This window comes from Narcine bancroftii, unplaced genomic scaffold (genome assembly GCF_036971445.1).
Source record: "Narcine bancroftii isolate sNarBan1 unplaced genomic scaffold, sNarBan1.hap1 Scaffold_152, whole genome shotgun sequence".
NCBI classification, from domain to species: domain Eukaryota; kingdom Metazoa; phylum Chordata; class Chondrichthyes; order Torpediniformes; family Narcinidae; genus Narcine; species Narcine bancroftii.
The window spans coordinates 1443977-1515740 of record NW_027211887.1 but is presented as its reverse complement, the minus strand read 5'-3'; positions in this window follow the sequence as shown (position 1 = coordinate 1515740).

The window sequence follows — 71764 nt, the reverse complement described above, 5'->3', positions numbered from 1 at the left end:
GTGCAAAAATGCAGAACAGTGGGGAACCAAAGGGACCAGGAGGAACAGATTGGAAAAAGTTGAAAACAGTAGGCAACACTGCAGAACAGAGGTGAATCAAAGGGTGCAGGGGGAACAGTTCGGAAAAGTGGGGAACCGTGGGGAACAATGCAGAACAGAGGGGAACCAAAGGGAGCAGGGGGATCGGATTGGAAAAAGTGGGGAACAGTGTGGAGAAATGCAGAACAGAGGGGAACCAGAGGTAGCAGGGGATACAGATTGGAAAAAGTGGGGAACCGTGGGGAACACTGCAGAACAGAGGGGCACCAAAGGGAGCAGAGGGAATGTAATGGAAAAAGTGGGGAACCATGGGGAACACTGCACGACAGAGGGGAACAAAAGGAAGCAGCGGGAACTGATTGTAAAAAGTTGGGCAGATGGGGAACACTGTAGGACAGAGGGGAATCAAAGGGAGGAGGGGGAACTGATTGGAAAAAGTGGGGAACAGTGGGGAACACTGCAGAACAGAGGGCAAACAAACGGAATAGGGGGAATGGATTGCAAAAAGTTTGGAACCGTGGAGGACAATGCAGAACAGGGGAAACCAAAGGGAGCAGGGCAAACAATTTGTAAAAAAGTGGGGAACCGTGGGGAACGCTGCAGAACAGTATGAAACCAAAGCGAGCCGGGGGAATGGTTTGGAAAATGTGAGGAACCGTGGGGAAAACTGCAGAACAGAGTGGAGACAAAGGAGCAGGGGGAACAGATTGGAAAAAGTGAGGAACCGTGGGGAACACTGCAGAACAGAGGGGAACCAAATGGAGCAGGGGAAACAGATTGCAAAAAGTTAGAAACCGTGGAGAACACGGAAGGACAGAGGGGAATCGAAGGGAACAAGGGGAACAGATTGGAAAAAATGGTGTCCCATGGTTAACACTGCAAGGCAGAGGGGAACCATAGGGAGCAGGGGGTACAGTGTGTAAAAAAATGTGGAGAATCGTGGGGAACAATGCAGAACAGAGGAGAACCAAAGGGAGCAGGGGGAACAGATTGGAAAAAGTGGGGAACCGATTGGAAAAAGTAGGGAACCGTGTGGAAAAATGCAGAAAGATGGGGAACCAAAGGGAGCAGGGGGAACGAATTGGAAAAGGTGGAGAACTGTGGGGAACACTGCAGAACAGAGGGGAACCAAAGGGAGCAGAGGGAACGGATTGGAAAAAGTGGGGAACCGTGGGGCACACTGCAGAACAGAGGGAAACCAAAGGTAGCAGGGGGAACGGATTGGAAAAAGTGGGGAACCATGGGGGCCACTGCAGGGCAGACGGGAACCAAAGGGAGCATGGGAACAGATTAGAAAAAATTTGGAGAACCGTGGGGAAAACTGCAGAACAAAGCAGAACCAAAGGGAGCAGGGGGAACAGCTCGGAAAAGTGCGGACCCGTGGGGAACAATGCAGAACAGAGAGGAACCAAAGGGAGGAGGGGGAACAGATTGGAAAAAGTGGGGAATCGTGGGGAGTTCTGCAGAACAGTGGGGACCCAAAGGGAGCAGGGGGAAAGGATTCGAAAAAGTGGACCGTGGGGAACTCTGCAGAAAACAGGTGGACCAAAGGAATCAGGGGGAACGCACTGGAAAAAATGGGGAACAGTGTGGAACAATGCAGAACAGAGGGGAACCAAAGGGAGCAGGGGGAACAGATTGGAAAAAGTGGGGAATCGTGGGGAGTTCTGCAGAACAGAGGTGAACGAAAGGAAGCAGGGGGATCGGATTGGAAAAAGTGGGGAACAGTGTAGAAAAATGCAGAACAGAGGGGAACCAGAGGTAGCAGGGGAAACAGATTGGAAAAAGTGGGGAACAGTGGGGAACACTGCAGAACAGAGGGGCACCAAAGGGAGCACAGGGAATGCATTGGAAAAAGTGGGGAACCGTGGGGAACACTGCATGACAGAGGGGAACCAAAGGAAGCAGGGGGAACGGATTGTAAAAAGTTGCGCCGATGGGGAACACTGTAGGACAGAGGGGAATCAAAAGGAGCAGGGGGAACTGATTGGAAAAAGTGGGGAACTGTGTGGAAAAATGCAGAACATAAGGGAAACAGAGGTAGCATGGGAAACAGATTGGAAAAAGTGGGGAACCGTGGGGAACACTGCAGAACAGAGGGGCACCAAAGGGAGCAGAGGGAACACATTGGAAAATGTGGGGAACCGTGGGGAATACTGCACGACAGAGGGGAACCAAAGGAAGCAGGGGGAAAGGATTGTAAAAAGTTGGGCCCATGGGGAACACTGTAGGACAGAGGGGAATCAAAGGGAGCAGGGGGAACTGATTGGAAAAAGTGGGGAACTGTGGGGAACACTTCAGAACAGAGGGCAAACAAACGGAGCAGGAGGAATGGATTGCAAAATGTTGGGAACCGTGGAAGACAATGCAGGACAGAGGGGAAACAAACAGAGCAGGGGGAATGGATTGCAAAAAGTTGATAACCGTTGAGAACAATGCAGGACAGACGGGAAACAAACAGAGCAGGGGGAATGGATTGCAAAATGTTGGTAAGCGTGGAGGACACTGCAGATAGAGGTGATCCAAAGGGAGCAGGACGAACAGATTGTAAAAAAGTGGGGAACCGTGGGGAACGCGCCAGAACAGTATGAAAACAATGCGAGCCGGGGGAATGGTTTGGAAAATGTGGGGAAACGTGTGGAAAATTGCAGAACAGAGTGGAGCCAAAGGAGCAGGGGGAACAGATTGGAAAAAGTGGGGAACCGTGGGGAACACTGCAGAACAGAGGGGAACCAAACGGAGCAGGGGGAACGGATTGCAAAAAGTTGATAACTGTGGAGAACACGGCAGGACAGAGGGGCACCAATGGGAGCAGAGGGAATGCATTGGAAAAAGTGGGGAACCGTGGGGAACACTGCATGACAGAGGGGAACCAAAGGGAGCAGGGGGAACGGATTGTAAAAAGTGGGGAACTGTGGGGAACACTTCAGAACAGAGGGCAAACAAACGGAGCAGGAGGAATGGATTGCAAAATGTTGGGAACCGTGGAAGACAATGCAGGACAGAGGGGAAACAAACAGAGCAGGCGGAATGGATTGCAAAAAGTTGATAACCGTTGAGGACAATGCAGGACAGACGGGAAACAAACAGAGCAGGGGGAATGGATTGCAAAAAGTTGGTAAGCGTGGAGGACACTGCAGATAGAGGGGCACCAAAGGGAGCAGAGGGAACGCATTGGAAAACTGGGGAACCGTGGGGAACACTGCACGACAAAGGGTAATCAAAGGAAGCAGGGGAAACAGATTGTAAAAGGTTTGGCCGATGGGGAACACTGTAGGACAAAGGGGAATCAAAGGGAGCAGGGGGAACTGATTGGAAAAAGTGGGGAACAGTGGGGAACACTGCAGAACAGAGGGCAAACAAACGGAGCAGGGGGAATGGATTGCAAAAAGTTGGTAAGCGTGGAGGACACTGCAGAACAGAGGGGAACCAAAGTGAGCAGGGCGAACAGATTGTAAAAAAGTGGGGAACCGTGGGGAACGCTGCAGAACAGTATGAAAACAAAGCAAGCCGGGGGAATGGTTTCGAAAATGTGGGGAACCGTGGGGAAAACTGCAGAACAGAGGGGAACCAAAGGGATCAGAGGGAACAGATTGGAAAAAATGGGGAACCGTGGGGAACACTGCAGAACAGAGGGGCACCAAAGGGAGCAGAGGGAAAGCATTGGAAAAAGTGGGGAACCGTGGGGAACACTGCACGACAGAGGGGAACCAAAGGAAGCAGGGGAACGGATTGTAAAAAGTTGCGCCGATGGGGAACACTGTAGGACAGAGGGGAATCAATGGGAGCAGGGGGAACTGATTGGAAAAAGTGGGGAACCGTGTGGAAAAATGCAGAACAGAGGGGAACCAGAGGTATCAGGGGAAACAGATTGGAAAAAGTGGGGAACCGTGGGGAACACTGCAGAACAGAGGGGCACCAAAGGGAGCAGAGGGAAGACATTGCAAACTGGGGAACCGTGGGGAACACTGCACGACAGAGGGGAACCAAAGGAAGCAGGGGGAACGGATTGTAAAACATTGGGCCGATGGGGAACACTGTAGGACAGAGGGGAATCAAAGGGAGCAGGGGGAAATGATTGAAAAAAGTGGGGAACTGTGGGGAACACTACAGAACAGAGGGCAAACAAACGGAGCAGGGGGAATGGATTGCAAAAAGGTGGGAACCGTGGAGGACAATGCAGGACAGAGGGGAAACAAACAGAGCAGGGGGAATGGATTGCAAAAAGTTGGTAAGCGTGGAGGACACTGCAGAACAGAGGGGAACCAAAGGGAGCAGAGGGAACGGATTGGAAAAAGTGGGGAAACGTGGGGAACACTGCATGACAGAGCGGAACCAAAGGAATCAGGGGGAACAGATAGGAAAAAAATTGGGAACTGTGAAAACACTGCATGACAGAGGGGAACCAAAGGGAGCAGGAGGTACAGGTTCGAAAAAGTGGGGAACCGTGGAGGACACTGCAGGACAGAGGGGAACCAAAGGGAGCAGGGCGAACAGATTGTAAAAAAGTGGGGAACCGTGGGGAACACTGCATGACAGAGGGGAACCAAAGGAAGCAGGGGGAACGGATTGTAAAACGTTGGGCCGATGGGGAACACTGTAGGACAGAGGGGAATCAAAGGGAACAAGGGGAACAGGTTGGAAAAAGTGTGGTGCCATGGGTAACACTTCAATGCAGAGGGGAACCATAGGGATCCAGGGATACAGGATGGAAAAAAATGTGGAGAATCGTGAGGAACACTGTAGAATAGAGGGGAACCAAAGGGAGCAGGGGGAACGGATTGGAAAAAGTGGGGAAGCGTCGGGAACACTGCAGAATAGAGCAGAACCTAAGGGAGCAGGGGGAACAGATTGGAAAAAGTGGGGAACCGATTGGAAACAGTAGGGAACCGTGTGGAAAAATACAGAAAGGTGGGGAACCAAAGGGAGCAGAGGGAACGAATTGGAAATGGTGGAGAACTGTGGGGAACACTGCAGAACAGAGGGGAACCAAAGGGAGCAGAGGGAACGGATTGGAAAATGTGGGGAACCGTGGGGCACACAGCAGAACAGAGGTGAACCAAAGGAAGCAAAGGGAACGGATTGGAAAAAGTGGGGAACTGTGGGGAACACTGCAGAACAGAGGGCAAACAAACGGAGCAGGTGGAATGGATTGCAAAAAGTTAGTAAGCGTGGAGGACACTGCAGAACAGAGGGGAACCAAATGGAGCAGAGGGAACACATTGCAAAACTGGGGAACCGTGGGGAACACTGCACGACAGAGGGGAACCAAAGGAAGCAGGGGGAACGGATTGTAAAACGTTGGGCCGATGGGGAACACTGTAGGACAGAGGGGAATCAAAGGGTGCAGGGGGAACTGATTGAAAAAAGTGGGGAACTGTGGGGAACACTGCAGAACAGATGGCAAACAAACGGAGCAGGGGGAATGGATTGCAAAAAGTTGGGAACCGTGGAGGACAATGCAGGACAGAGGGGAAACAAACAGAGCAGGGGGAATGGATTGCAAAAAGTTGGTAAGCGTGGAGGACACTGCAGAACAGAGGGGAACCAAAGGGAGCAGAGGGAACGGATTGGAAAAAGTGGGGAAACGTGGGGAACACTGCATGACAAAGCGGAACCAAAGGGATCAGGGGCAACAGATAGGAAAACATTTGGGAACTGTGAAAACACTGCATGACAGAGGGGAACCAAAGGGAGCAGGAGGTGCAGGTTCGTAAAAGTGGGGAACCGTGGAGGACACTGCAGGACAGAGGGGAACCAAAGGGAGCAGGGCGAACAGATTGTAAAAAAGTGGGGAACCGTGGGGAACACTGCAGATCAGTATGAAACCAAAGCGAGCAGGGGGAACAGTTTGGAAAATGTGGGGAACCGTGGGGATCACTGCAGAACAGAGGGGAACCAAAGGGAGCAGGGGAACGCATTGGAAAAAGTGGGGAACACTTCAGAACAGTGAGGAACCAAAGGGAGCAGGGGGAACAGATTGGAAAAAGTGGGGAACCGTGTGGAAAAATGCAGAACAGTGGGGAAACAAAGGGTGCAGGAGGAACAGATTAGAAGAAGTGGGGTACCGTGTGCAAAAATGCACAACAGTGGGGAACCAAAGGGAGCAGGGGGTAAAGGAAGGAAAAAAATGTGGAGAATCGTGGGGAACACTGCAGAATAGAGGGGAATCAAAGGGAGCAGAGGGAACGGATTGGAAAAAGTGGGGAAGCGTCGTGAACACTGCAGAAGAAAGGAGAACCAAAGGGAACAGGGGGAACGGATTGGAAAAAGTGGGGAACCATGGGGGAAACTGCAGGGCAGAGGGGAACCATAGGGAGCAGGGGTAGAGGTTGCAAAAATGTGGAGAACCGTGAGGAAAACTGCAGAACAGTGAGGAACCAAAGGGAGCAGGGGGAACAGATTTGAAAAAGTGGGGAACCGTGTGCAAGAATGCAGAACAGTGGGGAACCAAAGGGAGCAGGAGGAACAGATTGGAAAAAGTTGAAAACAGTGGGCAACACTGCAGAACAGAGGTGAATCAAAGGGTGCAGGGGGAACAGATTGAAAAAAGTGGGGAACCATGAGGAACACTGCAGAACAGAGGAGAACCAAAGGGAGCAGGGGGTACAGTTCGGAAAAGTGGGGAACCGTGGGGAACAATGCAGAACAGAGGGGAACCAAAGGGAGCAGGGGGATCGGATTGGAAAAAGTGGGGAACAGTGTGGAAAAATGCAGAATAGAGGGGAACCAGAGGTAGCAGGGGATACAGATTGGAAAAAGTGGGGAACCGTGGGGAACACTGCAGAACAGAGGGGCACCAAAGGGAGCAGAGGGAATGTATTGGAAAAAGTGGGGAACCGTGGTGAACACTGCACGACAGAGGGGAACAAAAGGAAGCAGGGGGAACGGATTGTAAAAAGTTGGGCCGATGGGGAACACTGTAGGACAGAGGGGAATCAAAGGGAGCAGGGGGAACTGATTGGAAAAAGTGGGGAACAGTGGGGAACACTGCAGAACAGAGGGCAAACAAACGGAATAGGGGGAATGGATTGCAAAAATTTTGGAACCGTGGAGGACAATGCAGAACAGGGGAAACCAAAGGGAGCAGGGCAAACAGTTTGTAAAAAAGTGGGGAAGCGTGGGGAACGCTGCAGAACAGTATGAAACCAAAGCGAGCCGGGGGAATGGTTTGGAAAATGTGAGGAACCGTGGGGAAAACTGCAGAACAGAGTGGAGACAAAGGTGCAGGGGGAACAGATTGGAAAAAGTGGGGAACCGTGGGGAACACTGCAGAACAGAGGGGAACCAAACGGAGCAGGGGCAACGGATTGCAAAAAGTTGGGAACCGTGGAGAACACGGAAGGACAGAGGGGAATCGAAGGGAACAAGGGGAACAGGTTGGAAAAAATGCTGTCCCATGGGTAACACTGCAAGGCAGAGGGGAACCATAGGGAGCAGGGGGTACAGTATGTAAAAAAATGTGGAGAATCGTGGGGAACACTGTAGAATAGAGGGGAACCAAAGGGAGCAGGGGGAACGGATTGGAAAAAGTGGGGAAGCGTCGGGAACAATGCAGAACAGAGGAGAACCAAAGGGAGCAGGGGGAACAGATTGGAAAAAGTGGGGAACCGATTGGAAAAAGTAGGGAACCGTGTGGAAAAATGCAGAAAGGTGGGGAACCAAAGGGAGCAGGGGGAACGAATTGGAAAAGGTGGAGAACTGTGGGGAACACTGCAGAACAGAGGGGAACCAAAGGGAGCAGAGGGAACGGATTGGAAAAAGTGGGGAACCGTGGGGCACACTGCAGAACAGAGGGAAACCAAAGGTAGCAGGGGGAATGGATTGGAAAAAGTGGGGAACCATGGGGGCCACTGCAGGGCAGACAGGAACCAAAGGGAGCATGGGAACAGATTAGAAAAAATTTGGAGAACCGTGGGGAAAACTGCAGAACAAAGCAGAACCAAAGGGAGCAGGGGGAACAGCTCGGAAAAGTGCGGACCCGTGGGGAACAATGCAGAACAGAGAGGAACCAAAGGGAGGAGGGGGAACAGATTGGAAAAAGTGGGGAATCGTGGGGACTTCTGCAGAACAGTGGGGACTCAAAGGGAGCAGGGGGAAAGGATTCGAATAAGTGGACGGTGGGGAACTCTGCAGAAAAGAGGTGGACCAAAGGAAGCAGGGGGAACGGATTGGAAAAAATGGGGAACCGTGTGTAACAATGCAGAACAGAGGGGAACCAAAGGGAGCAGGGGGAACAGATTGGAAAAAGTGAGGAATCGTGAGGAGTTCTGCAGAACAGAGGTGAACGAAAGGAAGCAGGGGGATCGGATTGGAAAAAGTGGGGAACAGTGTAGAAAAATGCAGAACAGAGGGGAACCAGAGGTAGCAGGGGAAACAGATTGGAAAAAGTGGGGAACCGTGGGGAACACTGCAGAACAGAGGGGCACCAAAGGGAGCAGAGGGAATGCATTGGAAAAAGTGGGGAACCGTGGGGAACACTGCACGACAGAGGGGAACCAAAGGAAGCAGGGGGAACGGATTGTAAAAAGTTGCACCGATGGGGAACACTGTAGGACAGAGGGGAATCAAAGGCAGCAGGGGGAAGTGATTGGAAAAAGTGGGGGACAGTGGGGGACACTGCAGAACAGAGGGCAAACAAACGGAACAGGGGAATGGATTGCAAAAAGTTTGGAACCGTGGAGGACAATCCAGAACAGGGGAAACCAAAGGGAGCAGGGCAAACAGTTTGTAAAAAAGTGGGGAACCGTGGGGAACGCTGCAGAACAGTATGAAACCAAAGCGAGCCGGGGGAATTGTTTGGAAAATGTGGGGAACCGTGGGGAAAACTGCAGAACAGAGTGGAGCCAAAGGAGCAGGGGGAACAGATTGGAAAAAGTGGGGAACCGTGGGGAACACTGCAGAACAGAGGGGAACCAAACGGAGCAGGGGCAACGGATTGCAAAAAGTTGGGAACCGTGGAGAACACGGAAGGACAGAGGGGAACCAAAGGTGAACAAGGGGAACAGGTTGGAAAAAGTGGTGTCCCATGGGTAACACTGCAAGGCAGAGTGGAACCATAGGGAGCAGGGGGTACAGTATGTAAAAAAATGTGGAGAATCGTGGGGAACACTGTAGAATAGAGGGGAACAAAAGGGAGCAGGGGGAACGGATTGGAAAAAGTGGGGAAGCGTCGGGAACACTGCAGAACAGAGGAGAACCAAAGGGAGCAGGGGGAACAGATTGGAAAAAGTGGGGAACCGATTGGAAAAAGTAGGGAACCGTGTGGAAAAATACAGAAAGGTGGGGAACCAAAGGGAGCAGGGGGAAACAGATTTGAAAAAGTGGGGAACCGTGTGCAAGAATGCAGAACAGTGGGGAACCAAAGGGAGCAGGAGGAACAGATTGGAAAAAGTTGAAAACAGTGGGCAACACTGCAGAACAGAGGTGAATCAAAGGGTGCAGGGGGAACAGATTGGAAAAAGTGGGGAACCATGAGGAACACTGCAGAACAGAGGAGAACCAAAGGGAGCAGGGGGTACAGTTCGGAAAAGTGGGGAACCGTGGGGAACAATGCAGAACAGAGGGGAACCAAAGGGAGCAGGGGGATCGGATTGGAAAAAGTGGGGAACAGTGTGGAAAAATGCAGAATAGAGGGGAACCAGAGGTAGCAGGGGATACAGATTGGAAAAAGTGGGGAACCGTGGGGAACACTGCAGAACAGAGGGGCACCAAAGGTAGCAGAGGGAATGTATTGGAAAAAGTGGGGAACCGTGGGGAACACTGCACGACAGAGGGGAACAAAAGGAAGCAGGGGGAACGGATTGTAAAAAGTTGGGCCGATGGGGAACACTGTAGGACAGAGGGGAATCAAAGGGAGCAGGGGGAACTGATTGGAAAAAGTGGGGAACAGTGGGGAACACTGCAGAACAGAGGGCAAACAAACGGAATAGGGGGAATGGATTGCAAAAATTTTGGAACCATGGAGGACAATGCAGAACAGGGGAAACTAAAGGGAGCAGGGCAAACAGTTTGTAAAAAAGTGGGGAAGCGTGGGGAACGCTGCAGAACAGTATGAAACCAAAGCGAGCCGGGGGAATGGTTTGGAAAATGTGAGGAACCGTGGGGAAAACTGCAGAACAGAGTGGAGACAAAGGTGCAGGGGGAACAGATTGGAAAAAGTGGGGAACCGTGGGGAACACTGCAGAACAGAGGGGAACCAAACGGAGCAGGGGCAACGGATTGCAAAAAGTTGGGAACCGTGGAGAACACGGAAGGACAGAGGGGAATCGAAGGGAACAAGGGGAACAGGTTGGAAAAAATGCTGTCCCATGGGTAACACTGCAAGGCAGAGGGGAACCATAGGGAGCAGGGGGTACAGTATGTAAAAAAATGTGGAGAATCGTGGGGAACACTGTAGAATAGAGGGGAACCAAAGGGAGCAGGGGGAACGGATTGGAAAAAGTGGGGAAGCGTCGGGAACAATGCAGAACAGAGGAGAACCAAAGGGAGCAGGGGGAACAGATTGGAAAAAGTGGGGAACCGATTGGAAAAAGTAGGGAACCGTGTGGAAAAATGCAGAAAGGTGGGGAACCAAAGGGAGCAGGGGGAACGAATTGGAAAAGGTGGAGAACTGTGGGGAACACTGCAGAACAGAGGGGAACCAAAGGGAGCAGAGGGAACGGATTGGAAAAAGTGGGGAACCGTGGGGCACACTGCAGAACAGAGGGAAACCAAAGGTAGCAGGGGGAATGGATTGGAAAAAGTGGGGAACCATGGGGGCCACTGCAGGGCAGACAGGAACCAAAGGGAGCATGGGAACAGATTAGAAAAAATTTGGAGAACCGTGGGGAAAACTGCAGAACAAAGAAGAACCAAAGGGAGCAGGGGGAACAGCTCGGAAAAGTGCGGACCCGTGGGGAACAATGCAGAACAGAGAGGAACCAAAGGGAGGAGGGGGAACAGATTGGAAAAAGTGGGGAATCGTGGGGACTTCTGCAGAACAGTGGGGACTCAAAGGGAGCAGGGGGAAAGGATTCGAATAAGTGGACGGTGGGGAACTCTGCAGAAAAGAGGTGGACCAAAGGAAGCAGGGGGAACGGATTGGAAAAAATGGGGAACCGTGTGTAACAATGCAGAACAGAGGGGAACCAAAGGGAGCAGGGGGAACAGATTGGAAAAAGTGAGGAATCGTGAGGAGTTCTGCAGAACAGAGGTGAACGAAAGGAAGCAGGGGGATCGGATTGGAAAAAGTGGGGAACAGTGTAGAAAAATGCAGAACAGAGGGGAACCAGAGGTAGCAGGGGAAACAGATTGGAAAAAGTGGGGAACCGTGGGGAACACTGCAGAACAGAGGGGCACCAAAGGGAGCAGAGGGAATGCATTGGAAAAAGTGGGGAACCGTGGGGAACACTGCACGACAGAGGGGAACCAAAGGAAGCAGGGGGAACGGATTGTAAAAAGTTGCACCGATGGGGAACACTGTAGGACAGAGGGGAATCAAAGGCAGCAGGGGGAAGTGATTGGAAAAAGTGGGGGACAGTGGGGGACACTGCAGAACAGAGGGCAAACAAACGGAACAGGGGAATGGATTGCAAAAAGTTTGGAACCGTGGAGGACAATGCAGAACAGGGGAAACCAAAGGGAGCAGGGCAAACAGTTTGTAAAAAAGTGGGGAACCGTGGGGAACGCTGCAGAACAGTATGAAACCAAAGCGAGCCGGGGGAATTGTTTGGAAAATGTGGGGAACCGTGGGGAAAACTGCAGAACAGAGTTGAGACAAAGGAGCAGGGGGAACAGATTGGAAAAAGTGGGGAACCGTGGGGAACACTGCAGAACAGAGGGGAACCAAACGGAGCAGGGGAAACGGATTGAAAAAAGTTGGGAACCGTGGGGAACGCTGCAGAACAGTATGAAACCAAAGCGAGCCGGGGGAATTGTTTGGAAAATGTGGGGAACCGTGGGGAAAACTGCAGAACAGAGTGGAGCCAAAGGAGCAGGGGGAACAGAATGGAAAAAGTGGGGAACCGTGGGGAACACTGCAGAACAGAGGGGAACCAAACGGAGCAGGGGCAACGGATTGCAAAAAGTTGGGAACCGTGGAGAACACGGAAGGACAGAGGAGAACCAAAGGGAACAAGGGGAACAGGTTGGAAAAAGTGGTGTCCCATGGGTAACACTGCAAGGCAGAGTGGAACCATAGGGAGCAGGGGGTACAGTATGTAAAAAAATGTGGAGAATCGTGGGGAACACTGTAGAATAGAGGGGAACAAAAGGGAGCAGGGGGAACGGATTGGAAAAAGTGGGGAAGCGTCGGGAACACTGCAGAACAGAGGAGAACCAAAGGGAGCAGGGGGAACAGATTGGAAAAAGTGGGGAACCGATTGGAAAAAGTAGGGAACTGTGTGGAAAAATACAGAAAGGTGGGGAACCAAAGGGAACAAGGGGAACAGGTTGGAAAAAGTGGTGTCCCATGGGTAACACTGCAAGGCAGAGGGGAACCATAGGGAGCAGGGGTTACAGTATGTAAAAAAATGTGGAGAATCGTGGGGAACACTGTAGAATAGAGGGGAACCAAAGGGAGCAGGGGGAATGGATTGGAAAAAGTTGAGAACAGTGGGCAACACTGCAGAACAGAGGTGAATCAAAGGGTGCAGGGGGAACAGATTGGAAAAAGTGGGGAACCGTGAGGAACACTTCAGAACAGAGGTGAACCACAGGGAGCAGGGGGTACAGTTCGAAAAAGTGGGGAACCGTGGGGAAAAATGCAGAACAGAGGGGAACCAAAGGGAGCAGGGGGAACAGATTGGAAAAAGTGGGGAATCGAGGGGAGTTCTGCAGAACAGAGGTGAACCAAAGGAAGCAGGGGGAATGCATTGGAAAAAGTGGGGAAACGTGTGGAACACTGCACGACAGAGGGGAACCAAAGGAAGCAGGGGGAACGGATTGTAAAATGTTGCGCCGATGGGGAACACTGTAGGACAGAGGGGAATCAAAGGGAGCAGGGGGAACTGATTGGAAAAAGTGGGGAACAGTGGGGAACACTGCAGAACAGAGGGCAAACAAACGGAACAGGGGGAATGGATTGCAAAAAGTTTGGAACCGTGGAGGACAATGCAGAACAGGGGAAACCAAAGGGAGCAGGGCAAACAGTTTGTAAAAAAATGGGGAACTGTGGGGAACGCTGCAGAACATTATGAAACCAAAGCGAGCCGGGGGAATGGTTTGGAAAATGTGGGGAACCGTGGGGAAAACTGCAGAACAGAGTTGAGACAAAGGAGCAGGGGGAACAGATTGGAAAAAGTGGGGAACCGTGGGGAACACTGCAGAACAGAGGGGAACCAAACGGAGCAGGGGCAACGGATTGCAAAAAGTTGGGAACCGTGGAGAACACGGAAGGACAGAGGGGAACCAAAGGGAACAAGGGGAACAGGTTGGAAAAAGTGGTGTCCCATGGGTAACACTGCAAGGCAGAGGGGAACCATAGGGAGCAGGGGGTACAGTATGTAAAAAAATGTGGAGAATCGTGGGGAACACTGTAGAATAGAGGGGAACAAAAGGGAGCAGGGGGAACGGATTGGAAAAAGTGGGGAAGCATCGGGAACACTGCAGAACAGAGGAGAACCAAAGGGAGCAGGGGGAACAGATTGGAAAAAGTGGGGAACCGATTGGAAAAAGTAGGGAACCGTGAGGAACACTGCAGAACAGAGGTGAACCAAAGGGAGCAGGGGGTACAGTTCGGAAAAGTGGGGAACCGTGGGGAACAATGCAGAACAGAGGGGAACCAAAGGGAGCAGGGCGAACAGATTGTAAAAAAGTGGGGAACCGTGGGGAACACTGCAGAAGAGTATGAAACCAAAGCGAGCCGGGGGAACAGTTTGGAAAATGTGGGGAACCGTGGGGATCACTGCAGAACAGAGGGGAACCAAAGGGAGCAGGGGAACGGATTGGAAAAAGTGGGGAACCGTGGGGAACACTGAACAATAGAGGGGAACCAAAGGGAGCAGGGGAAATGGATTGGAAAAAGTGGGGAACCGTGGGAAACACTGCAGAACCAAAGGGAGCAGGTGGAACAGTTTGGAAAAAATGTGGAGAACCATGGGGAAAACTGCAGAACAGAGTGGAGCGAAAGGAGCAGGGGGAACAGATTGGAAAAAGTGGGGTCCCATGGGGAACACTGCAAAGCAGAGGGGAACCATAGGGAGCAGGGTGTACAGGATGGAAAAAAATGTGGAGAAACGTGGGTAACAATGCAAAACAGAGGCAAACAAAAGGGAACAGGGGGAACGGATTGGAAAAAGTGGGGAACCATGGGGGACACTGCAGGGCAGAGGGGAACCATAGAGAGCAGGGGTTGCAGATTGGAAAAAATGTGGAGAACAGTGAGGAATCAAAGGGAGCAGGGGGAACATATTGGAAAAAGTGGGGAACCGTGTGGAAAAATGCAAAAAAGTGGGGAACCAAAGGGAGCAGGGGGAAAGAATTGGAAAAGGTGGAGAACTGTGGGGAACACTGCAGAACAGAGGGGAACCAAAGGGAGCAGAGGGAACGGATTGGAAAAAGTGGGGAACCGTGGGGCTCACTGCATGACAGAGGGGAACCAAATGGATCAGGGTGAACAGATAGGAAAAAATTGGGGAACTGTGAAAACACTGCATGACAGTGGGGAACCAAAGGGAACAGGAGGTACAGGTTGAAAAAAGTGGGGAACCGTGGAGGACACTGCAGGACAGAGGGGAACCAAAGGAAGCAGGGGGAACGGATTGGAAAAAATGGGGAACCGTGTGGAACAATGCAGAACAGAGGGGAACCAAAGGGAGCATGGGGAAAAGATTGGAAAAAGTGGGGAATCGTGGGGAGTTCTGCAGAACAGAGGTGAACGAAAGGAAGCAGGGGGATCGGATTGGAAAAACTGGGGAACAGTGTAGAAAAATGCAGAACAGAGGGGAAGCAGAGGTAGCAGGGGAAACAGAATGGAAAAAGTGGGGAACCGTGGGGAACACTGCACGACAGAGGGGAACCAAAGGAAGCAGGTGGAACGGATTGTAAAAAGTTGCACCGATGGGGAACACTGTAGGACAGAGGGGAATCAAAGGGAGCAGGGGGAAGTGATTGGAAAAAGTGGGGAACAGTGGGGGAAACTGCAGAACAGAGGGCAAACAAACGGAACAGGGGGAATGGATTGCAAAAAGTTTGGAACCGTGGAGGACAATGCAGAACAGGGAAAACCAAAGGGAGCAGGGCAAACAGTTTGTAAAAAAGTGGGGAACCGTGGGGAATGCTGCAGAACAGTATGAAACCAAAGCGAGCCAGGGGAATGGTTTGGAAAATGTGGGGAACCGTGGGGAAAACTGCAGAACAGGGTGGAGACAAAGTAGCAGGGGGAACAGATTGGAAATAGTGGGGAACCGTGGGCAACACTGCAGAACAGAGGGGCACCAAAGGGAGCAGGAGGTACATGTTGGAAAAAGTGGGGAACCGTGGGGAACACTGCATGACAGAGGGGAACCAAAGGTAGCAGGAGGTACAGGTTGGAAAAAGTGGGGAACCGTGGAGAACACTGCAGCACAGATGGGAACAAAAGTGAGCAGGGGAAACGGATTGCAAAAAGTGGGGCCCATGGCGAACACTGCATGACAGAGGGTAATCAAAGGGAGCAGGGGGAACCGATTGGAAAAAAGTTGGGAACTGTGGGGAACACTGCAGAACAGAGGGAAACAAAAGGTAGCAGGGGGAACGGATTGGAAAAAGTGGGGAACCATGGGGGCCACTGCAGGGCAGACGGGAACCAAAGGGAGCATGGGAACAGATTGGAAAAAGTGGGGAACCGTGGGAAACGCTGCAGAACAGTATGAAACGAAAGCGAGCCGAGGGAATAATTTGGAAAATGTGGCGAACCGTGGGGAAAACTGCAGAACAGAGTGGAGCCAAAGGAGCAGGGGGAACAGATTGGAAAAAGTGGGGAACCGATTGGAAAAAGTAGGGAACCGTGTGGAAAAATGCAGAAAGGTGGGGAACAAAATGGAGCAGGGGGAACGAATTGGAAAAGGTGGAGAACTGTGGGGAACACTGCAGAACAGAGGGGAACCAAAGGGAGCAGAGGGAACGGATTGGAAAAAGTGGGGAACCGTGGGGACACTGCACGACAGAGGGTAACCAAAGGGATCAGGGGGAACAGATAGGAAAAAATTGGGGAACTGTGAAAACACTGCATGACAGAGGGGAACCAAAGGGAGCAGGAGGTACAGGTTGGAAAAAGTGGGGAACCGTGGAGGACACTGCAGGACAGAGGGGAACCAAAGGGAGCAGGGCGAACAGATTGTAAAAAAGTGGGGAACCGTGCGGAACACTGCAGAACAGTATGAAACCAAATCGAGCAGGGGGAACAGTTTGGAAAATGTGGGGAAACGTGGGGATCACTACAGAACAGAGGGGAACCAAAGGGAGCAGGGGAACACATTGGAAAAAGTGGGCAACCGTGGGGAACACTGCAGAACAGTGAGGAACCAAATGGAGCAGGGGGAACAGATTGGAAAAAGTGGGGAACCGTGTGGAAAAATGCAGAACAGTGGGGAAACAAAGGGTGCAGGGTAACGGATTGGAAAAAGTGGGGAACCGTGGGGAACACTGAACAATAGAGGAGAACCAAAGGGAGCAGGGGGTACAGGAAGGAAAAGAATGTGGAGAATCGTGGGGAACACTGCAGAATAGAGGGGAACCAAAGGGAGCAGGGGGAACGGATTGGAAAAAGTGGGGAAGCGTCGGGAACACTGCAGAACAGAGGCGAACCAAAGGGAGCAGAGGGAACGGATTGGAAAAAGTTGCGCCGATGGGGAACACTGTAGGACAGAGGGGAATCAATGGGAGCAGGGGGAACTGATTGGAAAAAGTGGGGAACCATGTGGAAAAATGCAGAACAGAGGGGAACCAGAGGTATCAGGGGAAACAGATTGGAAAAAGTGGGGAACCGTGGGGAACACTGCAGAACAGAGGGGCACCAAAGGTAGCAGAAGGAACACATTGCAAACTGGGGAACCGTGGGGAACACTGCACGACAGAGGGGAACCAAAGGAAGCAGGGGGAACGGATTGTAAAACGTTGGGCCAATGGGGAACACTGTAGGACAGAGGGGAATCAAAGGGAGCAGGGGGAACTGATTGAAAAAAGTGGGGAACTGTGGGGAACACTACAGAACAGAGGGCAAACAAACGGAGCAGGGGGAATGGATTGCAAAAAGGTGGGAACCGTGGAGGACAATGCAGGACAGAGGGGAAACAAACAGAGCAGGGGGAATGGATTGCAAAAAGTTGGTAAGCGTGGAGGACACTGCAGAACAGAGGGGAACCAAAAGGAGCAGAGGGAACGGATTGGAAAAAGTGGGGAAACGTGGGGAACACTGCATGACAGAGCGGAACCAAAGGGATCAGGGGGAACAGATAGGAAAAAATTTGGGAACTGTGAAAACACTGCATGACAGAGGGGAACCAAAGGGAGCAGGAGATACAGGTTCGAAAAAGTGGGGAACCGTGGAGGACACTGCAGGACAGAGGGGAACCAAAGGGAGCAGGGCGAACAGATTGTAAAAAAGTGGGGAACCGTGGGGAACACTGCACGACAGAGGGGAACCAAAGGAAGCAGGGGGAACGGATTGTAAAACGTTGGGCCGATGGGGAACACTGTAGGACAGAGGGGAATCAAAGGGAACAAGGGGAACAGGTTGGAAAAAGTGTGGTGCCATGGGTAACACTTCAAAGCAGAGGGGAACCATAGGGATCCAGGGGTACAGGATGGAAAAAAATGTGGAGAATCGTGAGGAACACTGTAGAATAGAGGGGAACCAAAGGGAGCAGGGGGAACGGATTGGAAAAAGTGGGGAAGCGTCGGGAACACTGCAGAACAGAGGAGAACCAAAGGGAGCAGGGGGAACAGATTGGAAAAAGTGGGGAACCGATTGGAAAAAGTAGGGAACCGTGTGGAAAAATACAGAAAGGTGGGGAACCAAAGGGAGCAGGGGGAACGAATTGGAAATGGTGGAGAACTGTGGGGAACACTGCAGAACAGAGGGGAACCAAAGGGAGCAGAGGGAACGGATTGGAAAATGTGGGGAACCGTGGGGCACACAGCAGAACAGAGGTGAACCAAAGGAAGCAGGGGGAACGGATTGGAAAAAGTGGGGAACTGTGGGGAACACTGCAGAACAGAGGGCAAACAAACGGAGCAGGGGGAATGGATTGCAAAAAGTTGGTAAACGTGGAGGACACTGCAGAACAGAGGGGAACCAAATGGAGCAGGGCGAACAGATTGTAAAAAAGTGGGGAACCGTGGGGAACGCTGCAGAACAGTATGAAAACAAAGCAAGCCGGGGGAATGGTTTCGAAAATGTGGGGAACCGTGGGGAAAACTGCAGAACAGAGGGGAACCAAAGGGAGCAAAGGGAACAGATTGGAAAAAGTGGGGAACCGTGGGGAACACTGCAGAACTGAGGGGCACCAAAGGGAGCAGAGGGAAAGCATTGGAAAAAGTGGGGAACCGTGGGGAACACTGCACGACAGAGGGGAACCAAAGGAAGCAGGGGGAACGGATTGTAAAAAGTTGCGCCGATGGGGAACACTGTAGGACAGAGGGGAATCAATGGGAGCAGGGGGAACTGATTGGAAAAAGTGGGGAACCGTGTGGAAAAATGCAGAACAGAGGGGAACCAGAGGTATCAGGGGAAACAGATTGGAAAATGTGGGGAACCGTGGGGAACACTGCAGAACAGAGGGGCACCAAAGGGAGCAGAGGGAACACATTGCAAAACTGGGGAACCGTGGGGAACACTGCACGACAGAGGGGAACCAAAGGAAGCAGGGGGAACGGATTGTAAAACGTTGGGCCGATGGGGAACACTGCAGAACAGAGGGCAAACAAACGGAGCAGGGGGAATGGATTGCAAAAAGGTGGGAACCGTGGAGGACAATGCAGGACAGAGGGGAAACAAACAGAGCAGGGGGAATGGATTGCAAAAAGTTGGTAAGCGTGGAGGACACCGCAGAACAGAGGGGAACCAAAGGGAGCAGAGGGAACGGATTGGAAAAAGTGGGGAAACGTGGGGAACACTGCATGACAGAGCGGAACCAAAGGGATCAGGGGCAACAGATAGGAAAACATTTGGGAACTGTGAAAACAATGCATGACAGAGGGGAACCAAAGGGAGCAGGAGGTACAGGTTCGAAAAAGTGGGGAACCGTGGAGGACACTGCAGGACAGAGGGTAACCAAAGGGAGCAGGGCGAACAGATTGTAAAAAAGTGGGGAACCGTGGGGAACACTGCAGAACAGTATGAAACCAAAGCGAGCAGGGGGAACAGTTTGGAAAATGTGGGGAACCGTGGGGATCACTGCAGAACAGATGGGAACCAAAGGGAGCAGGGGAACGGATTGGAAAAAGTGGGGAACACTGCAGGGCAGAGGGGAACCATAGGGAGCAGGGGTAGAGGTTGGAAAAATGTGGAGAACCGTGAGGAAAACTGCAGAACAGTGAGGAACCAAAGGGAGCAGGGGGAACAGATTTGAAAAAGTGGGGAACCGTGTGCAAAAATGCAGAACAGTGGGGAACCAAAGGGAGCAGGAGGAACAGATTGGAAAAAGTTGAAAACAGTGGGCAACACTGCAGAACAGAGGTGAATCAAAGGGAGCAGGGGGTACAGTTCGGAAAAGTGGTGAACCGTGGGGAACAATGCAGAACAGAGGGGAACCAAAGGGAGCAGGGGGAACAGATTGGAAAAAGTGGGGCCCATGGGGAACACTGCAGGACAGAGGGGAATCAAAGGGAGCAGGGGGTAATGATTGGAACAAGTGGGGAACTGTGGGTAACACTGCAGAACAGAGGGGAAACAAACGGAGCAGGGGGAATGGTTTGCAAAATGTGGGGAACCATGGGGAAAACTGCAGAACAGAGTGGAGCCAAAGGAGCAGGGGGACAGATTGGAAAAAGTGGGGAACCGTGGGGAACACTGCAGAACAGAGGGGAACCAAACGGAGCAGGGGCAACGGATTGCAAAAAGTTGGGAACCGTGGAGAACACGGAAGGACAGAGGGGAACCAAAGGGAACAAGGGGAACAGGTTGGAAAAAGTGGTGTCCCATGGGTAACACTGCAAGGCAGAGTGGAACCATAGGGAGCAGGGGGTACAGTATGTAAAAAAATGTGGAGAATCGTGGGGAACACTGTAGAATAGAGGGGAACAAAAGGGAGCAGGGGGAACGGATTGGAAAAAGTGGGGAACCGTGGGGAACACTGCAGAACAGTATGAAACCAAATCGAGCAGGGGGAACAGTTTGGAAAATGTGGGGAAACGTGGGGATCACTACAAAACAGAGGGGAACCAAAGGGAGCAGGGGAACACATTGGAAAAAGTGGGCAACCGTGGGGAACACTGCAGAACAGTGAGGAACCAAATGGAGCAGGGGGAACAGATTGGAAAAAGTGGGGAACCGTGTGGAAAAATGCAGAACAGTGGGGAAACAAAGGGTGCAGGAAGAACAGATTAGAAGAAGTGGGGTACCGTGTGCAAAAATGCACAACAGTGGGGAACCAAAGGGAGCAGGGGGTAAAGGAAGGAAAAAAATGTGGAGAATCGTGGGGTACACTGCAGAATAGAGGGGAACCAAAGGGAGCAGAGGGAACGGATTGGAAAAAGTGGGGAAGCGTCGGGAACACTGCAGAAGAAAGGAGAACCAAAGGGAACAGGGGGAACGGATTGGAAAAAGTGGGGAACCATGGGGGAAACTGCAGGGCAGAGGGGAACCATAGGGAGCAGGGGTAGAGGTTGGAAAAATGTGGAGAACCGTGAGGAAAACTGCAGAACAGTGAGGAACCAAAGGGAGCAGGGGGAACAGATTTGAAAAAGTGGGGAACCGTGTGCAAAAATGCAGAACAGTGGGGAACCAAAGGGAGCAGGAGGAACAGATTGGAAAAAGTTGAAAACAGTGGGCAACACTGCAGAACAGAGGTGAATCAAAGGGTGCAGGGGGAACAGATTGGAAAAAGTGGGGAACCATGAGGAACACTGCAGAACAGAGGTGAACCAAAGGGAGCAGGGGGTACAGTTCGGAAAAGTGGGGAACCGTGGGGAACAATGCAGAACAGAGGGGAACCAAAGGGAGCAGGGGGATCGGATTGGAAAAAGTGGGGAACAGTGTGGAAAAATGCAGAACAGAGGGGAACCAGAGGTAGCAGGGGATACAGATTGGAAAAAGTGGGGAACCGTGGGGAACACTGCAGAACAGAGGGGCACCAAAGGGAGCAGAGGGAATGTATTGGAAAAAGTGGGGAACCGTGGGGAACACTGCACGACAGAGGGGAACAAAAGGAAGCAGGGGGAACGGATTGTAAAAAGTTGGGCCGATGGGGAACACTGTAGGACAGAGGGGAATCAAAGGGAGCAGGGAGAACTGATTGGAAATAGTGGGGAACAGTGGGGAACACTGCAGAACAGAGGGCAAACAAACGGAAGAGGGGGAATGGATTGCAAAAAGTTTGGAACCGTGGAGGACAATGCAGAACAGGGGAAACCAAAGGGAGCAGGGCAAACAGTTTGTATAAAAGTGGGGAACCGTGGGGAACGCTGCAGAACAGTATGAAACCAAAGCGAGCCGGGGGAATGGTTTGGAAAATGTGAGGAACCGTGGGGAAAACTGCAGAACAGAGTGGAGACAAAGGTGCAGGGTGAACAGATTGGAAAAAGTGGGGAACCGTGGGGAACACTGCAGAACAGAGGGGAACCAAACGGAGCAGGGGCAACGGATTGTAAAAAGTTGGGAACCGTGGAGAACACGGAAGGACAGAGGGGAATCGAAGGGAACAAGGGGAACAGGTTGGAAAAAATGCTGTCCCATGGGTAACACTGCAAGGCAGAGGGGAACCATAGGGAGCAGGGGGTACAGTATGTAATAAAATGTGGAGAATCGTGGGGAACACTGTAGAATAGAGGGGAACCAAAGGGAGCAGGGGGAACGGATTGGAAAAAGTGGGGAAGCGTCGGGAACAATGCAGAACAGAGGAGAACCAAAGGGAGCAGGGGGAACAGATTGGAAAAAGTGGGGAACCGATTGGAAAAAGTAGGGAACCGTGTGGAAAAATGCAGAAAGGTGGGGAACCAAAGGGAGCAGGGGGAACGAATTGGAAAAGGTGGAGAACTGTGGGGAACACTGCAGAACAGAGGGGAACCAAAGGGAGCAGAGGGAACGGATTGGAAAAAGTGGGGAACCGTGGGGCACACTGCAGAACAGAGGGAAACCAAAGGTTGCAGGGGGAATGGATTGGAAAAAGTGGGGAACCATGGGGGCCACTGCAGGGCAGACAGGAACCAAAGGGAGCATGGGAACAGATTAGAAAAAATTTGGAGAACCGTGGGGAAAACTGCAGAACAAAGCAGAACCAAAGGGAGCAGGGGGAACAGCTCGGAAAAGTGCGGACCCGTGGGGAACAATGCAGAACAGAGAGGAACCAAAGGGAGGAGGGGGAACAGATTGGAAAAAGTGGGGAATCGTGGGGAGTTCTGCAGAACAGTGGGGACCCAAAGGGAGCAGGGGGAAAGGATTCGAAAAAGTGGACCGTGGGGAACTTTGCAGAAAACAGGTGGACCAAAGGAATCAGGGGGAACGCACTGGAAAAAATGGGGAACAGTGTGGAACAATGCAGAACAGAGGGGAACCAAAGGGAGCAGGGGGAACAGATTGGAAAAAGTGGGGAATCGTGGGGAGTTCTGCAGAACAGAGGTGAACGAAAGGAAGCAGGGGGATCGGATTGGAAAAAGTGGGGAACAGTGTAGAAAAATGCAGAACAGAGGGGAACCAGAGGTAGCAGGGGAAACAGATTGGAAAAAGTGGGGAACAGTGGGGAACACTGCAGAACAGAGGGGCACCAAAGGGAGCACAGGGAATGCATTGGAAAAAGTGGGGAACCGTGGGGAACACTGCATGACAGAGGGGAACCAAAGGAAGCAGGGGGAACGGATTGTAAAAAGTTGCGCCGATGGGGAACACTGTAGGACAGAGGGGAATCAAAAGGAGCAGGGGGAACTGATTGGAAAAAGTGGGGAACCGTGTGGAAAAATGCAGAACATAAGGGAAACAGAGGTAGCATGGGAAACAGATTGGAAAAGTGGGGAACCGTGGGGAACACTGCAGAACAGAGGGGCACCAAAGGGAGCAGAGGGAACACATTGGAAAATGTGGGGAACCGTGGGGAATACTGCACGACAGAGGGGAACCAAAGGAAGCAGGGGGAAAGGATTGTAAAAAGTTGGGCCCATGGGGAACACTGTAGGACAGAGGGGAATCAAAGGGAGCAGGGGGAACTGATTGGAAAAAGTGGGGAACTGTGGGGAACACTTCAGAACAGAGGGCAAACAAACGGAGCAGGAGGAATGGATTGCAAAATGTTGGGAACCGTGGAAGACAATGCAGGACAGAGGGGAAACAAACAGAGCAGGGGGAATGGATTGCAAAAAGTTGATAACCGTTGAGAACAATGCAGGACAGACGGGAAACAAACAGAGCAGGGGGAATGGATTGCAAAATGTTGGTAAGCGTGGAGGACACTGCAGATAGAGGTGATCCAAAGGGAGCAGGACGAACAGATTGTAAAAAAGTGGGGAACCGTGGGGAACGCGCCAGAACAGTATGAAAACAATGCGAGCCGGGGGAATGGTTTGGAAAATGTGGGGAAACGTGTGGAAAATTGCAGAACAGAGTGGAGCCAAAGGAGCAGGGGGAACAGATTGGAAAAAGTGGGGAACCGTGGGGAACACTGCAGAACAGAGGGGAACCAAACGGAGCAGGGGGAACGGATTGCAAAAAGTTGATAACTGTGGAGAACACGGCAGGACAGAGGGGAACCAAAGGGAACAAGGGGAACAGGTTGGAAAAAGTGTGGTGCCATGGGTAACACTTCAATGCAGAGGGGAACCATAGGGATCCAGGGGTACAGGATGGAAAAATATGTGGAGTGTCGTGGGGAACACTGTAGAATAGAGGGGAACCAAAGGGAGCAGGGGGAACGGATTGGTAAAAGTGGGGAACCGTGGCGAACACTGCAGAACAGAGGGGCACCAATGGGAGCAGAGGGAATGCATTGGAAAAAGTGGGGAACCGTGGGGAACACTGCATGACAGAGGGGAACCAAAGGAAGCAGGGGGAACGGATTGTAAAAAGTGGGGAACTGTGGGGAACACTTCAGAACAGAGGGCAAACAAACGGAGCAGGAGGAATGGATTGCAAAATGTTGGGAACCGTGGAAGACAATGCAGGACAGAGGGGAAACAAACAGAGCAGGCGGAATGGATTGCAAAAAGTTGATAACCGTTGAGGACAATGCAGGACAGACGGGAAACAAACAGAGCAGGGGGAATGGATTGCAAAAAGTTGGTAAGCGTGGAGGACACTGCAGATAGAGGGGCAGCAAAGGGAGCAGAGGGAACGCATTGGAAAACTGGGGAACCGTGGGGAACACTGCACGACAAAGGGTAACCAAAGGAAGCAGGGGAAACAGATTGTAAAAGGTTTGGCCGATGGGGAACACTGTAGGACAAAGGGGAATCAAAGGGAGCAGGGGGAACTGATTGGAAAAAGTGGGGAACAGTGGGGAACACTGCAGAACAGAGGGCAAACAAACGGAGCAGGGGGAATGGATTGCAAAAAGTTGGTAAGCGTGGAGGACACTGCAGAACAGAGGGGAACCAAAGTGAGCAGGGCGAATAGATTGTAAAAAAGTGGGGAACCGTGGGGAACGCTGCAGAACAGTATGAAAACAAAGCAAGCCGGGGGAATGGTTTCGAAAATGTGGGGAACCGTGGGGAAAACTGCAGAACAGAGGGGAACCAAAGGGATCAGAGGGAACAGATTGGAAAAAATGGGGAACCGTGGGGAACACTGCAGAACAGAGGGGCACCAAAGGGAGCAGAGGGAAAGCATTGGAAAAAGTGGGGAACCGTGGGGAACACTGCACGACAGAGGGGAACCAAAGGAAGCAGGGGAACGGATTGTAAAAAGTTGCGCCGATGGGGAACACTGTAGGACAGAGGGGAATCAATGGGAGCAGGGGGAACTGATTGGAAAAAGTGGGGAACCGTGTGGAAAAATGCAGAACAGAGGGGAACCAGAGGTATCAGGGGAAACAGATTGGAAAAAGTGGGGAACCGTGGGGAACACTGCAGAACAGAGGGGCACCAAAGGGAGCAGAGGGAAGACATTGCAAACTGGGGAACCGTGGGGAACACTGCACGACAGAGGGGAACCAAAGGAAGCAGGGGGAACGGATTGTAAAACATTGGGCCGATGGGGAACACTGTAGGACAGAGGGGAATCAAAGGGAGCAGGGGGAACTGATTGAAAAAAGTGGGGAACTGTGGGGAACACTACAGAACAGAGGGCAAACAAACGGAGCAGGGGGAATGGATTGCAAAAAGGTGGGAACCGTGGAGGACAATGCAGGACAGAGGGGAAACAAACAGAGCAGGGGGAATGGATTGCAAAAAGTTGGTAAGCGTGGAGGACACTGCAGAACAGAGGGGAACCAAAGGGAGCAGAGGGAACGGATTGGAAAAAGTGGGGAAACGTGGGGAACACTGCATGACAGAGCGGAACCAAAGGAATCAGGGGGAACAGATAGGAAAAAAATTGGGAACTGTGAAAACACTGCATGACAGAGGGGAACCAAAGGGAGCAGGAGGTACAGGTTCGAAAAAGTGGGGAACCGTGGAGGACACTGCAGGACAGAGGGGAACCAAAGGGAGCAGGGCGAACAGATTGTAAAAAAGTGGGGAACCGTGGGGAACACTGCACGACAGAGGGGAACCAAAGGAAGCAGGGGGAACGGATTGTAAAACGTTGGGCCGATGGGGAACACTGTAGGACAGAGGGGAATCAAAGGGAACAAGGGGAACAGGTTGGAAAAAGTGTGGTGCCATGGGTAACACTTCAATGCAGAGGGGAACCATAGGGATCCAGGGATACAGGATGGAAAAAAATGTGGAGAATCGTGAGGAACACTGTAGAATAGAGGGGAACCAAAGGGAGCAGGGGGAACGGATTGGAAAAAGTGGGGAAGCGTCGGGAACACTGCAGAATAGAGCAGAACCAAAGGGAGCAGGGGGAACAGATTGGAAAAAGTGGGGAACCGATTGGAAACAGTAGGGAACCGTGTGGAAAAATACAGAAAGGTGGGGAACCAAAGGGAGCAGAGGGAACGAATTGGAAATGGTGGAGAACTGTGGGGAACACTGCAGAACAGAGGGGAACCAAAGGGAGCAGAGGGAACGGATTGGAAAATGTGGGGAACCGTGGGGCACACAGCAGAACAGAGGTGAACCAAAGGAAGCAGGGGGAACGGATTGGAAAAAGTGGGGAACTGTGGGGAACACTGCAGAACAGAGGGCAAACAAACGGAGCAGGTGGAATGGATTGCAAAAAGTTAGTAAGCGTGGAGGACACTGCAGAACAGAGGGGAACCAAATGGAGCAGAGGGAACACATTGCAAAACTGGGGAACCGTGGGGAACACTGCACGACAGAGGGGAACCAAAGGAAGCAGGGGGAACGGATTGTAAAACGTTGGGCCGATGGGGAACACTGTAGGACAGAGGGGAATCAAAGGGTGCAGGGTTAACTGATTGAAAAAAGTGGGGAACTGTGGGGAACACTGCAGAACAGATGGCAAACAAACGGAGCAGGGGGAATGGATTGCAAAAAGGTGGGAACCGTGGAGGACAATGCAGGACAGAGGGGAAACAAACAGAGCAGGGGGAATGGATTGCAAAAAGTTGGTAAGCGTGGAGGACACTGCAGAACAGAGGGGAACCAAAGGGAGCAGAGGGAACGGATTGGAAAAAGTGGGGAAACGTGGGGAACACTGCATGACAAAGCGGAACCAAAGGGATCAGGGGCAACAGATAGGAAAACATTTGGGAACTGTGAAAACACTGCATGACAGAGGGGAACCAAAGGGAGCAGGAGGTGCAGGTTCGTAAAAGTGGGGAACCGTGGAGGACACTGCAGGACAGAGGGGAACCAAAGGGAGCAGGGCGAACAGATTGTAAAAAAGTGGGGAACCGTGGGGAACACTGCAGATCAGTATGAAACCAAAGCGAGCAGGGGGAACAGTTTGGAAAATGTGGGGAACCGTGGGGATCACTGCAGAACAGAGGGGAACCAAAGGGAGCAGGGGAACGCATTGGAAAAAGTGGGGAACACTTCAGAACAGTGAGGAACCAAAGGGAGCAGGGGGAACAGATTGGAAAAAGTGGGGAACCGTGTGGAAAAATGCAGAACAGTGGGGAAACAAAGGGTGCAGGAGGAACAGATTAGAAGAAGTGGGGTACCGTGTGCAAAAATGCACAACAGTGGGGAACCAAAGGGAGCAGGGGGTAAAGGAAGGAAAAAAATGTGGAGAATCGTGGGGAACACTGCAGAATAGAGGGGAACCAAAGGGAGCAGAGGGAACGGATTGGAAAAAGTGGGGAAGCGTCGTGAACACTGCAGAAGAAAGGAGAACCAAAGGGAACAGGGGGAACGGATTGGAAAAAGTGGGGAACCATGGGGGAAACTGCAGGGCAGAGGGGAACCATAGGGAGCAGGGGTAGAGGTTGCAAAAATGTGGAGAACCGTGAGGAAAACTGCAGAACAGTGAGGAACCAAAGGGAGCAGGGGGAACAGATTTGAAAAAGTGGGGAACCGTGTGCAAGAATGCAGAACAGTGGTGAACCAAAGGGAGCAGGAGGAACAGATTGGAAAAAGTTGAAAACAGTGGGCAACACTGCAGAACAGAGGTGAATCAAAGGGTGCAGGGGGAACAGATTGAAAAAAGTGGGGAACCATGAGGAACACTGCAGAACAGAGGAGAACCAAAGGGAGCAGGGGGTACAGTTCGGAAAAGTGGGGAACCGTGGGGAACAATGCAGAACAGAGGGGAACCAAAGGGAGCAGGGGGATCGGATTGGAAAAAGTGGGGAACAGTGTGGAAAAATGCAGAATAGAGGGGAACCAGAGGTAGCAGGGGATACAGATTGGAAAAAGTGGGGAACCGTGGGGAACACTGCAGAACAGAGGGGCACCAAAGGGAGCAGAGGGAATGTATTGGAAAAAGTGGGGAACCGTGGGGAACACTGCACGACAGAGGGGAACAAAAGGAAGCAGGGGGAACGGATTGTAAAAAGTTGGGCCGATGGGGAACACTGTAGGACAGAGGGGAATCAAAGGGAGCAGGGGGAACTGATTGGAAAAAGTGGGGAACAGTGGGGAACACTGCAGAACAGAGGGCAAACAAACGGAATAGGGGGAATGGATTGCAAAAATTTTGGAACCGTGGAGGACAATGCAGAACAGGGGAAACCAAAGGGAGCAGGGCAAACAGTTTGTAAAAAAGTGGGGAAGCGTGGGGAACGCTGCAGAACAGTATGAAACCAAAGCGAGCCGGGGGAATGGTTTGGAAAATGTGAGGAACCGTGGGGAAAACTGCAGAACAGAGTGGAGACAAAGGTGCAGGGGGAACAGATTGGAAAAAGTGGGGAACCGTGGGGAACACTGCAGAACAGAGGGGAACCAAACGGAGCAGGGGCAACGGATTGCAAAAAGTTGGGAACCGTGGAGAACACGGAAGGACAGAGGGGAATCGAAGGGAACAAGGGGAACAGGTTGGAAAAAATGCTGTCCCATGGGTAACACTGCAAGGCAGAGGGGAACCATAGGGAGCAGGGGGTACAGTATGTAAAAAAATGTGGAGAATCGTGGGGAACACTGTAGAATAGAGGGGAACCAAAGGGAGCAGGGGGAACGGATTGGAAAAAGTGGGGAAGCGTCGGGAACAATGCAGAACAGAGGAGAACCAAAGGGAGCAGGGGGAACAGATTGGAAAAAGTGGGGAACCGATTGGAAAAAGTAGGGAACCGTGTGGAAAAATGCAGAAAGGTGGGGAACCAAAGGGAGCAGGGGGAACGAATTGGAAAAGGTGGAGAACTGTGGGGAACACTGCAGAACAGAGGGGAACCAAAGGGAGCAGAGGGAACGGATTGGAAAAAGTGGGGAACCGTGGGGCACACTGCAGAACAGAGGGAAACCAAAGGTAGCAGGGGGAATGGATTGGAAAAAGTGGGGAACCATGGGGGCCACTGCAGGGCAGACAGGAACCAAAGGGAGCATGGGAACAGATTAGAAAAAATTTGGAGAACCGTGGGGAAAACTGCAGAACAAAGCAGAACCAAAGGGAGCAGGGGGAACAGCTCGGAAAAGTGCGGACCCGTGGGGAACAATGCAGAACAGAGAGGAACCAAAGGGAGGAGGGGGAACAGATTGGAAAAAGTGGGGAATCGTGGGGACTTCTGCAGAACAGTGGGGACTCAAAGGGAGCAGGGGGAAAGGATTCGAATAAGTGGACGGTGGGGAACTCTGCAGAAAAGAGGTGGACCAAAGGAAGCAGGGGGAACGGATTGGAAAAAATGGGGAACCGTGTGTAACAATGCAGAACAGAGGGGAACCAAAGGGAGCAGGGGGAACAGATTGGAAAAAGTGAGGAATCGTGAGGAGTTCTGCAGAACAGAGGTGAACGAAAGGAAGCAGGGGGATCGGATTGGAAAAAGTGGGGAACAGTGTAGAAAAATGCAGAACAGAGGGGAACCAGAGGTAGCAGGGGAAACAGATTGGAAAAAGTGGGGAACCGTGGGGAACACTGCAGAACAGAGGGGCACCAAAGGGAGCAGAGGGAATGCATTGGAAAAAGTGGGGAACCGTGGGGAACACTGCACGACAGAGGGGAACCAAAGGAAGCAGGGGGAACGGATTGTAAAAAGTTGCACCGATGGGGAACACTGTAGGACAGAGGGGAATCAAAGGCAGCAGGGGGAAGTGATTGGAAAAAGTGGGGGACAGTGGGGGACACTGCAGAACAGAGGGCAAACAAACGGAACAGGGGAATGGATTGCAAAAAGTTTGGAACCGTGGAGGACAATCCAGAACAGGGGAAACCAAAGGGAGCAGGGCAAACAGTTTGTAAAAAAGTGGGGAACCGTGGGGAACGCTGCAGAACAGTATGAAACCAAAGCGAGCCGGGGGAATTGTTTGGAAAATGTGGGGAACCGTGGGGAAAACTGCAGAACAGAGTGGAGCCAAAGGAGCAGGGGGAACAGATTGGAAAAAGTGGGGAACCGTGGGGAACACTGCAGAACAGAGGGGAACCAAACGGAGCAGGGGCAACGGATTGCAAAAAGTTGGGAACCGTGGAGAACACGGAAGGACAGAGGGGAACCAAAGGTGAACAAGGGGAACAGGTTGGAAAAAGTGGTGTCCCATGGGTAACACTGCAAGGCAGAGTGGAACCATAGGGAGCAGGGGGTACAGTATGTAAAAAAATGTGGAGAATCGTGGGGAACACTGTAGAATAGAGGGGAACAAAAGGGAGCAGGGGGAACGGATTGGAAAAAGTGGGGAAGCGTCGGGAACACTGCAGAACAGAGGAGAACCAAAGGGAGCAGGGGGAACAGATTGGAAAAAGTGGGGAACCGATTGGAAAAAGTAGGGAACCGTGTGGAAAAATACAGAAAGGTGGGGAACCAAAGGGAGCAGGGGGAAACAGATTTGAAAAAGTGGGGAACCGTGTGCAAGAATGCAGAACAGTGGGGAACCAAAGGGAGCAGGAGGAACAGATTGGAAAAAGTTGAAAACAGTGGGCAACACTGCAGAACAGAGGTGAATCAAAGGGTGCAGGGGGAACAGATTGGAAAAAGTGGGGAACCATGAGGAACACTGCAGAACAGAGGAGAACCAAAGGGAGCAGGGGGTACAGTTCGGAAAAGTGGGGAACCGTGGGGAACAATGCAGAACAGAGGGGAACCAAAGGGAGCAGGGGGATCGGATTGGAAAAAGTGGGGAACAGTGTGGAAAAATGCAGAATAGAGGGGAACCAGAGGTAGCAGGGGATACAGATTGGAAAAAGTGGGGAACCGTGGGGAACACTGCAGAACAGAGGGGCACCAAAGGTAGCAGAGGGAATGTATTGGAAAAAGTGGGGAACCGTGGGGAACACTGCACGACAGAGGGGAACAAAAGGAAGCAGGGGGAACGGATTGTAAAAAGTTGGGCCGATGGGGAACACTGTAGGACAGAGGGGAATCAAAGGGAGCAGGGGGAACTGATTGGAAAAAGTGGGGAACAGTGGGGAACACTGCAGAACAGAGGGCAAACAAACGGAATAGGGGGAATGGATTGCAAAAATTTTGGAACCATGGAGGACAATGCAGAACAGGGGAAACTAAAGGGAGCAGGGCAAACAGTTTGTAAAAAAGTGGGGAAGCGTGGGGAACGCTGCAAAACAGTATGAAACCAAAGCGAGCCGGGGGAATGGTTTGGAAAATGTGAGGAACCGTGGGGAAAACTGCAGAACAGAGTGGAGACAAAGGTGCAGGGGGAACAGATTGGAAAAAGTGGGGAACCGTGGGGAACACTGCAGAACAGAGGGGAACCAAACGGAGCAGGGGCAACGGATTGCAAAAAGTTGGGAACCGTGGAGAACACGGAAGGACAGAGGGGAATCGAAGGGAACAAGGGGAACAGGTTGGAAAAAATGCTGTCCCATGGGTAACACTGCAAGGCAGAGGGGAACCATAGGGAGCAGGGGGTACAGTATGTAAAAAAATGTGGAGAATCGTGGGGAACACTGTAGAATAGAGGGGAACCAAAGGGAGCAGGGGGAACGGTTTGGAAAAAGTGGGGAAGCGTCGGGAACAATGAAGAACAGAGGAGAACCAAAGGGAGCAGGGGGAACAGATTGGAAAAAGTGGGGAACCGATTGAAAAAAGTAGGGAACCGTGTGGAAAAATGCAGAAAGGTGGGGAACCAAAGGGAGCAGGGGGAACGAATTGGAAAAGGTGGAGAACTGTGGGGAACACTGCAGAACAGAGGGGAACCAAAGGGAGCAGAGGGAACGGATTGGAAAAAGTGGGGAACCGTGGGGCACACTGCAGAACAGAGGGAAACCAAAGGTAGCAGGGGGAATGGATTGGAAAAAGTGGGGAACCATGGGGGCCACTGCAGGGCAGACAGGAACCAAAGGGAGCATGGGAACAGATTAGAAAAAATTTGGAGAACCGTGGGGAAAACTGCAGAACAAAGCAGAACCAAAGGGAGCAGGGGGAACAGCTCGGAAAAGTGCGGACCCGTGGGGAACAATGCAGAACAGAGAGGAACCAAAGGGAGGAGGGGGAACAGATTGGAAAAAGTGAGGAATCGTGGGGACTTCTGCAGAACAGTGGGGACTCAAAGGGAGCAGGGGGAAAGGATTCGAATAAGTGGACGGTGGGGAACTCTGCAGAAAAGAGGTGGACCAAAGGAAGCAGGGGGAACGGATTGGAAAAAATGGGGAACCGTGTGTAACAATGCAGAACAGAGGGGAACCAAAGGGAGCAGGGGGAACAGATTGGAAAAAGTGAGGAATCGTGAGGAGTTCTGCAGAACAGAGGTGAACGAAAGGAAGCAGGGGGATCGGATTGGAAAAAGTGGGGAACAGTGTAGAAAAATGCAGAACAGAGGGGAACCAGAGGTAGCAGGGGAAACAGATTGGAAAAAGTGGGGAACCGTGGGGAACACTGCAGAACAGAGGGGCACCAAAGGGAGCAGAGGGAATGCATTGGAAAAAGTGGGGAACCGTGGGGAACACTGCACGACAGAGGGGAACCAAAGGAAGCAGGGGGAACGGATTGTAAAAAGTTGCACCGATGGGGAACACTGTAGGACAGAGGGGAATCAAAGGCAGCAGGGGGAAGTGATTGGAAAAAGTGGGGGACAGTGGGGGACACTGCAGAACAGAGGGCAAACAAACGGAACAGGGGAATGGATTGCAAAAAGTTTGGAACCGTGGAGGACAATCCAGAACAGGGGAAACCAAAGGGAGCAGGGCAAACAGTTTGTAAAAAAGTGGGGAACCGTGGGGAACGCTGCAGAAAAGTATGAAACCAAAGCGAGCCGGGGGAATTGTTTGGAAAATGTGGGGAACCGTGGGGAAAACTGCAGAACAGAGTGGAGCCAAAGGAGCAGGGGGAACAGATTGGAAAAAGTGGGGAACCGTGGGGAACACTGCAGAACAGAGGGGAACCAAACGGAGCAGGGGCAACGGATTGCAAAAAGTTGGGAACCGTGGAGAACACGGAAGGACAGAGGGGAACCAAAGGTGAACAAGGGGAACAGGTTGGAAAAAGTGGTGTCCCATGGGTAACACTGCAAGGCAGAGTGGAACCATAGGGAGCAGGGGGTACAGTATGTAAAAAAATGTGGAGAATCGTGGGGAACACTGTAGAATAGAGGGGAACAAAAGGGAGCAGGGGGAACGGATTGGAAAAAGTGGGGAAGCGTCGGGAACACTGCAGAACAGAGGAGAACCAAAGGGAGCAGGGGGAACAGATTGGAAAAAGTGGGGAACCGATTGGAAAAAGTAGGGAACCGTGTGGAAAAATACAGAAAGGTGGGGAACCAAAGGGAGCAGGGGGAAACAGATTTGAAAAAGTGGGGAACCGTGTGCAAGAATGCAGAACAGTGGGGAACCAAAGGGAGCAGGAGGAACAGATTGGAAAAAGTTGAAAACAGTGGGCAACACTGCAGAACAGAGGTGAATCAAAGGGTGCAGGGGGAACAGATTGGAAAAAGTGGGGAACCATGAGGAACACTGCAGAACAGAGGAGAACCAAAGGGAGCAGGGGGTACAGTTCGGAAAAGTGGGGAACCGTGGGGAACAATGCAGAACAGAGGGGAACCAAAGGGAGCAGGGGGATCGGATTGGAAAAAGTGGGGAACAGTGTGGAAAAATGCAGAATAGAGGGGAACCAGAGGTAGCAGGGGATACAGATTGGAAAAAGTGGGGAACCGTGGGGAACACTGCAGAACAGAGGGGCACCAAAGGTAGCAGAGGGAATGTATTGGAAAAAGTGGGGAACCGTGGGGAACACTGCACGACAGAGGGGAACAAAAGGAAGCAGGGGGAACGGATTGTAAAAAGTTGGGCCGATGGGGAACACTGTAGGACAGAGGGGAATCAAAGGGAGCAGGGGGAACTGATTGGAAAAAGTGGGGAACAGTGGGGAACACTGCAGAACAGAGGGCAAACAAACGGAATAGGGGGAATGGATTGCAAAAATTTTGGAACCATGGAGGACAATGCAGAACAGGGGAAACTAAAGGGAGCAGGGCAAACAGTTTGTAAAAAAGTGGGGAAGCGTGGGGAACGCTGCAGAACAGTATGAAACCAAAGCGAGCCGGGGGAATGGTTTGGAAAATGTGAGGAACCGTGGGGAAAACTGCAGAACAGAGTGGAGACAAAGGAGCAGGGGGAACAGATTGGAAAAAGTGGGGAACCGTGGGGAACACTGCAGAACAGAGGGGAACCAAACGGAGCAGGGGCAACGGATTGCAAAAAGTTGGGAACCGTGGAGAACACGGAAGGACAGAGGGGAATCGAAGGGAACAAGGGGAACAGGTTGGAAAAAATGCTGTCCCATGGGTAACACTGCAAGGCAGAGGGGAACCATAGGGAGCAGGGGGTACAGTATGTAAAAAAATGTGGAGAATCGTGGGGAACACTGTAGAATAGAGGGGAACCAAAGGGAGCAGGGGGAACGGTTTGGAAAAAGTGGGGAAGCGTCGGGAACAATGCAGAACAGAGGAGAACCAAAGGGAGCAGGGGGAACAGATTGGAAAAAGTGGGGAACCGATTGGAAAAAGTAGGGAACCGTGTGGAAAAATGCAGAAAGGTGGGGAACCAAAGGGAGCAGGGGGAACGAATTGGAAAAGGTGGAGAACTGTGGGGAACACTGCAGAACAGAGGGGAACCAAAGGGAGCAGAGGGAACGGATTGGAAAAAGTGGGGAACCGTGGGGCACACTGCAGAACAGAGGGAAACCAAAGGTAGCAGGGGGAATGGATTGGAAAAAGTGGGGAACCATGGGGGCCACTGCAGGGCAGACAGGAACCAAAGGGAGCATGGGAACAGATTAGAAAAAATTTGGAGAACCGTGGGGAAAACTGCAGAACAAAGCAGAACCAAAGGGAGCAGGGGGAACAGCTCGGAAAAGTGCGGACCCGTGTGGAACAATGCAGAACAGAGAGGAACCAAAGGGAGGAGGGGGAACAGATTGGAAAAAGTGGGGAATCGTGGGGACTTCTGCAGAACAGTGGGGACTCAAAGGGAGCAGGGGGAAAGGATTCGAATAAGTGGACGGTGGGGAACTCTGCAGAAAAGAGGTGGACCAAAGGAAGCAGGGGGAACGGATTGGAAAAAATGGGGAACCGTGTGTAACAATGCAGAACAGAGGGGAACCAAAGGGAGCAGGGGGAACAGATTGGAAAAAGTGAGGAATCGTGAGGAGTTCTGCAGAACAGAGGTGAACGAAAGGAAGCAGGGGGATCGGATTGGAAAAAGTGGGGAACAGTGTAGAAAAATGCAGAACAGAGGGGAACCAGAGGTAGCAGGGGAAACAGATTGGAAAAAGTGGGGAACCGTGGGGAACACTGCAGAACAGAGGGGCACCAAAGGGAGCAGAGGGAATGCATTGGAAAAAGTGGGGAACCGTGGGGAACACTGCACGACAGAGGGGAACCAAAGGAAGCAGGGGGAACGGATTGTAAAAAGTTGCACCGATGGGGAACACTGTAGGACAGAGGGGAATCAAAGGCAGCAGGGGGAAGTGATTGGAAAAAGTGGGGGACAGTGGGGGACACTGCAGAACAGAGGGCAAACAAACGGAACAGGGGAATGGATTGCAAAAAGTTTGGAACCGTGGAGGACAATGCAGAACAGGGGAAACCAAAGGGAGCAGGGCAAACAGTTTGTAAAAAAGTGGGGAACCGTGGGGAACGCTGCAGAACAGTATGAAACCAAAGCGAGCTGGGGGAATTGTTTGGAAAATGTGGGGAACCGTGGGGAAAACTGCAGAACAGAGTTGAGACAAAGGAGCAGGGGGAACAGATTGGAAAAAGTGGGGAACCGTGGGGAACACTGCAGAACAGAGGGGAACCAAACGGAGCAGGGGAAACGGATTGAAAAAAGTTGGGAACCGTGGGGAACGCTGCAGAACAGTATGAAACCAAAGCGAGCCGGGGGAATTGTTTGGAAAATGTGGGGAACCGTGGGGAAAACTGCAGAACAGAGTGGAGCCAAAGGAGCAGGGGGAACAGAATGGAAAAAGTGGGGAACCGTGGGGAACACTGCAGAACAGAGGGGAACCAAACGGAGCAGGGGCAACGGATTGCAAAAAGTTGGGAACCGTGGAGAACACGGAAGGACAGAGGAGAACCAAAGGGAACAAGGGGAACAGGTTGGAAAAAGTGGTGTCCCATGGGTAACACTGCAAGGCAGAGTGGAACCATAGGGAGCAGGGGGTACAGTATGTAAAAAAATGTGGAGAATCGTGGGGAACACTGTAGAATAGAGGGGAACAAAAGGGAGCAGGGGGAACGGATTGGAAAAAGTGGGGAAGCATCGGGAACACTGCAGAACAGAGGAGAACCAAAGGGAGCAGGGGGAACAGATTGGAAAAAGTGGGGAACCGATTGGAAAAAGTAGGGAACCGTGAGGAACACTGCAGAACAGAGGTGAACCAAAGGGAGCAGGGGGTACAGTTCGGAAAAGTGGGGAACCGTGGGGAACAATGCAGAACAGAGGGGAACCAAAGGGAGCAGGGCGAACAGATTGTAAAAAAGTGGGGAACCGTGGGGAACACTGCAGAAGAGTATGAAACCAAAGCGAGCCGGGGGAACAGTTTGGAAAATGTGGGGAACCGTGGGGATCACTGCAGAACAGAGTGGAGCGAAAGGAGCAGGGGGAACAGATTGGAAAAAGTGGGGTCCCATGGGGAACACTGCAAAGCAGAGGGGAACCATAGGGAGCAGGGTGTACAGGATGGAAAAAAATGTGGAGAAACGTGGGTAACAATGCAAAACAGAGGCAAACAAAAGGGAACAGGGGGAACGGATTGGAAAAAGTGGGGAACCATGGGGGACACTGCAGGGCAGAGGGGAACCATAGAGAGCAGGGGTTGCAGATTGGAAAAAATGTGGAGAACAGTGAGGAATCAAAGGGAGCAGGGGGAACATATTGGAAAAAGTGGGGAACCGTGTGGAAAAATGCAAAAAAGTGGGGAACCAAAGGGAGCAGGGGGAAAGAATTGGAAAAGGTGGAGAACTGTGGGGAACACTGCAGAACAGAGGGGAACCAAAGGGAGCAGAGGGAACGGATTGGAAAAAGTGGGGAACCGTGGGGCTCACTGCATGACAGAGGGGAACCAAATGGATCAGGGGGAACAGATAGGAAAAAATTGGGGAACTGTGAAAACACTGCATGACAGTGGGGAACCAAAGGGAACAGGAGGTACAGGTTGAAAAAAGTGGGGAACCGTGGAGGACACTGCAGGACAGAGGGGAACCAAAGGAAGCAGGGGGAACGGATTGGAAAAAATGGGGAACCGTGTGGAACAATGCAGAACAGAGGGGAACCAAAGGGAGCATGGGGAAAAGATTGGAAAAAGTGGGGAATCGTGGGGAGTTCTGCAGAACAGAGGTGAACGAAAGGAAGCAGGGGGATCGGATTGGAAAAACTGGGGAACAGTGTAGAAAAATGCAGAACAGAGGGGAAGCAGAGGTAGCAGGGGAAACAGAATGGAAAAAGTGGGGAACCGTGGGGAACACTGCACGACAGAGGGGAACCAAAGGAAGCAGGTGGAACGGATTGTAAAAAGTTGCACCGATGGGGAACACTGTAGGACAGAGGGGAATCAAAGGGAGCAGGGGGAAGTGATTGGAAAAAGTGGGGAACAGTGGGGGACACTGCAGAACAGAGGGCAAACAAACGGAACAGGGGGAATGGATTGCAAAAAGTTTGGAACCGTGGAGGACAATGCAGAACAGGGAAAACCAAAGGGAGCAGGGCAAACAGTTTGTAAAAAAGTGGGGAACCGTGGGGAATGCTGCAGAACAGTATGAAACCAAAGCGAGCCAGGGGAATGGTTTGGAAAATGTGGGGAACCGTGGGGAAAACAGCAGAACAGGGTGGAGACAAAGTAGCAGGGGGAACAGATTGGAAATAGTGGGGAACCGTGGGCAACACTGCAGAACAGAGGGGCACCAAAGGGAGCAGGAGGTACATGTTGGAAAAAGTGGGGAACCGTGGGGAACACTGCATGACAGAGGGGAATCAAAGGTAGCAGGAGGTACAGGTTGGAAAAAGTGGGGAACCGTGGAGAACACTGCAGCACAGATGGGAACAAAAGTGAGCAGGGGAAACGGATTGCAAAAAGTGGGGCCCATGGCGAACACTGCATGACAGAGGGTAATCAAAGGGAGCAGGGGGAACCGATTGGAAAAAAGTTGGGAACTGTGGGGAACACTGCAGAACAGAGGGAAACAAAAGGTAGCAGGGGGAACGGATTGGAAAAAGTGGGGAACCATGGGGGCCACTGCAGGGCAGACGGGAACCAAAGGGAGCATGGGAACAGATTGGAAAAAGTGGGGAACCGTGGGAAACGCTGCAGAACAGTATGAAACGAAAGCGAGCCGAGGGAATAATTTGGAAAATGTGGCGAACCGTGGGGAAAACTGCAGAACAGAGTGGAGCCAAAGGAGCAGGGGGAACAGATTGGAAAAAGTGGGGAACCGATTGGAAAAAGTAGGGAACCGTGTGGAAAAATGCAGAAAGGTGGGGAACAAAATGGAGCAGGGGGAACGAATTGGAAAAGGTGGAGAACTGTGGGGAACACTGCAGAACAGAGGGGAACCAAAGGGAGCAGAGGGAACGGATTGGAAAAAGTGGGGAACCGTGGGGAACACTGCACGACAGAGGGTAACCAAAGGGATCAGGGGGAACAGATAGGAAAAAATTGGGGAACTGTGAAAACACTGCATGACAGAGGGGAACCAAAGGGAGCAGGAGGTACAGGTTGGAAAAAGTGGGGAACCGTGGAGGACACTGCAGGACAGAGGGGAACCAAAGGGAGCAGGGCGAACAGATTGTAAAAAAGTGGGGAACCGTGCGGAACACTGCAGAACAGTATGAAACCAAATCGAGTAGGGGGAACAGTTTGGAAAATGTGGGGAAACGTGGGGATCACTACAGAACAGAGGGGAACCAAAGGGAGCAGGGGAACACATTGGAAAAAGTGGGCAACCGTGGGGAACACTGCAGAACAGTGAGGAACCAAATGGAGCAGGGGGAACAGATTGGAAAAAGTGGGGAACCGTGTGGAAAAATGCAGAACAGTGGGGAAACAAAGGGTGCAGGGGAACGGATTGGAAAAAGTGGGGAACCGTGGGGAACACTGAACAATAGAGGAGAACCAAAGGGAGCAGGGGGTACAGGAAGGAAAAGAATGTGGAGAATCGTGGGGAACACTGCAGAATAGAGGGGAACCAAAGGGAGCAGGGGGAACGGATTGGAAAAAGTGGGGAAGCGTCGGGAACACTGCAGAACAGAGGCGAACCAAAGGGAGCAGAGGGAACGGATTGGAAAAAGTTGCGCCGATGGGGAACACTGTAGGACAGAGGGGAATCAATGGGAGCAGGGGGAACTGATTGGAAAAAGTGGGGAACCGTGTGGAAAAATGCAGAACAGAGGGGAACCAGAGGTATCAGGGGAAACAGATTGGAAAAAGTGGGGAACCGTGGGGAACACTGCAGAACAGAGGGGCACCAAAGGTAGCAGAAGGAACACATTGCAAACTGGGGAACCGTGGGGAACACTGCACGACAGAGGGGAACCAAAGGAAGCAGGGGGAACGGATTGTAAAACGTTGGGCCAATGGGGAACACTGTAGGACAGAGGGGAATCAAAGGGAGCAGGGGGAACTGATTGAAAAAAGTGGGGAACTGTGGGGAACACTACAGAACAGAGGGCAAACAAACGGAGCAGGGGGAATGGATTGCAAAAAGGTGGGAACCGTGGAGGACAATGCAGGACAGAGGGGAAACAAACAGAGCAGGGGGAATGGATTGCAAAAAGTTGGTAAGCGTGGAGGACACTGCAGAACAGAGGGGAACCAAAAGGAGCAGAGGGAACGGATTGGAAAAAGTGGGGAAACGTGGGGAACACTGCATGACAGAGCGGAACCAAAGGGATCAGGGGGAACAGATAGGAAAAAATTTGGGAACTGTGAAAACACTGCATGACAGAGGGGAACCAAAGGGAGCAGGAGATACAGGTTCGAAAAAGTGGGGAACCGTGGAGGACACTGCAGGACAGAGGGGAACCAAAGGGAGCAGGGCGAACAGATTGTAAAAAAGTGGGGAACCGTGGGGAACACTGCACGACAGAGGGGAACCAAAGGAGGCAGGGGGAACGGATTGTAAAACGTTGGGCCGATGGGGAACACTGTAGGACAGAGGGGAATCAAAGGGAACAAGGGGAACAGGTTGGAAAAAGTGTGGTGCCATGGGTAACACTTCAAAGCAGAGGGGAACCATAGGGATCCAGGGGTACAGGATGGAAAAAAATGTGGAGAATCGTGAGGAACACTGTAGAATAGAGGGGAACCAAAGGGAGCAGGGGGAACGGATTGGAAAAAGTGGGGAAGCGTCGGGAACACTGCAGAACAGAGGAGAACCAAAGGGAGCAGGGGGAACAGATTGGAAAAAGTGGGGAACCGATTGGAAAAAGTAGGGAACCGTGTGGAAAAATGCAGAAAGGTGGGGAACCAAAGGGAGCAGGGGGAACGAATTGGAAATGGTGGAGAACTGTGGGGAACACTGCAGAACAGAGGGGAACCAAAGGGAGCAGAGGGAACGGATTGGAAAATGTGGGGAACCGTGGGGCACACAGCAGAACAGAGGTGAACCAAAGGAAGCAGGGGGAACGGATTGGAAAAAGTGGGGAACTGTGGGGAACACTGCAGAACAGAGGGCAAACAAACGGAGCAGGGGGAATGGATTGCAAAAAGTTGGTAAACGTGGAGGACACTGCAGAACAGAGGGGAACCAAATGGAGCAGGGCGAACAGATTGTAAAAAAGTGGGGAACCGTGGGGAACGCTGCAGAACAGTATGAAAACAAAGCAAGCCGGGGGAATGGTTTCGAAAATTTGGGGAACCGTGGGGAAAACTGCAGAACAGAGGGGAACCAAAGGGAGCAAAGGGAACAGATTGGAAAAAGTGGGGAACCGTGGGGAACACTGCAGAACTGAGGGGCACCAAAGGGAGCAGAGGGAAAGCATTGGAAAAAGTGGGGAACCGTGGGGAACACTGCACGACAGAGGGGAACCAAAGGAAGCAGGGGGAACGGATTGTAAAAAGTTGCGCCGATGGGGAACACTGTAGGACAGAGGGGAATCAATGGGAGCAGGGGGAACTGATTGGAAAAAGTGGGGAACCGTGTGGAAAAATGCAGAACAGAGGGGAACCAGAGGTATCAGGGGAAACAGATTGGAAAAAGTGGGGAACCGTGGGGAACACTGCAGAACAGAGGGGCACCAAAGGGAGCAGAGGGAACACATTGCAAAACTGGGGAACCGTGGGGAACACTGCACGACAGAGGGGAACCAAAGGAAGCAGGGGGAACGGATTGTAAAACGTTGGGCCGATGGGGAACACTGTAGGACAGAGGGGAATCAAAGGGAGCAGGGGGAACTGATTGAAAAAAGTGGGGAACTGTGGGGAACACTGCAGAACAGAGGGCAAACAAACGGAGCAGGGGGAATGGATTGCAAAAAGGTGGGAACCGTGGAGGACAATGCAGGACAGAGGGGAAACAAACAGAGCAGGGGGAATGGATTGCAAAAAGTTGGTAAGCGTGGAGGACACCGCAGAACAGAGGGGAACCAAAGGGAGCAGAGGGAACGGATTGGAAAAAGTGGGGAAACGTTGGGAACACTGCATGACAGAGCGGAACCAAAGGGATCAGGGGCAACAGATAGGAAAACATTTGGGAACTGTGAAAACAATGCATGACAGAGGGGAACCAAAGGGAGCAGGAGGTACAGGTTCGAAAAAGTGGGGAACCGTGGAGGACACTGCAGGACAGAGGGTAACCAAAGGGAGCAGGGCGAACAGATTGTAAAAAAGTGGGGAACCGTGGGGAACACTGCAGAACAGTATGAAACCAAAGCGAGCAGGGGGAACAGTTTGGAAAATGTGGGGAACCGTGGGGATCACTGCAGAACAGATGGGAACCAAAGGGAGCAGGGGAACGGATTGGAAAAAGTGGGGAACACTGCAGGGCAGAGGGGAACCATAGGGAGCAGGGATAGAGGTTGGAAAAATGTGGAGAACCGTGAGGAAAACTGCAGAACAGTGAGGAACCAAAGGGAGCAGGGGGAACAGATTTGAAAAAGTGGGGAACCGTGTGCAAAAATGCAGAACAGTGGGGAACCAAAGGGAGCAGGAGGAACAGATTGGAAAAAGTTGAAAACAGTGGGCAACACTGCAGAACAGAGGTGAATCAAAGGGAGCAGGGGGTACAGTTCGGAAAAGTGGTGAACCGTGGGGAACAATGCAGAACAGAGGGGAACCAAAGGGAGCAGGGGGAACAGATTGGAAAAAGTGGGGCCCATGGGGAACACTGCAGGACAGAGGGGAATCAAAGGGAGCAGGGGGTAATGATTGGAACAAGTGGGGAACTGTGGGTAACACTGCAGAACAGAGGGGAAACAAACGGAGCAGGGGGAATGGTTTGCAAAATGTGGGGAACCATGGGGAAAACTGCAGAACAGAATGGAGCCAAAGGAGCAGGGGGACAGATTGGAAAAAGTGGGGAACCGTGGGGAACACTGCAGAACAGAGGGGAACCAAACGGAGCAGGGGCAACGGATTGCAAAAAGTTGGGAACCGTGGAGAACACGGAAGGACAGAGGGGAACCAAAGGGAACAAGGGGAACAGGTTGGAAAAAGTGGTGTCCCATGGGTAACACTGCAAGGCAGAGTGGAACCATAGGGAGCAGGGGGTACAGTATGTAAAAAAATGTGGAGAATCATGGGGTACACTGTAGAATAGAGGGGAACAAAAGGGAGCAGGGGGAACGGATTGGAAAAAGTGGGGAACCGTGGGGAACACTGCAGAACAGTATGAAACCAAATCGAGCAGGGGGAACAGTTTGGAAAATGTGGGGAAACGTGGGGATCACTACAAAACAGAGGGGAACCAAAGGGAGCAGGGGAACACATTGGAAAAAGTGGGCAACCGTGGGGAACACTGCAGAACAGTGAGGAACCAAATGGAGCAGGGGGAACAGATTGGAAAAAGTGGGGAACCGTGTGGAAAAATGCAGAACAGTGGGGAAACAAAGGGTGCAGGAAGAACAGATTAGAAGAAGTGGGGTACCGTGTGCAAAAATGCACAACAGTGGGGAACCAAAGGGAGCAGGGGGTAAAGGAAGGAAAAAAATGTGGAGAATCGTGGGGTACACTGCAGAATAGAGGGGAACCAAAGGGAGCAGAGGGAACGGATTGGAAAAAGTGGGGAAGCGTCGGGAACACTGCAGAAGAAAGGAGAACCAAAGGGAACAGGGGGAACGGATTGGAAAAAGTGGGGAACCATGGGGGAAACTGCAGGGCAGAGGGGAACCATAGGGAGCAGGGGTAGAGGTTGGAAAAATGTGGAGAACCGTGAGGAAAACTGCAGAACAGTGAGGAACCAAAGGGAGCAGGGGGAACAGATTTGAAAAAGTGGGGAACCGTGTGCAAAAATGCAGAACAGTGGGGAACCAAAGGGAGCAGGAGGAACAGATTGGAAAAAGTTGAAAACAGTGGGCAACACTGCAGAACAGAGGTGAATCAAAGGGTGCAGGGGGAACAGATTGGAAAAAGTGGGGAACCATGAGGAACACTGCAGAACAGAGGTGAACCAAAGGGAGCAGGGGGTACAGTTCGGAAAAGTGGGGAACCGTGGGGAACAATGCAGAACAGAGGGGAACCAAAGGGAGCAGGGGGATCGGATTGGAAAAAGTGGGGAACAGTGTGGAAAAATGCAGAACAGAGGGGAACCAGAGGTAGCAGGGGATACAGATTGGAAAAAGTGGGGAACCGTGGGGAACACTGCAGAACAGAGGGGCACCAAAGGGAGCAGAGGGAATGTATTGGAAAAAGTGGGGAACCGTGGGGAACACTGCACGACAGAGGGGAACAAAAGGAAGCAGGGGGAACGGATTGTAAAAAGTTGGGCCGATGGGGAACACTGTAGGACAGAGGGGAATCAAAGGGAGCAGGGAGAACTGATTGGAAATAGTGGGGAACAGTGGGGAACACTGCAGAACAGAGGGCAAACAAACGGAAGAGGGGGAATGGATTGCAAAAAGTTTGGAACCGTGGAGGACAATGCAGAACAGGGGAAACCAAAGGGAGCAGGGCAAACAGTTTGTATAAAAGTGGGGAACCGTGGGGAACGCTGCAGAACAGTATGAAACCAAAGCGAGCCGGGGGAATGGTTTGGAAAATGTGAGGAACCGTGGGGAAAACTGCAGAACAGAGTGGAGACAAAGGTGCAGGGTGAACAGATTGGAAAAAGTGGGGAACCGTGGGGAACACTGCAGAACAGAGGGGAACCAAACGGAGCAGGGGCAACGGATTGTAAAAAGTTGGGAACCGTGGAGAACACGGAAGGACAGAGGGGAATCGAAGGGAACAAGGGGAACAGGTTGGAAAAAATGCTGTCCCATGGGTAACACTGCAAGGCAGAGGGGAACCATAGGGAGCAGGGGGTACAGTATGTAATAAAATGTGGAGAATCGTGGGGAACACTGTAGAATAGAGGGGAACCAAAGGGAGCAGGGGGAACGGATTGGAAAAAGTGGGGAAGCGTCGGGAACAATGCAGAACAGAGGAGAACCAAAGGGAGCAGGGGGAACAGATTGGAAAAAGTGGGGAACCGATTGGAAAAAGTAGGGAACCGTGTGGAAAAATGCAGAAAGGTGGGGAACCAAAGGGAGCAGGGGGAACGAATTGGAAAAGGTGGAGAACTGTGGGGAACACTGCAGAACAGAGGGGAACCAAAGGGAGCAGAGGGAACGGATTGGAAAAAGTGGGGAACCGTGGGGCACACTGCAGAACAGAGGGAAACCAAAGGTAGCAGGGGGAATGGATTGGAAAAAGTGGGGAACCATGGGGGCCACTGCAGGACAGACAGGAACCAAAGGGAGCATGGGAACAGATTAGAAAAAATTTGGAGAACCGTGGGGAAAACTGCAGAACAAAGCAGAACCAAAGGGAGCAGGGGGAACAGCTCGGAAAAGTGCGGACCCGTGGGGAACAATGCAGAACAGAGAGGAACCAAAGGGAGGAGGGGGAACAGATTGGAAAAAGTGGGGAATCGTGGGAACTTCTGCAGAACCGTGGGGACTCAAAGGGAGCAGGGGGAAAGGATTCGAATAAGTGGACGGTGGGGAACTCTGCAGAAAACAGGTGGACCAAAGGAAGCAGGGGGAACGGATTGGAAAAAATGGGACACCGTGTGTAACAATGCAGAACAGAGGGGAACCAAAGGGAGCAGGGGGAACAGATTGGAAAAAGTGGGGAATCGTGGGGAGTTCTGCAGAACAGAGGTGAACGAAAGGAAGTAGGGGGATCGGATTGGAAAAAGTGGGGAACAGTGTAGAAACATCCAGAACAGAGGGGAACCAGAGGTAGCAGGGGAAACAGATTGGAAAAAGTGGGGAACCGTGGGGAATATTGCAGAACAGAGGGGCACCAAAGGGAGCAGAGGGAATGCATTGGAAAAAGTGGGGAACCGTGGGGAACACTGCACGACAGAGGGGAACCAAAGGAAGCAGGGGGAACGGATTGTAAAAAGTTGACCCGATGGGGAACACTGTAGGACAGAGGGGAATCAAAGGCAGCAGGGGGAAGTGATTGGAAAAAGTGGGGAACAGTGGGCAACACTGCAGAACAGAGGGCAAACAAACGGAACATGGGAATGGATTGCAAAAAGTTTGGAACCGTGGAGGACAATCCAGAACAGGGGAAACCAAAGGGAGCAGGGCAAACAGTTTGTAAAAAAGTGGGGAACCGTGGGGAACGCTGCAGAACAGTATGAAACCAAAGCGAGCCGGGGGAATTGTTTGGAAAATGTGGGGAACCGTGAGGAAAACTGCAGAACAGAGTGGAGCCAAAGGAGCAGGGGGAACAGATTGGAAAAAGTGGGGAACCGTGGGGAACACTGCAGAACAGAGGGGAACCAAACGGAGCAGGGGCAACGGATTGCAAAAAGTTGGGAACCGTGGAGAACACGGAAGGACAGAGGGGAACCAAAGGGAACAAGGGGAACAGGTTGGAAAAAGTGGTGACCCATGGGTAACACTGCAAGGCAGAGTGGAACCATAGGGAGCAGGGGGTACAGGATGGAAAAAAATGTGGAGAATCGTGGGGAACACTGTAGAATAGAGGGGAACAAAAGGGAGCAGGGGGAACGGATTGGAAAAAGTGGGGAACCGTGGGGAACACTGCAGAACAGAGGAGAACCAAAGGGAGCAGGGGGAATGGATTGCAAAAAGTTTGGAACCGTGGAGGACAATGCAGAAGAGGGGAAACCAAAGGGAGCAGGGCAAACAGTTTGTAAAAAAATGGGGAACTGTGGGGAATGCTGCAGAACAGTATGAAACCAAAGCGAGCTGGGGGAATGGTTTGGAAAATGTGGGGATCCGTGGGGAACACTGCACGACAGAGGGGAACCAAAGGAAGCAGGGGGAACGGATTGTAAAATGTTGCGCCGATGGGGAACACTGTAGGACAGAGGGGAACCAAAGGGAACAAGGGGAACAGGTTGGAAAAAGTGGTGTCCCATGGGTAACACTGCAAGGCAGAGGGGAACCATAGGGAGCAGGGGGTACAGTATGTAAAAAAATGTGGAGAATCGTGGGGAACACTGTAGAATAGAGGGGAACAAAAGGGAGCAGGGGGAACGGATTGGAAAAAGTGGGGAAGCGTCGGGAACACTGCAGAACATAGGAGAACCAAAGGGAGCAGGGGGAACAGATTGGAAAAAGTGGGGAACCGATTGGAAAAAGTAGGGAACCGTGTGGAAAAATACAGAAAGGTGGGGACCAAAGGGAGCAGGGGGAACGGATTGGAAAAAGTTGAGAACAGTGGGCAACACTGCAGAACAGAGGTGAATCAAAGGGTGCAGGGGGAACAGATTGGAAAAAGTGGGGAACCGTGAGGAACACTGCAGAACAGAGGTGAACCAAAGGGAGCAGGGGGTACAGTTCGGAAAAGTGGGGAACCGTGGGGAACAATGCAGAACAGAGGGGAACCAAAGGGAGCAGGGCTAACAGATTGTAAAAAAGTGGGGAACCGTGGGGAACACCGCAGAAGAGTATGAAACCAAAGCGAGCCGGGGGAACAGTTTGGAAAATGTGGGGAACCGTGGGGATCACTACAGAACAGAGGGGAACCAAAGGGAGCAGGGGAACGGATTGGAAAAAGTGGGGAACCGTGGGGAACACAGAACAATAGAGGGGAACCAAAGGGAGCAGGGGAAATGGATTGGAAAAAGTGGGGAACAGTGGGAAACACTGCAGAACCAAAGGGAGCAGGTGGAACAGTTTGGAAAAAATGTGGAGAACCATGGGGAAAACTGCAGAACAGAGTGGAGCGAAAGGAGCAGGGGGAACAGATTGGAAAAAGTGGGGTCCCATGGGGAACACTGCAAAGCAGAGGGGAACCATAGGAAGCAGGGTGTACAGGATGGAAAAAAATGTGGAGAAACGTGGGTAACAATGCAAAACAGAGGCAAACAAAAGGGAACAGGGGGAACGGATTGGAAAAAGTGGGGAACCATGGGGGACACTGCAGGGCAGAGGGGAACCATAGAGAGCAGGGGTTGCAGATTGGAAAAAATGTGGAGAACAGTGAGGAATCAAAGGGAGCAGGGGGAACATATTGGAAAAAGTGGGGAACCGTGTGGAAAAATGCAGAAAAGTGGGGAACCAAAGGGAGAAGGGGGAAAGAATTGGAAAAGGTGGAGAACTGTGGGGAACACTGCAGAACAGAGGGGAACCAAAGGGAGCAGAGGGAACGGATTGCAAAAAGTGGGGAACCGTGGGGCACACTGCATGACAGAGGGGAACCAAATGGATCAGGGGGAACAGATAGGAAAAAATTGGGGAACTGTGAAAACACTGCATGACAGTGGGGAACCAAATGGAACAGGAGGTACAGGTTGAAAAAAGTGGGGAACCGTGGAGGACACTGCAGGACAGAGGGGAACCAAAGGAAGCAGGGGGAACGGATTGGAAAAAATGGGGAACCGTGTGGAACAATGCAGAACAGAGGGGAACCAAAGGGAGCATGGGGAACAGATTGGAAAAAGTGGGGAATCGTGGGGAGTTCTGCAGAACAGAGGTGAACGAAAGGAATCAGGGGGATCGGATTTGAAAAACTGGGGAACAGTGTAGAAAAATGCAGAACAGAGGGGAAGCAGAGGTAGCAGGGGAAACAGATTGGAAAAAGTGGGGAACCGTGGGGAACACTGCACGACAGAGGGGAACCAAAGGAAGCAGGTGGAACGGATTGTAAAAAGTTGCACCAATGGGGAACACTGTAGGACAGAGGGGAATCAAAGGGAGCAGGGGGAAGTGATTGGAAAAAGTGGGGAACAGTGGGGGACACTGCAGAACAGAGGGCAAACAAACGGAACAGGGGGAATGGATTGCAAAAAGTTTGGAACCGTGGAGGACAATGCAGAACAGGGAAAACCAAAGGGAGCAGGGCAAACTGTTTGTAAAAAAGTGGGGAACCGTGGGGAATGCTGCAGAACAGTATGAAACCAAAGCGAGCCGGGGGAATGGTTTGGAAAATGTGGGGAACCGTGGGGAAAACTGCAGAACAGGGTGGAGACAAAGTAGCAGGGGGAACAGATTAGAAAAAGTGGGGAACCGTGGGGAACACTGCAGAACAGAGGGGAACCAGAGGTAGCAGGGGAAACAGATTGGAAAAAGTGGGGAACCGTGGGCAACACTGCAGAACAGAGGGGCACCAAAGGGAGCAGGAGGTACATGTTGGAAAAAGTGGGGAACCGTGGGGAACACTGCATGACAGAGGGGAACCAAAGGTAGCAGGAGGTACAGGTTGGAAAAAGTGGGGAACCGTGGAGAACACTGCAGCACAGATGGGAACAAAAGTGAGCAGGGGAAACGGATTGCAAAAAGTGGAGGCCATGGCGAACACTGCATGACAGAGGGTAATCAAAGGGAGCAGGGGGAACCGATTGGAAAAAGTTGGGAACTGTGGGGAACACTGCAGAACAGAGGGAAACCAAAGGTAGCATGGGGAACGGATTGGAAAAAGTGGGGAACCCTGGTGGCCACTGCAGGGCAGACGGGAACCAAAGGGAGCATGGGAACAGATTAGAAAAAATTTGGAGAACCGTGGGGAAAACTGCAGAACAAAGCAGAACCAAAGGGAGCAGGGGGAACAGCTCGGAAAAGTGCGGACCCGTGGGGAACAATGCAGAACAGAGAGGAACCAAAGGGAGAAGGGGGAACAGATTGGAAAAAGTGGGGAATCGTGGGGAGTTCTGCAGAACAGTGGGGACCCAAAGGGAGCAGGGGGAAAGGATTCGAAAAAGTGGACCGTGGGGAACTCTGCAGAAAACAGGTGGACCAAAGGAAGCAGGGGGAACGCACTGGAAAAAATGGGGAACCGTGTGGAACAATGCAGAACAGAGGGGAACCAAAGGGAGCAGGGGGAACAGATTGGAAAAAGTGGGGAACCGTGTGTAAAAATGCAGAACAGTGGGGAAACAAAGGGTGCAGGAGGAACAGATTAGAAGAAGTGGGGTAACGTGTGCAAAAATGCACAACAGAGGGGAACCAAAGGGAGCAGGAGGTACAGGAAGGAAAAGAATGTGGAAAATTGTGGGGAACACTGCAGAACAAAGCAGAACCAAAGGGAGCAGGGGGAACAGCTCGGAAAAGTGCGGACCCGTGGGGAACAATGCAAAACAGAGAGGAACCAAAGGGAGAAGGGGAACAGATTGGAAAAAGTGGGGAATCGTGGGGAGTTCTGCAGAACAGTGGGGACCCAAAGGGAGCAGGGGGAAAGGATTCGAAAAAGTGGACCGTGGGGAACTCTGCAGAAAACAGGTGGACCAAAGGAAGCAGGGGGAACGGACTGGAAAAAATGGGGAACCGTGTGGAACAATGCAGAACAGAGGGGAACCAAAGGGAGCAGGGGGAACAGATTGGAAAAAGTGGGGAATCGTGGGGAGTTCTGCAGAACAGAGGTGAACGAAAGGAAGCAGGGGGATCGGATTGGAAAAAGTGGGGAACAGTGTAGAAAAATGCAGAACAGAGGGGAAGCAGAGGTAGCAGGGGAAACAGATTGGAAAACGTGGGGACTGTGGCGAACACTGCACGACAGAGGGGAACCAAAGGAAGCAGGTGGAACGGATTGTAAAAAGTTGCACCGATGGGGAACACTGTAGGACAGAGGGGAATCAAAGGGAGCAGGGGGAAGTGATTGGAAAAAGTGGGGAACAGTGGGGGACACTGCAGAACAGAGGGCAAACAAACGGAACAAGGAGAATGGATTGCAAAAAGTTTGGAACCGTGGAGGACAATGCAGAACAGGGAAAACCAAAGGGAGCACGGCAAACAGTTTGTAAAAAAGTGGGGAACCGTGGGGAATGCTGCAGAACAGTATGAAACCAAAGCGAGCCGGGGGTATGGTTTGGAAAATGTGGGGAACCGTGGGGAAAACTGCAGAACAGGGTGGAGACAAAGTAGCAGGGGGAACAGATTAGAAAAAGTGGGGAACCGTGGGGAACACTGCAGAACAGAGGGGAACCAGAGGTAGCAGGGGAAACAGATTGGAAAAAGTGGGGAACCGTGGGCAACACTGCAGAACAGAGGGGCACCAAAGGGAGCAGGAGGTACATGTTGGAAAAAGTGGGGAACCGTGGGGAACACTGCATGACAGAGGGGAACCAAAGGTAGCAGGAGGTACAGGTTGGAAAAAGTGGGGAACCGTGGAGAACACTGCAGCACAGATGGGAACAAAAGTGAGCAGGGGAAACGGATTGCAAAAAGTGGAGGCCATGGCGAACACTGCATGACAGAGGGTAATCAAAGGGAGCAGGGGGAACCGATTGGAAAAAGTTGGGAACTGTGGGGAACACTGCAGAACAGAGGGAAACCAAAGGTAGCATGGGGAACGGATTGGAAAAAGTGGGGAACCCTGGTGGCCACTGCAGGGCAGACGGGAACCAAAGGGAGCATGGGAACAGATTAGAAAAAATTTGGAGAACCGTGGGGAAAACTGCAGAACAAAGCAGAACCAAAGGGAGCAGGGGGAACAGCTCGGAAAAGTGCGGACCCGTGGGGAACAATGCAGAACAGAGAGGAACCAAAGGGAGAAGGGGGAACAGATTGGAAAAAGTGGGGAATCGTGGGGAGTTCTGCAGAACAGTGGGGACCCAAAGGGAGCAGGGGGAAAGGATTCGAAAAAGTGGACCGTGGGGAACTCTGCAGAAAACAGGTGGACCAAAGGAAGCAGGGGGAACGCACTGGAAAAAATGGGGAACCGTGTGGAACAATGCAGAACAGAGGGGAACCAAAGGGAGCAGGGGGAACAGATTGGAAAAAGTGGGGAACCGTGTGTAAAAATGCAGAACAGTGGGGAAACAAAGGGTGCAGGAGGAACAGATTAGAAGAAGTGGGGTAACGTGTGCAAAAATGCACAACAGAGGGGAACCAAAGGGAGCAGGAGGTACAGGAAGGAAAAGAATGTGGAAAATTGTGGGGAACACTGCAGAACAAAGCAGAACCAAAGGGAGCAGGGGGAACAGCTCGGAAAAGTGCGGACCCGTGGGGAACAATGCAAAACAGAGAGGAACCAAAGGGAGAAGGGGAACAGATTGGAAAAAGTGGGGAATCGTGGGGAGTTCTGCAGAACAGTGGGGACCCAAAGGGAGCAGGGGGAAAGGATTCGAAAAAGTGGACCGTGGGGAACTCTGCAGAAAACAGGTGGACCAAAGGAAGCAGGGGGAACGGACTGGAAAAAATGGGGAACCGTGTGGAACAATGCAGAACAGAGGGGAACCAAAGGGAGCAGGGGGAACAGATTGGAAAAAGTGGGGATTCGTGGGGAGTTCTGCAGAACAGAGGTGAACGAAAGGAAGCAGGGGGATCGGATTGGAAAAAGTGGGGAACAGTGTAGAAAAATGCAGAACAGAGGGGAAGCAGAGGTAGCAGGGGAAACAGATTGGAAAACGTGGGGACTGTGGGGAACACTGCACGACAGAGGGGAACCAAAGGAAGCAGGTGGAACGGATTGTAAAAAGTTGCACCGATGGGGAACACTGTAGGACAGAGGGGAATCAAAGGGAGCAGGGGGAAGTGATTGGAAAAAGTGGGGAACAGTGGGGGACACTGCAGAACAGAGGGCAAACAAACGGAACAAGGGGAATGGATTGCAAAAAGTTTGGAACCGTGGAGGACAATGCAGAACAGGGAAAACCAAAGGGAGCACGGCAAACAGTTTGTAAAAAAGTGGGGAACCGTGGGGAATGCTGCAGAACAGTATGAAACCAAAGCGAGCCGGGGGAATGGTTTGGAAAATGTGGGGAACCGTGGGGAAAACTGCAGAACAGGGTGGAGACAAAGTAGCAGGGGGAACAGATTAGAAAAAGTGGGGAACAGTGGGGAACAGTGCAGAACAGAGGGGAACCAAAGGAAGCAGGGGGAACGGATTGGCAAAAGTGGGGAACAGTGTGGAAAAATGCAGAACAGAGGGGAACCAGAGGTAGCAGGGGAAACAGATTGGAAAAAGTGGGGAACCGTGGGCAACACTGCAGAACAGAGGGGCACCAAAGGGAGCAGGAGGTACATGTTGGAAAAAGTGGGGAACCGTGGGGAACACTGCATGACAGAGGGGAACCAAAGGTAGCAGGAGGTACAGGTTGGAAAAAGTGGGGAACCGTGGAGAACACTGCAGCACAGATGGGAACAAAAGTGAGCAGGGGAAACGGATTGCAAAAAGTGGAGGCCATGGCGAACACTGCATGACAGAGGGTAATCAAAGGGAGCAGGGGGAACCGATTGGAAAAAGTTGGGAACTGTGGGGAACACTGCAGAACAGAGGGAAACCAAAGGTAGCATGGGGAACGGATTGGAAAAAGTGGGGAACCATGGGGGCCACTGCAGGGCAGACGGGAACCAAAGGGAGCATGGGAACAGATTAGAAAAAATTTGGAGAACCGTGGGGATCACTGCAGAACAGAGGGGAACCAAAGGGAGCAGGGGAACGGATTGGAAAAAGTGGGGAACCGTGGGGAACACAGAACAATAGAGGGGAACCAAAGGGAGCAGGGGAAATGGATTGGAAAAAGTGGGGAACAGTGGGAAACACTGCAGAACCAAAGGGAGCAGGTGGAACAGTTTGGAAAAAATGTGGAGAACCATGGGGAAAACTGCAGAACAGAGTGGAGCGAAAGGAGCAGGGGGAACAGATTGGAAAAAGTGGGGTCCCATGGGGAACACTGCACGACAGAGGGGAACCAAAGGAAGCAGGGTGTACAGGATGGAAAAAAATGTGGAGAAACGTGGGTAACAATGCAAAACAGAGGCAAACAAAAGGGAACAGGGGGAACGGATTGGAAAAAGTGGGGAACCATGGGGGACACTGCAGGGCAGAGGGGAACCATAGAGAGCAGGGGTTGCAGATTGGAAAAAATGTGGAGAACAGTGAGGAATCAAAGGGAGCAGGGGGAACATATTGGAAAAAGTGGGGAACCGTGTGGAAAAATGCAGAAAAGTGGGGAACCAAAGGGAGCAGGGGGAAAGAATTGGAAAAGGTGGAGAACTGTGGGGAACACTGCAGAACAGAGGGGAACCAAAGGGAGCAGAGGGAACGGATTGGAAAAAGTGGGGAACCGTGGGGCACACTGCATGACAGAGGGGAACCAAATGGATCAGGGGGAACAGATAGGAAAAAATTGGGGAACTGTGAAAACACTGCATGACAGTGGGGAACCAAATGGAACAGGAGGTACAGGTTGAAAAAAGTGGGGAACCGTGGAGGACACTGCAGGACAGAGGGGAACCAAAGGAAGCAGGGGGAACGGATTGGAAAAAATGGGGAACCGTGTGGAACAATGCAGAACAGAGGGGAACCAAAGGGAGCATGGGGAACAGATTGGAAAAAGTGGGGAATCGTGGGGAGTTCTGCAGAACAGAGGTGAACGAAAGGAATCAGGGGGATCGGATGTGAAAAACTGGGGAACAGTGTAGAAAAATGCAGAACAGAGGGGAAGCAGAGGTAGCAGGGGAAACAGATTGGAAAAAGTGGGGAACCGTGGGGAACACTGCACGACAGAGGGGAACCAAAGGAAGCAGGTGGAACGGATTGTAAAAAGTTGCACCAATGGGGAACACTGTAGGACAGAGGGGAATCAAAGGGAGCAGGGGGAAGTGATTGGAAAAAGTGGGGAACAGTGGGGGACACTGCAGAACAGAGGGCAAACAAACGGAACAGGGGGAATGGATTGCAAAAAGTTTGGAACCGTGGAGGACAATGCAGAACAGGGAAAACCAAAGGGAGCAGGGCAAACTGTTTGTAAAAAAGTGGGGAACCGTGGGGAATGCTGCAGAACAGTATGAAACCAAAGCGAGCCGGGGGAATGGTTTGGAAAATGTGGGGAACCGTGGGGAAAACTGCAGAACAGGGTGGAGACAAAGTAGCAGGGGGAACAGATTAGAAAAAGTGGGGAACCGTGGGGAACACTGCAGAACAGAGGGGAACCAGAGGTAGCAGGGGAAACAGATTGGAAAAAGTGGGGAACCGTGGGCAACACTGCAGAACAGAGGGGCACCAAAGGGAGCAGGAGGTACATGTTGGAAAAAGTGGGGAACCGTGGGGAACACTGCATGACAGAGGGGAACCAAAGGTAGCAGGAGGTACAGGTTGGAAAAAGTGGGGAACCGTGGAGAACACTGCAGCACAGATGGGAACAAAAGTGAGCAGGGGAAACGGATTGCAAAAAGTGGAGGCCATGGCGAACACTGCATGACAGAGGGTAATCAAAGGGAGCAGGGGGAACCGATTGGAAAAAGTTGGGAACTGTGGGGAACACTGCAGAACAGAGGGAAACCAAAGGTAGCATGGGGAACGGATTGGAAAAAGTGGGGAACCCTGGTGGCCACTGCAGGGCAGACGGGAACCAAAGGGAGCATGGGAACAGATTAGAAAAAATTTGGAGAACCGTGGGGAAAACTGCAGAACAAAGCAGAACCAAAGGGAGCAGGGGGAACAGCTCGGAAAAGTGCGGACCCGTGGGGAACAATGCAGAACAGAGAGGAACCAAAGGGAGAAGGGGGAACAGATTGGAAAAAGTGGGGAATCGTGGGGAGTTCTGCAGAACAGTGGGGACCCAAAGGGAGCAGGGGGAAAGGATTCGAAAAAGTGGACCGTGGGGAACTCTGCAGAAAACAGGTGGACCAAAGGAAGCAGGGGGAACGCACTGGAAAAAATGGGGAACCGTGTGGAACAATGCAGAACAGAGGGGAACCAAAGGGAGCAGGGGGAACAGATTGGAAAAAGTGGGGAATCGTGGGGAGTTCTGCAGAACAGAGGTGAACGAAAGGAAGCAGGGGGATCGGATTGGAAAAAGTGGGGAACAGTGTAGAAAAATGCAGAACAGAGGGGAACCAGAGGTAGCAGGGGAAACAGATTGGAAAAAGTGGGGAACCGTGGGAAACGCTGCAGAACAGTATGAAACGAAAGCGAGCCGAGGGAATGATTTGGAAAATGTGGCGAACCGTGGGGAAAACTGCAGAACAGAGTGGAGCCAAAGGAGCAGGGGGAACAGATTGGAAAAAGTGGGGAACCGATTGGAAAAAGTAGGGAACCGTGTGGAAAAATGCAGAAAGGTGGGGAACCAAAGGGAGCAGGGGGAACGAATTGGAAAAGGTGGAGAACTGTGGGGAACACTGCAGAACAGAGGGGAACCAAAGGGAGCAGAGGGAACGGATTGGAAAATGTGGGGAACCGTGGGGAACACTGCACGACAGAGGGTAACCAAAGGGATCAGGGGGAACAGATAGGAAAAAATTGGGGAACTGTGAAAACACTGCATGACAGAGGGGAACCAAAGGGAGCAGTAGGTACAGGTTGGAAAATGTGGGGAACCGTGGAGGACACTGCAGGACAGAGGGGAACCAAAGGGAGCAGGGCGAACAGATTGTAAAAAAGTGGGGAACCGTGGGGAACACTGCAGAACAGTATGAAACCAAATCGAGCAGGGGGAACAGTTTGGAAAATGTGGGGAAACGTGGGGATCACTACAGAACAGAGGGGAACCAAAGGGAGCAGGGGAACACATTGGAAAAAGTGGGCAACCGTGGGGAACACTGCAGAACAGTGAGGAACCAAATGGAGCAGGGGGAACAGATTGGAAAAAGTGGGGAACCGTGTGGAAAAATGCAGAACAGTGGGGAAACAAAGGGTGCAGGAGGAACAGATTAGAAGAAGTGGGGTACCGTGTGCAAAAATGCACAACAGTGGGGAACCAAAGGGAGCAGGGGGTACAGGAAGGAAAAGAATGTGGAGAATCGTGGGGAACACTGCAGAATAGAGGGGAACCAAAGGGAGCAGGGGGAACGGATTGGTAAAAGTGGGGAACCATGGGGGACACTGCAAGGCAGAGGGGAACCATAGAGAGCAGGGGGTGCAGGTTGGAAAAAATGTGGAGAACAGTGAGGAATCAAAGGGAGCAGGAGGAACATATTGGAAAAAGTGGGGAACTGTGTGGAAAAATGCAGAACAGTGGGGAACCAAAGGGAGCAGGGGGAACAGATTGGAAAAAGTGGGGAATCGTGGGGAATTCTGCAGAACAGAGGTGAACCAAAGGAAGCAGGGGAAACAGATTGGAAAAAGTGGGGAACACTGCAGAACAGAGGGGCACCAAAGGCAGCACAGGGAACACATTAGAATAAGTGGGGAACCGTGGGGAATATTGCACGACAGAGGGGAACCAAAGGAAGCAGGGGGAACGGATTGTAAAAAGTTGGGCCCATGGGGAACACTGCAGAACAGTGAGGAACCAAAGGGAGCAGGGGGAACAGATTGGAAAAAGTGGGGAACCGTGTGTAAAAATGCAGAACAGTGGGGAAACAAAGGGTGCAGGAGGAACAGATTAGAAGAAGTGGGGTAACGTGTGCAAAAATGCACAACAGAGGGGAACCAAAGGGAGCAGGAGGTACAGGAAGGAAAAGAATGTGGAAAATTGTGGGGAACACTGCAGAACAAAGCAGAACCAAAGGGAGCAGGGGGAACAGCTCGGAAAAGTGCGGACCCGTGGGGAACAATGCAAAACAGAGAGGAACCAAAGGGAGAAGGGGAACAGATTGGAAAAAGTGGGGAATCGTGGGGAGTTCTGCAGAACAGTGGGGACCCAAAGGGAGCAGGGGGAAAGGATTCGAAAAAGTGGACCGTGGGGAACTCTGCAGAAAACAGGTGGACCAAAGGAAGCAGGGGGAACGGACTGGAAAAAATGGGGAACCGTGTGGAACAATGCAGAACAGAGGGGAACCAAAGGGAGCAGGGGGAACAGATTGGAAAAAGTGGGGAATCGTGGGGAGTTCTGCAGAACAGAGATGAACGAAAGGAAGCAGGGGGATCGGATTGGAAAAAGTGGAGAACAGTGTAGAAAAATGCAGAACAGAGGGGAAGCAGAGGTAGCAGGGGAAACAGATTGGAAAAAGTGGGGAACCGTGGGGAACACTGCACGACAGAGGGGAACCAAAGGAAGCAGGTGGAACGGATTGTAAAAAGTTGCACCGATGGGGAACACTGTAGGACAGAGGGGAATCAAAGGGAGCAGGGGGAAGTGATTGGAAAAAGTGGGGAACAGTGGGGGACACTGCAGAACAGAGGGCAAACAAACGGAACAAGGGGAATGGATTGCAAAAAGTTTGGAACCGTGGAGGACAATGCAGAACAGGGAAACCAAAGGGAGCACGGCAAACAGTTTGTAAAAAAGTGGGGAACCGTGGGGAATGCTGCAGAACAGTATGAAACCAAAGCGAGCCGGGGGAATGGTTTGGAAAATGTGGGGAACCGTGGGGAAAACTGCAGAACAGGGTGGAGACAAAGTAGCAGGGGGAACAGATTAGAAAAAGTAGGGAACCGTGGGGAACACTGCAGAACAGAGGGGAACCAAAGGAAGCAGGGGGAACGGATTGGCAAAAGTGGGGAACAGTGTGGAAAAATGCAGAACAGAGGGGAACCAGAGGTAGCAGGGGAAACAGATTGGAAAAAGTGGGGAACCGTGGGCAACACTGCAGAACAGAGGGGCACCAAAGGGAGCAGGAGGTACATGTTGGAAAAAGTGGGGAACCGTGGGGAACACTGCATGACAGAGGGGAACCAAAGGTAGCAGGAGGTACAGGTTGGAAAAAGTGGGGAACCGTGGAGAACACTGCAGCACAGATGGGAACAAAAGTGAGCAGGGGAAACGGATTGCAAAAAGTGGGGCCCATGGCGAACACTGCATGACAGAGGGTAATCAAAGGGAGCAGGGGGAACCGATTGGAAAAAGTTGGGAACTGTGGGGAACACTGCAGAACAGAGGGAAACCAAAGGTAGCATGGGGAACGGATTGGAAAAAGTGGGGAACCATGGGGGCCACTGCAGGGCAGACGGGAACCAAAGGGAGCATGGGAACAGATTAGAAAAAATTTGGAGAACCGTGGGGAAAACTGCAGAACAAAGCAGAACCAAAGGGAGCAGGGGGAACAGCTCGGAAAAGTGCGGACCCGTGGGGAACAATGCAGAACAGAGAGGAACCAAAGGGAGAAGGGGGAACAGATTGGAAAAAGTGGGGAATCGTGGGGAGTTCTGCAGAACAGTGGGGACCCAAAGGGAGCAGGGGGAAAGGATTCGAAAAAGTGGACCGTGGGGAACTCTGCAGAAAAGAGGTGGACCAAAGGAAGCAGGGGGAACGCACTGGAAAAAATGGGGAACCGTGTGGAACAATGCAGAACAGAGGGGAACCAAAGGGAGCAGGGGGAACAGATTGGAAAAAGTGGGGAATCGTGGGGAGTTCTGCAGAACAGAGGTGAACGAAAGGAAGCAGGGGGATCGGATTGGAAAAAGTGGGGAACAGTGTAGAAAAATGCAGAACAGAGGGGAACCAGAGGTAGCAGGGGAAACAGATTGGAAAAAGTGGGGAACCGTGGGAAACGCTGCAGAATAGTATGAAACGAAAGCGAGCCGAGGGAATGATTTGGAAAATGTGGCGAACCGTGGGGAAAACTGCAGAACAGAGTGGAGCAAAAGGAGCAGGGGGAACAGATTGGAAAAAGTGGGGAACCGATTGGAAAAAGTAGGGAACCGTGTGGAAAAATGCAGAAAGGTGGGGAACCAAAGGGAGCAGGGGGAACGAATTGGAAAAGGAGGAGAACTGTGGGGAACACTGCAGAACAGAGGGGAACCAAAGGGAGCAGAGGGAACGGATTGGAAAAAGTGGGGAAACGTGGGGAACACTGCACGACAGAGGGTAACCAAAGGGATCAGGGGGAACAGATAGGAAAAAATTGGGGAACTGTGAAAACACTGCATGACAGAGGGGAACCAAAGGGAGCAGGAGGTACAGGTTGGAAAATGTGGGGAACCGTGGAGGACACTGCAGGACAGAGGGGAACCAAAGGGAGCAGGGCGAACAGATTGTAAAAAAGTGGGGAACCGTGGGGAACACTGCAGAACAGTATGAAACCAAATCGAGCAGGGGGAACAGTTTGGAAAATGTGGGGAAACATGGGGATCACTACAGAACAGAGGGGAACCAAAGGGAGCAGGGGAACACATTGGAAAAAGTGGGCAACCGTGGGGAACACTGCAGAACAGTGAGGAACCAAATGGAGCAGGGGGAACAGATTGGAAAAAGTGGGGAACCGTATGGAAAAATGCAGAACAGTGGGGAAACAAAGGGTGCAGGAGGAACAGATTAGAAGAAGTGGGGTACCGTGTGCAAAAATGCACAACAGTGGGGAACCAAAGGGAGCAGGGGGTACAGGAAGGAAAAGAATGTGGAGAATCGTGGGGAACACTGCAGAATAGAGGGGAACCAAAGGGAGCAGGGGGAACGGATTGGTAAAAGTGGGGAAGCGTCGGGAACACTGCAGAACAGAGGCGAACCAAAGAGAACAGGGGGAACAGATTGGAAAAAGTGGGGAACAATGGGGGACACTGCAGGGCAGAGGGGAACCATAGGGAGCAGGGGGTACAGGTTCGAAAAATGTGGAGAACCGTGAGGAAAACTGCAGAACAGTGAGGAACCAAAGGGAGCAGGGGGAACAGTTTTGAAAAAGTGGGGAACCGTGTGCAAAAATGCAGAACAGTGGGGAACCAAAGGGAGCAGGAGGAACAGATTGGAAAAAGTTGAGAACAGTGGGCAACACTGCAGAACAGAGGTGAATCAAAGGGAGCAGGGGGTACAGTTCGGAAAAGTGGTGAACCGTGGGGAACAATGCAGAACAGAGGGGAACCAAAGGGAGCAGGGGGAACAGATTGGAAAAAGTGGGGAATAGTGGGGAGTTCTGCAGAACAGAGGTGAACCAAAGGAAGCAGGGGGATCGGATTGGAAAAAGTGGGGAACAGTGTAGAAAAATGCAGAACAGAGGGGAACCAGAGGTAGCAGGGGAAACGGATTGGAAAACGTGGGGAACCGTGGGGAACACTGCAGAACTGAGGGGCACCAAAGGGAGCAGTGGGAATGCATTGGAAAAAGTGGGGAAACGTGGGGAACACTGCACGACCGAGGGGAACCAAAGGAAGCAGGGGGAACGGATTGTAAAATGTTGCGCCGATGGGGAACACTGTAGGACAGAGGGGAATTAAAGGGAGCAGGGGGAACTGATTGGAAAAAGTGGGGAACAGTGGGGAACACTGCAGAACAGAGGGCAAACAAACGGAACAGGGGGAATGGATTGCAAAAAGTTTGGAACCGTGGAGGACAATGCAGAACAGGGGAAGCCAAAGGGAGCAGGGCAAACAGTTTGTAAAAAAGTGGGGAACCGTGGGGAACGCTGCAGAACAGTATGAAACCAAAGCGAGCCGGGGGAATGGTTTGGAAAATGTGGGGAACCGTGGGGAAAACTGCAGAACAGAGTGGAGACAAAGGAGCAGGGGGAACAGATTGGAAAAAGTGGGGAACAGTGGGGAACACTGCAGAACAGAGGGGAACCAAACGGAGCAGGGGCAACGGACTGCAAAAAGTTGGGAACCGTGGAGAACACGGAAGGACAGAGGGGAACCAAAGGGAACAAGTGGAACAGGTTGGAAAAAGTGGGGAACCGTGGGGCACACTGCATGAGAGAGGGGAACCAAAGGGATCAGGGGGAACAGATAGGAAAAAATTGGGGAACTGTGAAAACACTGCATGACAGAGGGGAACCAAAGGGAACAGGAGGAACAGGTTGGAAAAAGTGGGGAACCGTGGAGGACACTGCAGGATAGAGGGGAACCAAAGGGAGCAGGGCGAACAGATTGTAAAAAAGTGGGGAACAGTGGGGAACACTGCAGAAGAGTATGAAACCAAAGCGAGCCGGGGGAACAGTTTGGAAAATGTGGGGAACCGTGGGGATCACTGCAGAAATGAGGGGAACCAAAGGGAGCAGGGAAACGGATTGGAAAAAGTGGGGACCCGTGGGGAACACTGAACAATAGAGGGGAACCAAAGGGAGCAGGGGAAATGGATTGGAAAAAGTGGGGAACCGTGGGAAGCACTGCAGAACCAAATGGAGCAGGTGGAACAATTTGGAAAAAATGTGGAGAACCATGGGGAAAACTGCAGAACAGAGTGGAGCGAAAGGACCAGGGGGAACAGATTGGAAAAAGTGGGGTCCCATTGGGAACACTGCAAGGCAGAGGGGATTCATAGGGAGCAGGGGGTACAGGATGGAAAAAATGTGGAGAAATGTGGGTAACAATGCAGAATAGAGGGGAACCAAAGGGAGCAGGGGGAACGGATTGGAAAAAGTGGGGAAGCGTCGGGAACACTGCAGAACAGAGGCAAACAAAAGGGAACAGGGGGTACGGATTGGAAAAAGTGGGGAACCATGGGGGACACTGCAGGGCAGAGGGGAACCATAGAGAGCAGGGGGTGCAGGTTGGAAAAAATGTGGAGAACAGTGAGGAATCAAAGGGAGCAGGAGGAACATATTGGAAAAAGTGGGGAACTGTGTGGAAAAATGCAGAACAGTGGGGAACCAAAGGGAGCAGGGGGAACAGATTGGAAAAAGTGGGGAATCGTGGGGAATTCTGCAGAACAGAGGTGAACCAAAGGAAGCAGGGGAAACAGATTGGAAAAAGTGGGGAACACTGCAGAACAGAGGGGCACCAAAGGCAGCACAGGGAACACATTAGAATAAGTGGGGAACCGTGGGGAATATTGCACGACAGAGGGGAACCAAAGGAAGCAGGGGGAACGGATTGTAAAAAGTTGGGCCCATGGGGAACACTGCAGAACAGTGAGGAACCAAAGGGAGCAGGGGGAACAGATTGGAAAAAGTGGGGAACCGTGTGTAAAAATGCAGAACAGTGGGGAAACAAAGGGTGCAGGAGGAACAGATTAGAAGAAGTGGGGTAACGTGTGCAAAAATGCACAACAGTGGGGAACCAAAGGGAGCAGGAGGTACAGGAAGGAAAAGAATGTGGAGAATTGTGGGGAACACTGCAGAACAAAGCAGAACCAAAGGGAGCAGGGGGAACAGCTCGGAAAAGTGCGGACCCGTGGGGAACAATGCAGAACAGAGAGGAACCAAAGGGAGAAGGGGAACAGATTGGAAAAAGTGGGGAATCGTGGGGAGTTCTGCAGAACAGTGGGGACCCAAAGGGAGCAGGGGGAAAGGATTCGAAAAAGTGGACCGTGGGGAACTCTGCAGAAAACAGGTGGACCAAAGGAAGCAGGGGGAACGGACTGGAAAAAATGGGGAACCGTGTGGAACAATGCAGAACAGAGGGGAACCAAAGGGAGCAGGGGGAACAGATTGGAAAAAGTGGGGAATCGTGGGGAGTTCTGCAGAACAGAGGTGAACGAAAGGAAGCAGGGGGATCGGATTGGAAAAAGTGGGGAACAGTGTAGAAAAATGCAGAACAGAGGGGAACCAGAGGTAGCAGGGGAAACAGATTGGAAAAAGTGGGGAACCGTGGGAAACGCTGCAGAACAGTATGAAACGAAAGCGAGCCGAGGGAATGATTTGGAAAATGTGGCGAACCGTGGGGAAAACTGCAGAACAGAGTGGAGCCAAAGGAGCAGGGGGAACAGATTGGAAAAAGTGGGGAACCGATTGGAAAAAGTAGGGAAACATGTGGAAAAATGCAGAAAGGTGGGGAACCAAAGGGAGCAGGAGGAACGAATTGGAAAAGGTGGAGAACTGTGGGGAACACTGCAGAACAGAGGGGAACCAAAGGGAGCAGACGGAACGGATTGGAAAAAGTGGGGAACCGTGGGGAACACTGCACGACAGAGGGTAACCAAAGGGATCAGGGGGAACAGATAGGAAAAAATTGGGGAACTGTGAAAACACTGCATGACAGAGGGGAACCAAAGGGAGCAGGAGGTACAGGTTGGAAAAAGTGGGGAACCGTGGAGGACACTGCAGGACAGAGGGGAACCAAAGGGAGCAGGGCGAACAGATTGTAAAAAAGTGGGGAACAGTGGGGAACACTGCAGAACAGTATGAAACCAAATCGAGCAGGGGGAACAGTTTGGAAAATGTGGGGAAACGTGGGGATCACTACAGAACAGAGGGGAACCAAAGGGAGCAGGGGAACACATTGGAAAAAGTGGGCAACCGTGGGGAACACTGCAGAACAGTGAGGAACCAAATGGAGCAGGGGGAACAGATTGGAAAAAGTGGGGAACCGTGTGGAAAAATGCAGAACAGTGGGGAAACAAAGGGTGCAGGAGGAACAGATTAGAAGAAGTGGGGTACCGTGTGCAAAAATGCACAACAGTGGGGAACCAAAGGGAGCAGGGGGTACAGGAAGGAAAAGAATGTGGAGAATCGTGGGGAACACTGCGGAATAGAGGGGAACCAAAGGGAGCAGGGGGAACGGATTGGAAAAAGTGGGGAAGCGTCGCGAACACTGCAGAACAGAGGCGAACCAAAGGGAACAGGGGGAACGGATTGGAAAAAGTGGGGAACAATGGGGGACACTGCAGGGCAGAGGGGAACCATAGGGAGCAGGGGGTACAGGTTGGAAAAATGTGGAGAACCGTGAGGAAAACTGCAGAACAGTGAGGAACCAAAGGGAGCAGGGGGAACAGTTTTGAAAAAGTGGGGAACCGTGTGCAAAAATGCAGAACGGTGGGGAACCAAAGGGAGCAGGAGGAACAGATTGGAAAAAGTTGAGAACAGTGGGCAACACTGCAGAACAGAGGTGAATCAAAGGGAGCAGGGGGTACAGTTCGGAAAAGTGGTGAACCGTGGGGAACAATGCAGAACAGAGGGGAACCAAAGGGAGCAGGGGGAACAGATTGGAAAAAGTGGGGAATAGTGGGGAGTTCTGCAGAACAGAGGTGAACCAAAGGAAGCAGGGGGATCGGATTGGAAAAAGTGGGGAACAGTGTAGAAAAATGCAGAACAGAGGGGAACCAGAGGTAGCAGGGGAAACGGATTGGAAAACGTGGGGAACCGTGGGGAACACTGCAGAACTGAGGGGCACCAAAGGGAACAGTGGGAATGCATTGGAAAAAGTGGGGAAACGTGGGGAACACTGCACGACAGAGGGGAACCAAAGGAAGCAGGGGAACGGATTGTAAAATGTTGCGCCGATGGGGAACACTGTAGGACAGAGGGGAATTAAAGGGAGCAGGGGGAACTGATTGGAAAAAGTGGGGAACAGTGGGGAACACTGCAGAACAGAGGGCAAACAAACGGAACAGGGGGAATGGATTGCAAAAAGTTTGGAACCGTGGAGGACAATGCAGAACAGGGGAAGCCAAAGGGAGCAGGGCAAACAGTTTGTAAAAAAGTGGGGAAACGTGGGGAACGCTGCAGAACAGTATGAAACCAAAGCGAGCCGGGGGAATGGTTTGGAAAATGTGGGGAACCGTGGGGAAAACTGCAGAACAGAGTGGAGACAAAGGAGCAGGGGGAACAGATTGGAAAAAGTGGGGAACAGTGGGGAACACTGCAGAACAGAGGGGAACCAAACGGAGCAGGGGCAACGGATTGCAAAAAGTTGGGAACCGTGGAGAACACGGAAGGACAGAGGGGAACCAAAGGGAACAAGAGGAACAGGTTGGAAAAAGTGGGGAACCATGGGGCACACTGCATGATAGAGGGGAACCAAAGGGATCAGGGGGAACAGATTGGAAAAAATTGGGGAACTGTGAAAACACTGCATGACAGAGGGGAACCAAAGGGAACAGGAGGAACAGGTTGGAAAAAGTGGGGAACCGTGGAGGACACTGCAGGACAGAGGGGAACCAAAGGGAGCAGGGCGAACAGATTGTAAAAAAGTGGGGAACCGTGGGGAACACTGCAGAAGAGTATGAAACCAAAGCGAGCCGGGGGAACAGTTTGGAAAATGTGGGGAACCGTGGGGATCACTGCAGAACAGAGGGGAACCAAAGGGAGCAGGGAAACGGATTGGAAAAAGTGGGGAACCGTGGGGAACACTGAACAATAGAGGGGAACCAAAGGGAGCAGGGGGAACGGATTGGAAAAAGTGGGGAAGCGTCGCGAACACTGCAGAACAGAGGCGAACCAAAGGGAACAGGGGGAACGGATTGGAAAAAGTGGGGAACAATGGGGGACACTGCAGGGCAGAGGGGAACCATAGGGAGCAGGGGGTACAGGTTGGAAAAATGTGGAGAACCGTGATGAAAACTGCAGAACAGTGAGGAACCAAAGGGAGCAGGGGGAACAGTTTTGAAAAAGTGGGGAACCGTGTGCAAAAATGCAGAACGGTGGGGAACCAAAGGGAGCAGGAGGAACAGATTGGAAAAAGTTGAGAACAGTGGGCAACACTGCAGAACAGAGGTGAATCAAAGGGAGCAGGGGGTACAGTTCGGAAAAGTGGTGAACCGTGGGGAACAATGCAGAACAGAGGGGAACCAAAGGGAGCAGGGGGAACAGATTGGAAAAAGTGGGGAATAGTGGGGAGTTCTGCAGAACAGAGGTGAACCAAAGGAAGCAGGGGGATAGGATTGGAAAAAGTGGGGAACAGTGTAGAAAAATGCAGAACAGAGGGGAACCAGTGGTAGCAGGGGAAACGGATTGGAAAACGTGGGGAACCGTGGGGAACACTGCAGAACTGAGGGGCACCAAAGGGAACAGTGGGAATGCATTGGAAAAAGTGGGGAAACGTGGGGAACACTGCACGACAGAGGGGAACCAAAGGAAGCAGGGGAACGGATTGTAAAATGTTGCGCCGATGGGGAACACTGTAGGACAGAGGGGAATTAAAGGGAGCAGGGGGAACTGATTGGAAAAAGTGGGGAACAGTGGGGAACACTGCAGAACAGAGGGCAAACAAACGGAACAGGGGGAATGGATTGCAAAAAGTTTGGAACCGTGGAGGACAATGCAGAACAGGGGAAGCCAAAGGGAGCAGGGCAAACAGTTTGTAAAAAAGTGGGGAAACGTGGGGAACGCTGCAGAACAGTATGAAACCAAAGCGAGCCGGGGGAATGGTTTGGAAAATGTGGGGAACCGTGGGGAAAACTGCAGAACAGAATGGAGACAAAGGAGCAGGGGGAACAGATTGGAAAAAGTGGGGAACAGTGGGGAACACTGCAGAACAGAGGGGAACCAAACGGAGCAGGGGCAACGGATTGCAAAAAGTTGGGAACCGTGGAGAACACGGAAGGACAGAGGGGAACCAAAGGGAACAAGAGGAACAGGTTGGAAAAAGTGGGGAACCATGGGGCACACTGCATGATAGAGGGGAACCAAAGGGATCAGGGGGAACAGATTGGAAAAAATTGGGGAACTGTGAAAACACTGCATGACAGAGGGGAACCAAAGGGAACAGGAGGAACAGGTTGGAAAAAGTGGGGAACCGTGGAGGACACTGCAGGACAGAGGGGAACCAAAGGGAGCAGGGCGAACAGATTGTAAAAAAGTGGGGAACCGTGGGGAACACTGCAGAAGAGTATGAAACCAAAGCGAGCCGGGGGAACAGTTTGGAAAATGTGGGGAACCGTGGGGATCACTGCAGAACAGAGGGGAACCAAAGGGAGCAGGGAAACGGATTGGAAAAAGTGGGGAACCGTGGGGAACACTGAACAATAGAGGGGAACCAAAGGGAGCAGGGGAAATGGATTGGAAAAAGTGGGGAACCGTGGGAAGCACTGCAGAACCAAAGGGAGCAGGTGGAAAAGTTTGGAAAAAATGTGGAGAACCATGGGGAAAACTGCAGAACAGAGTGGAGCGAAAGGACCAGGGGGAACGGATTGTAAAAAGTTGGGCCCATGGGGAACACTGCAGAACAGTGAGGAACCAAAGGGAGCAGGGGGAACAGATTGGAAAAAGTGGGGAACCGTGTGGAAAAATGCAGAACAGTGGGGAAACAAAGGGTGCAGGAGGAACAGATTAGAAGAAGTGGGGTACCGTGTGCAAAAATGCACAACAGTGGGGAAGCAAAGGGAGCAGGGGGTACAGGAAGGAAAAGAATGTGGAGAATCGTGGGGAACACTGCAGAATAGAGGGGAACCAAAGGGAGCAGGGGGAACGGATTGGAAAAAGTGGGGAAGCGTCGCGAACACTGCAGAACAGAGGCGAACCAAAGGGAACAGGGGGAACGGATTGGAAAAAGTGGGGAACAATGGGGGACACTGCAGGGCAGAGGGGAACCATAGGGAGCAGGGGGTACAGGTTGGAAAAATGTGGAGAACCGTGAGGAAAACTGCAGAACAGTGAGGAACCAAAGGGAGCAGGGGGAACAGTTTTGAAAAAGTGGGGAACCGTGTGCAAAAATGCAGAACAGTGGGGAACCAAAGGGAGCAGGAGGAACAGATTGGAAAAAGTTGAGAACAGTGGGCAACACTGCAGAACAGAGGTGAATCAAAGGGAGCAGGGGGTACAGTTCGGAAAAGTGGTGAACCGTGGGGAACAATGCAGAACAGAGGGGAACCAAAGGGAGCAGGGGGAACAGATTGGAAAAAGTGGGGAATAGTGGGGAGTTCTGCAGAACAGAGGTGAACCAAAGGAAGCAGGGGGATCGGATTGGAAAAAGTGGGGAACAGTGTAGAAAAATGCAGAACAGAGGGGAACCAGAGGTAGCAGGGGAAACAGATTGGAAAACGTGGGGAACCGTGGGGAACACTGCAGAACTGAGGGGCACCAAAGGGAACAGTGGGAATGCATTGGAAAAAGTGGGGAAACGTGGGGAACACTGCACGACAGAGGGGAACCAAAGGAAGCAGGGGGAACGGATTGTAAAATGTTGCGCCGATGGGGAACACTGTAGGACAGAGGGGAATTAAAGGGAGCAGGGGGAACTGATTGGAAAAAGTGGGGAACAGTGGGGAACACTGCAGAACAGAGGGCAAACAAACGGAACAGGGGGAATGGATTGCAAAAAGTTTGGAACCGTGGAGGACAATGCAGAACAGGGGAAGCCAAAGGGAGCAGGGCAAACAGTTTGTAAAAAAGTGGGGAACCGTGGGGAACGCTGCAGAACAGTATGAAACCAAAGCGAGCCGGGGGAATGGTTTGGAAAATGTGGGGAACCGTGGGGAAAACTGCAGAACAGAGTGGAGACAAAGGAGCAGGGGGAACAGATTGGAAAAAGTGGGGAACAGTGGGGAACACTGCAGAACAGAGGGGAACCAAACGGAGCAGGGGCAACGGATTGCAAAAAGTTGGGAACCGTGGAGAACACGGAAGGACAGAGGGGAACCAAAGGGAACAAGAGGAACAGGTTGGAAAAAGTGGGGAACCGTGGGGCACACTGCATGATAGAGGGGAACCAAAGGGATCAGGGGGAACAGATTGGAAAAAATTGGGGAAATGTGAAAACACTGCATGACAGAGGGGAACCAAAGGGAACAGGAGGAACAGGTTGGAAAAAGTGGGGAACCGTGGAGGACACTGCAGGACAGAGGGGAACCAAAGGGAGCAGGGCGAACAGATTGTAAAAAAGTGGGGAACCGTGGGGGACACTGCAGAGCAGAGGGGAACCATAGAGAGCAGGGGGTGCAGGTTGGAAAAAATCTGGAGAACAGTGAGGAATCAAAGGGAGCAGGAGGAACGGATTGGAAAAAATGGGGAACCGTGTGGAACAATGCAGAACAGAGGGGAACCAAAGGGAGCATGGGGAACAGATTGGAAAAAGTGGGGAATCGTGGGGAGTTCTGCAGAACAGAGGTGAACGAAAGGAAGCAGGGGGATCGGATTGGAAAAACTGGGGAACAGTGTAGAAAAATGCAGAACAGAGGGGAAGCAGAGGTAGCAGGGGAAACAGATTGGAAAAAGTGGGGAACCGTGGGGAACACTGCACGACAGAGGGGAACCAAAGGAAGCAGGTGGAACGGATTGTAAAAAGTTGCACCAATGGGGAACACTGTAGGACAGAGGGGAATCAAAGGGAGCAGGGGGAAGTGATTGGAAAAAGTGGGGAACAGTGGGGGACACTGCAGAACAGAGGGCAAACAAACGGAACAGGGGGAATGGATTGCAAAAAGTTTGGAACCGTGGAGGACAATGCAGAACAGGGAAAACCAAAGGGAGCAGGGCAAACTGTTTGTAAAAAAGTGGGGAACCGTGGGGAATGCTGCAGAACAGTATGAAACCAAAGCGAGCCGGGGGAATGGTTTGGAAAATGTGGGGAACCGTGGGGAAAACTGCAGAACAGGGTGGAGACAAAGTAGCAGGGGGAACAGATTAGAAAAAGTGGGGAACCGTGGGGAACACTGCAGAACAGAGGGGAACCAGAGGTAGCAGGGGAAACAGATTGGAAAAAGTGGGGAACCGTGGGCAACACTGCAGAACAGAGGGGCACCAAAGGGAGCAGGAGGTACATGTTGGAAAAAGTGGGGAACCGTGGGGAACACTGCATGACAGAGGGGAACCAAAGGTAGCAGGAGGTACAGGTTGGAAAAAGTGGGGAACCGTGGAGAACACTGCAGCACAGATGGGAACAAAAGTGAGCAGGGGAAACGGATTGCAAAAAGTGGAGGCCATGGCGAACACTGCATGACAGAGGGTAATCAAAGGGAGCAGGGGGAACCGATTGGAAAAAGTTGGGAACTGTGGGGAACACTGCAGAACAGAGGGAAACCAAAGGTAGCATGGGGAACGGATTGGAAAAAGTGGGGAACCCTGGGGGCCACTGCAGGGCAGACGGGAACCAAAGGGAGCATGGGAACAGATTAGAAAAAATTTGGAGAACCGTGGGGAAAACTGCAGAACAAAGCAGAACCAAAGGGAGCAGGGGGAACAGCTCGGAAAAGTGCGGACCCGTGGGGAACAATGCAGAACAGAGAGGAACCAAAGGGAGAAGGGGGAACAGATTGGAAAAAGTGGGGAATCGTGGGGAGTTCTGCAGAACAGTGGGGACCCAAAGGGAGCAGGGGGAAAGGATTCGAAAAAGTGGACCGTGGGGAACTCTGCAGAAAACAGGTGGACCAAAGGAAGCAGGGGGAACGCACTGGAAAAAATGGGGAACCGTGTGGAACAATGCAGAACAGAGGGGAACCAAAGGGAGCAGGGGGAACAGATTGGAAAAAGTGGGGAATTGTGGGGAGTTCTGCAGAACAGAGGTGAACGAAAGGAAGCAGGGGGATCGGATTGGAAAAAGTGGGGAACAGTGTAGAAAAATGCAGAACAGAGGGGAACCAGAGGTAGCAGGGGAAACAGATTGGAAAAAGTGGGGAACCGTGGGAAACGCTGCAGAACAGTATGAAACGAAAGCGAGCCGAGGGAATGATTTGGAAAATGTGGCGAACCGTGGGGAAAACTGCAGAACAGAGTGGAGCCAAAGGAGCAGGGGGAACAGATTGGAAAAAGTGGGGAACCGATTGGAAAAAGTAGGGAACCGTGTGGAAAAATGCAGAAAGGTGGGGAACCAAAGGGAGCAGGGGGAACGAATTGGAAAAGGTGGAGAACTGTGGGGAACACTGCAGAACAGAGGGGAACCAAAGGGAGCAGAGGGAACGGATTGGAAAATGTGGGGAACCGTGGGGAACACTGCACGACAGAGGGTAACCAAAGGGATCAGGGGGAACAGATAGGAAAAAATTGGGGAACTGTGAAAACACTGCATGACAGAGGGGAACCAAAGGGAGCAGGAGGTACAGGTTGGAAAATGTGGGGAACCGTGGAGGACACTGCAGGACAGAGGGGAACCAAAGGGAGCAGGGCGAACAGATTGTAAAAAAGTGGGGAACCGTGGGGAACACTGCAGAACAGTATGAAACCAAATCGAGCAGGGGGAACAGTTTGGAAAATGTGGGGAAACGTGGGGATCACTACAGAACAGAGGGGAACCAAAGGGAGCAGGGGAACACATTGGAAAAAGTGGGCAACCGTGGGGAACACTGCAGAACAGTGAGGAACCAAATGGAGCAGGGGGAACAGATTGGAAAAAGTGGGGAACCGTGTGGAAAAATGCAGAACAGTGGGGAAACAAAGGGTGCAGGAGGAACAGATTAGAAGAAGTGGGGTACCGTGTGCAAAAATGCACAACAGTGGGGAACCAAAGGGAGCAGGGGGTACAGGAAGGGAAAGAATGTGGAGAATCGTGGGGAACACTGCAGAATAGAGGGGAACCAAAGGGAGCAGGGGGAACGGATTGGTAAAAGTGGGGAAGCG